General features: G+C 40.8%; 2 protein-coding genes and 1 long non-coding RNA gene across 3 annotated transcripts in view; 2 read left to right on the top strand and 1 right to left on the bottom strand.

Moving 5' to 3' along the window:
• The first annotated feature begins 14388 nt into the window (after positions 1-14388).
• On the top strand, positions 14389-16382 carry LOC112575615. The gene is made up of 4 exons (XR_003101677.1): positions 14389-14783; positions 15607-15704; positions 15900-16011; positions 16355-16382. It is a non-coding gene; the product is annotated as an uncharacterized LOC112575615 (long non-coding RNA).
• Positions 16383-35194: 18812 nt separating this feature from the next.
• On the top strand, positions 35195-64733 carry LOC112575723. Its single transcript, XM_025257723.1, has 8 exons — positions 35195-35493; positions 35918-36010; positions 36131-36242; positions 36390-36553; positions 58493-59260; positions 59694-59739; positions 64156-64388; positions 64587-64733. Exons 2-8 carry the CDS (start codon positions 35978-35980, stop codon positions 64731-64733), a joined length of 1503 nt encoding a protein of 500 aa, XP_025113508.1. The 5' UTR covers positions 35195-35493; positions 35918-35977.
• Positions 64734-70090: 5357 nt separating this feature from the next.
• The window catches only part of LOC112575596 (innexin unc-9-like), a 180133-nt gene continuing 178134 nt past the window's right edge, over positions 70091-72089 (bottom strand). The window contains exons 12-14 of the mRNA XM_025257559.1: positions 71346-71468; positions 70602-70781; positions 70091-70291 (exon numbers count right to left, since the gene is read on the bottom strand). The gene's annotated coding sequence lies outside the window, so the exon portion shown is untranslated. The remainder of the gene's footprint in view (positions 70292-70601; positions 70782-71345; positions 71469-72089) is intronic.

Genomic DNA, 72089 nt, shown 5'->3' with positions numbered 1-72089 from the left:
CGAAATGTTCGTCGACAAAACGTCAGGGTACCAGTTCTACAGTTAACATAAGTTAGAGAGTGAAAAGTGATTCTTTAGTTTTAATAGAAATCATTTATTTTTATTTGGGAAAAATGAAATGAAGTTAAGTATTAACTTATTATTAACTGTAAGAAATAGAAATTGTTTTTGTCACACACATCAACTGATGTGACTGTACTAGATTCTGTGGTCCGGCGACAACAGTGACTGTGCCATGTACAAGTCCTCCACGTGTGAGTGTCAAGACCCTGGGTCAGGCCGTGTGGTGGACAGGACAGTGCTACACTGCTGTCATCACACTCTTCCCGGAGCAACTTCACCTGCTACACACGGCGCCTCCCAGACTTTTTGTCACCGGACCGCCCGGTACAGGTAAAACTGTGGTGCTGCTGCTGATGGGCATAAAATGGCTGCGATGTGGTCACCCCGTCTACATTGTCAGTACTTGGTGGGAGAGTCGTGCAGCGTGCACCATGCTGTATCACCTGTTGCTGCAGACAGTAAAGACACAACAGTCAGCAGGTGTCTCACCCGGTCAGCCTCACCTCCTGCAGTATGATCTTGTTGACGGTAAAGACGTGGAGAAGGCCGTCCACGACTTGTCACAGGCAGCAAGAGGAGGGTCGTTGTACGTCATCGCTGATGAAGTGAGCGGGTGAGTAGTACATCGTGTGATGTGATGATAGACAGACAGGTAGATGCCGATTGCTGTGATCTAATAATGACCACCAGGTGTTTAACAGGAGATAATTCCTTAATCAAAGGGACACGTGACCTGCTCACGCAAGTTTCGCTCGTATACGCCACTATTTTTTTCGCGGACGCTTTTTGCAATGACTTGTACGCATGCGCCAACTGCCATACGTGGTTACCAAGGTGACAAACCTTCACCTCTATCACCTGAAAGAAACGCTAGGTATAAAAGCAAGAAAAGCCGAGATGGATGTGCTACAAGACTGCTGGTAAAATAAAATGAGAAAGTTGTGATTTGTCCTGATGAACACATTGCGACAGTCAGCACTGACTTGAAGACAACGAAGGTGAACAAAGATGTGGAACAGAAGAGGACACCAGTCGATGGATTCAATACATGTTCAACAGCCAAAACAATGATAATAATACTGAATGTACATTTAAGACTTTATTTTCAAAGTAAGGCAGAACAAACTTGCTACTTATGTATTTTGCATGTTTAATATATTTTCAGGTAGAATTTCTTTTGTAAGTTACACATGTACGACAACTATATTTACTACTTATCTTGCAGTCAGTTTCACCATCTCATCGTTTGTCTACTATAGATGACATAAACACAGAAAGAGAGAGATATATTTTTCGTACGTGTACATGTACATGTTGAACCAGATGAGTCCCTTAAACATCAGTTTTGTACATCTGTACACAATTCTTTTCAATAACAAACTGAAGTGCTTGTCAATTCATTAATTTTCTTTGTACAAGATACATTTATAAGTATATTTACACATTTTGCTTCAGACAACAGACATATATTGGCTCTTGCCTCCCTCACTAATGTATACATATCTACACACACACAACCACAACATTCACCGATATTCACACACATTGTTATGTAAAGTGTCAGTTAACTTATCATACAATTAGCCTCCCCTTGACATCAACGTATTAAACATTTACTGTCTAGTCACACAAACACAGACATACTCTGAACACGTGACACAAAGTTGTTCTTTATTGCGATTTAAAGTGATATTTCTGTTCCTGATATTTCATAAAATACTTTGACAGGAATTGAAAACTTGTGATGTTTGTGCGCTCCACGACCTTTGACCAGCAGGAAGCTGTGTGTGACGGTAACTACTGTAACACTCATGTCTGTCACAGGTTTTACTTCTACACTGTGTGTGACAAGCTGCTGACACAGTATGCTCGTCTGCATGTTTGGGCGGCAAGTTGTCACCATAAATACGCACCCGCCGGCTGGCAAGTGGAATGTTTAACCAGACCCCTCCGCTCTCCTCCAGCAGTTGTCAGGGAAGTCGCGCAGGACAACTTGATCACTAGGCACCGTTCTGTCCTGCCGTACAGTGAGCGAGGTGTGCCCGACCACACAGACGGCCCGCTAGTCACACGACTGTATCACCGAGGTCAAGGTCACTCAGGTGACACTCCAGGTGAATGTGTGACGTGCGGTCGTGACGTGGCCAGGTTCCTACACAGTCTCCGTGTTGGTGTTACAGGTAGGTGTGTGTTTTGTGTAGTGTAACGTGTGTTGACAGATAAACAGTTATCAGTGTTATAAATAACAAACAGGTGAGAAACAGTCTTGTGAATGTGAGTGACATGTCACTTCACCTAACTGGTTACAGGGTGACAGCTCTTCATCACATTTCGTCTTTTCCCTTATATTTGCTCCAGGGTTTGTGTGTACTAGTCATCTGTGAGTCTGTGACATCATGTTTCTGTCTTCACAACTTGTCTCAGTTTTCTAGAACATTTTTATTCAACTGTAACATCTGCGCCATCTTGCCCTATGTGAGAGCTGTTCATCATTTGTATTACTTGTGTCTACTTCACTGACACTTCTAACGTGTTTGGCACTGCTGACCACTCAGTTTTCTAGTTTGTGATGTGCGGACCTGTGTCCTATGGCTGCACTGTGTGTAGAGTAGATGTTTGTGTCCTCTTCATCTCAACGATGTGACTGACGATGAGTGTGACATCAGGGATTGGTGGTTGTGTGTCGTCTGCTCCACGTGTGTTTGAGGCTGCTGTCACGATGGCTTGTGTCTGGATACTTACCTGTGTTACCTACAACTGAAGTATTCAGTGAATCTTTGTTGACCTCATCTTGACTGTGTGAGACCTGAAATGTTGCTGTGTGTAACGCCGTTGTTTTTGTTGTTTACTTTGTGTACAACATGTTGAGTTTACCTACAGTGTGATTGTGTTGTGGAATCTGATAATCTACATGGACATTGCTGACTGCTTATGTCAAAGCTCATAGCGGTAAAGTGCGCTATCAAGATGTTATTATTATAGTATCACCATCATCATATCATCATCATCATCATCATCATCATTACGCTCACTGTGTTTGCCTCGTGTGTCTGTCATTTTACGCAGTTGTTATATCCACGTGTCTGTCAGTGTGTACTCTGTATCTTGGATAAATAACTAATAATAGAAACTTACTTTAAATGTTAACAGAGAATGTCACGACAACAGCAACGACAGTCACCTCTACCACTAGTGGCACAACAACACCGCCCTGCCTACAGTGGAGAGACGTGCTGGTGTTGTACTGGTTATATATGAGTGACGACTTGGGTATGGTGGAGGGACTTAAAAAAGCGGGTATCCCAGTGCGGGGGATGAAAGACGATGACATTGATGACGTGGCTACGGCCCGCAGTGACGTGGTGTGGGTGACGACTGGACGTCGTGTTTCTGGTCTGGAGAGAAAAGTCGTCGTGTGTCTAGAGGATTATGCTACAGAGCGGTTGCACTCCATGTCCCGGTGTACGTCACAACTTGTGATTGTCTTGAGTTGTGTATGACACATTTATTTACACGTGTTGTGTATAACACATTTATTTACACGTGCTGTGTATGACACATTTATTTACGTTTACTCACAACAGGAAGTGCAGTCGGTGTCTCGGTCTCCTTACACATCAACTAGTGTAAACATCAACATCATACAGTGGGGCTTGTTTGTATAACAACTAGCGTCAACAATACTACCGTAGACCCTGGGTATTGTTTACATAACTAGTGTCATCATCAACTTGCTACAGACTCGGTCTTGTTTACACAGCAACTAGTGTTAACCTCAACATCATACGGCAAACACACTTGGTGTTGTTTACTTAACCTTAAGGTCAGGGTTAGAGGATGAAGTTGATGACCTCCTGTTACCACAAGACTAACCAGTAAACTGTTATATCTAAAATGTCGGCTTGAAAATCTCGAATCAACATTGTTTACCGCCAAAAATCAATCAACATCCTTAAAATAAGTGTTTGTTTGAAGTAACATGTCAACATTAAACCGTTTGAGTGTTTACCTGCTGGACTTTTGTTGTTGTGGTTGTTGTAATGTAGCAGATGTAGGTGTGTGTCGGAGCGTAGCTTATTGAACTAACACTACACCATCACCTGTCTCTACATATTATTCAGTCAACACTACACCATCACTTGATTTTGTATGATAATTTCTAAAATAAACTAGGGGAGAAAAGCAAATGCTTTTAGGAAACTAAAGTTATCTCCCCTTTTTCAGCCCATGAAACGAAACTATCGTAAAGACATGGAATACAGAGCCGTTCGAGTCTCTCTCTCTGTTTGTTTGTTTGTATAAACACAGTCCACTCCACGCTTTTTTTCTGTAGTCTTAGCTCTCCCTTGATCACAAGCCACAAGGTGATCTCATTACTGAGCACGTGCATGTGTGTCTGTGGGTCTTTAAGACTGGAGAGCTCCATGTAAGCCCTACAGATTTAAACTTTATTTAGAAGTTTGGGATGATCAAGTGATTGCTGACAATGAATTTTTACCTTGCAAATATAATAAAAATTTTTAATTTGATAATATTTATAGATAAAACAGTGGTGGTGAGGCGTGGTCTAACACACAAACTTATTACAATGTCCCAGTGACACATGTGTGGTGAATGGCTCTTAGTGGTCACACGCAGCAAGTGGTTTACCTACACATCATATAGAGGCAGTCAAAATAGTTTTGGCATCAAATAGGCGATAAAGACTTGGATTCATGTAATTTAACAGGCAAACTTGTTGTCTACAAAATGACAGATAATATGAATGATAACTAGCAAGAATCTGCTCCAGCATGCACAAATTATTTTTAAAAAAACTGTAATCCAAACTGCAAATGTTCCTTTACAAACCACAAGTCCAGTCATTGCGGGGTGAGCATGTTGCTTTACGACCAGCCAGCAACTAAGGTGACACCACGGCAAGGCAACTCTGTAAACAAATCCCACGTGAAGTTAAACAACAAACAATTTATAATTTTTAAGCCAGCCATGGAATGTAGCTGCCCTCTCTAAAGTACAAAAACCTTGGCTGTTTTTTCTTTTATTTCACGTTTTGTTCAGAATTACCGCCAGGAATTTTTATGTCATGTAAAGTATCTTTTAAAAAATTCTCATTGAAAAACATCATCCTCTCAAAGTTCAGCTCATTGTTGTATGTTATGCATGAAAATAATAAACTCGCATACACTTCTACCAAAACCTTCAATGTTTATGCCGTCCATCAGTTCTCCGCAATCATCTTCTAAAATATTTATCACTTTCTCCATCCATCACTCTGATGTTTCCGGTGGTCCCTCGCCCGTTGGTGGACGTTTTTGACGATCTCGAAATAAATCGTGCAAGATCATTCATCCATTCCTTTATTATTTCATCATTTTTCTTTAGTTGGAAAAGTCTCTTCTTCTCCCTGGTCACCTCGTCGATTAAGACTAATATTTCGCTGTCTCTCCAGTTGACAAATCTCTCGTTCGTTTAGCCATGGTGTACACATGAATTTCGCTGTTTGGCACCATCGATGTCGAGCAGTTTTCATTGGTGAAATTTATTGTTGTCACGATTTTAAAATAATTTACTACAACATTACCATTAGCGACGTGGGATATTTACAGCTTGTCGTGTATTAATAACAAAAAAGCAATTGATGATTGAGAATATATAAAAATGTCAGTATAAAGCAAAATTCAATAGCGAACATCATTCCTAGTGAAGTGAAGAAGTCAGGCGTTGACGCTGATTTTTACCCCAGCCCCTCACCTGTACCCCGCATATAAATCAAAATAATAAAGTATACATTCGGGCACAACACTACTTTCGCCGATGACTAATGAATTATACTCTACATTTCAGTCTCTGTGTGTGTGTGTAAAGCCACATGAGTTGCAAATTAAGTCAGACGAACAAGGGGCCAATCGGAAGGCTCGAGTATAAGTCCCTACATAACAATGTTATGAGAAAGATGAATTCACAGGTGGGTGGCCGTTCCTCGATGCGTCTCCATGGCTGAACACGTCTGTTCACTGGCAACCAAACCAAACCAAACAAAAAGTTACTATAAACTCTCAGCTCTCTGCCTTGAAATACTTACTGGCTCACCCTCTCTATTTTCCTGACGTTTGTCTGTCCACACTCCTGCTGACAATCCCCACTCCTCATCTCACATTCTGTCCATCCCTGCATCAAAGACAGCCTCGTAGACAGCGGGCTTTACTTCTGTTCTTCTAGAGAATGAAACACTTTTCTTTCACTTGTCTGCTTTTCTGATTGAAAAGCAGTATTCAAGCGCTTAGTAAAAACATTTATTAAAAACATTAAGCGTAATTAAAATTATATGCTTGTTCTAGTAATTTATTGTTACATAATATTTATTGTCAGATATATTTATTTACTGCCAATACTTTAAGTGTGAATTATTTCAAATTGTCTTGTCTAGAGATGAAATAACTTGGAATTCAACATGTGATTTATTCCTTTAGACTAAGACAAACAAAATTATTTGTCTTCTACATGTACATCAACATCAAACTGTAGCACGAGCTCTAGCAGCCTTGTCAGCGACTGGACCACTTGCATCCAGCTTAGTACATGGAACATGAAGGCTTTGATACTCAGTCTGTGACATCTCTGGATGATAGAGACGAGCGAATAAAAGACAAGAGCTCACAGAAGAAGTGACTTAAATGCCCAAATTAATCAAGGAGTCATCTGCCATCTCGTTGAGTAGTGATAAGGTCACTTCATTGTGTCACATCCGTGTGTAGTTATTGCCGCTGTTTTTTTTTTGAGTACCGTATGTAAAGCGTGTGATGTGAGTAATGTGTGTAATGAGTGTACTGTGATGTGAGTAATGTGTGTAATGAGTGTACTGTGATGAGAGTACTGTGTGTAACGTTTTGTCCCCAGCAATGATGTGTATGTGATACTTTATATTATCTACTACTCAACTCCCCAACTGAACCGTTGACGATATGTAAACATTCTACATCATCATAACTGTTAGTGGCGTGTACACAATGTACAATATCAAAAGATGTCAACTGCAACTCATACTCTTCATCAGAGCTCGTGGGTGTCACGGTAGGGAGCAGGTCTCGCAGTTTAATGTCTGGTTTACAAAAAGGTTTCTTTGGTCAATAAACTGTGTCACCAGTTACTGATTCTACAAGAAGCCAGGAAGACAACTGCAGGAATCGTCTAGAGAAGACCTGGGCAAGGTATATGTAATATATATATATATACAGTATTAGTTACAACTGAGTTAACCATATTAGTCCGGCCCTCTAAAACCATCCCAATTTCTCATGCGGCCCCTTGGGAAAATTTATTGCCCACCCCTGCTCTGGAGTGTGGAGAGACAAGTGATGACCACAACAGGGACGTTGTGTGAACGCTGCACGTGCCCTCACCTACAGACTTGTGTTACACAACGACACTTTGTCTACATGACGAGTGGTCAGGAAACTACAACCGGACAAACATCTTCACAGACACTAGCGTAACAGTCACGTGATTACTGGCTGGTAACCACTCGTCCTCACTAATGCCTGTAACTTATATAGAAACAGGATATTAAGCGACAGTAACTAGAGAACACAATCAGTTACTGTTCAACTTTATCTTTCTCTCTGTATGTCGACGTGGTCGTCTACACACAATGTTTGAAGACTCGGCGACACAGCTAAGAATAGTCCGTGTACATCACAGTCCCTGTATTCTTCTCGTCATTTTGATGTCATCATCCGCTCCACCGTCCTTGTGGACAATGTTCCCCAGATACGTGAAGCGGTCTGTTTCCGGATGTTCTCTCAATTTATGCATGGTGCGATGACAGTCTTTAAGAACATATTGTCAGTAATGTCAATGAGAAGGTTGACAACATTAAGGGTATGTCAGAAGACCCGGGGTACACCAACACTCAGACAGACACGTGACGTCACTGGGATACCAACGCTCGGACTGTCGTGAGACTCAGTGGCGCTTCCTTCTGTGGCGTAAAGTGACATCACTCTCAGTTCCACAGATATTTCAGTTTTACTTGTACAAAGAGTGTGTTTCCCTGGTTCATCTGTGTTTACAAGAATGTATAATTGTAGGACGAGAGACGTTTGCTGTGTACATCAGCTTCAAAGTTACTGGGACAGCCCAGAGTTACCTTCCCACTCTGTGTGGCAGACAGAAAAGTTTACAAAGGGGTTTGTAGGTCTACGTGATGACAGACATGTCCTCTAGAGCGAATCTTATCAACTTTCATCAGGAAGAAAATTCTGTGTACTTGTATGCAGGACTAATGGAAATGTTCTTTTTCTTTCTTCGGCGGTTTACTTCTTCACGCTTTTGTGTGCGAACCAACGTACATCACATGCGAGTGTGAATCCTGTATTCGGGTCTGTGTAGTGGAGCGGGTATGATTTATTATTAATATAGTATTACTAATTGCTATTGTTGTAGTATGGAGTCCTAGTGAAGCTGGTCATGTCTCACACGATACAAAGGCGACATTGTACAAGTTTAGAGAGCAGGAAGTAGTTTGACCCTACATCCGAGTGGGACACAACCAGGCGATGTCAGCATCCTGACGAGAGCTGCAGTGGTGACGATGTGCGATGCTGGCTGAGGCTAAAGTCGTCTGCCGCTCTCACATCACGTGACTCAGTCCTCGCAGTCCTCGTTTTCCATAGTCTTCTATTGTATTGACAGTCGTGCGCTGTTTTCTACCACAGAATCATGTCATTTCTCTCCACCGTCAGCATTACGTTGCCTGTCACCATGCTCTGATACTTTACACACTGAGGTGAGTGTCAAAGACAGACAGAAAGGCAGGCAGACAGACAGACACAGACACTGTATGATCAATGTCATATCACAAGAAAGAATTTAATGTTGTCCTTCAGGTTAGTGGTGTACAGTTTCCAACTAATTTGATGGATTATTGATTGCACAAATTTCAGAGTTAAAACATATTTACATGTTTTTACATATTTTGTAAACCATGTTACTATATGTGACAAAGGCGGTCTTTTCTAGAATTAATTGATAAAATATCTTTGAAAAATGCGCATGTATGTGGTACACTATGTCTAGTTGAAGGACGGGAAGCTTGACCCGTTTACTCCTGTACCTTTATTGTCTAATACTTGAGTGCAATAACAGTTTAATGGACAAGATGTTTACATGCATAAAGAGAATGAAATAACAAAAGAGCAATAAGCAGCTCACCAATACAACACATTACATTAAATGATTGTTGTTTAATTGTCAAAAAAAGAAATATATTTTTTACTTTTGATTTGACAGTAAAATATTCCTATTATCTGACAGCAAATAACATTATGTCACTGCTACTATGCCACTGACATTGTGTCACTGATACTATGCCACTGACATAGTGCCACTGACACTTTACTGCCCTATGACCGTATACACATGACATTTTGCTGGTTTCTCACCAAGAGTGGAGATCACGTGGTGCAGACGCTGCCTCCTTCAAACTTGGTCCTGTACAGGGGAGACCACTGTCAACAATGTCTGGTCATCCGTCGTCTGCTCAGGTGAGCCACTCTCCTTCCCTGCACGCTTAGAGTACTTCAACTATTTTTATCATCCTACTTTTGTTGTGTGAAAACACCTTTAACTAGTATAATGCTGGTGTAGATATTGAATGTCATCCTGTACATGATCATCTCAGTGATGTACCCGGTGTTCAGTCTCACGATGTTGTCCTCTCACTGTAACAACTGTCACAGGGACAGCGACCTACAGGAGGAGGTGGTAGACAGAGTTGTGGAGGCGGTGGCCGGGTCAAAGTTTACCTACACGCTGTGACTGATGAACAGGCGGCACTACTTACAGATACAGGTAGGTGGTAATTTTATTATGGCCTATTTTTAAAAACTGACAGTAGATGAATGTAAGATAAAAAGTAGACACAAACAATTATGAGATAGCATTCTTATGTCAACATCATGAAAATAGCGGACAACCGACAGAGAAATGATAATTATAATGAGCTGTTTTATGATCACGAGTACAGTAATGACGATCTGTGCTCGATGTGAAGATTTAGAAAAAAACAACATTCGAGTAGCTCAGTCAGCCTTTACAGCTTCTCCTAACGATACATGATCAGTTGAAAAGAATTTGTCTGTTATAATTAAGAGAAATGTGTATGCACATTGACAGTCACTATTAAAAAAATTTTTTTTTTATTATTTAAAGTGAACACACGCCCCCTGGATGAGGTAAAACAAAATACAGGCGCTGATGTAGAGTTTGACCCCAAACCCTCACCTGTACCAGGTATGAAGATTCACATCATCCGCAGTATTCCATCTCAGATCGAGGCGGCAGTCAGGCACATCAGCAGAAGACTGGTTCAAAGGTTTGTTTGTTGACGAACAAATGTGTATTACTGTATTACTGACGATAATGCAGGAGATAAAAAATACTTTACAACGGGGAATTTCCAGTATTAAATATCAGAAGCAAACACAGGTAAAGTTTCAACAGAAATACTTATTAGGCAGTTATTATTTAAGTGACCAGACTGGTGTTGACACAGGAAGCATTACCAGACCAGGCCCAGACATTCTGGCTACAGTGGGTTGAGGCCGCGTTCCCTCATCTCGACTCTCGCGCCTACTTCCTGCCTCCTGTCTACGTCAACCGCGTGCCCATGACTAGACAGTCAGCTGCTGTCACGATGGCTTGTGTCTGGATACTTACCTGTGTTACCTACAACTGAAGTATTCAGGTGAATCTTTGTTCACCTCCTGTTGACTGTGTGAGACCTAAAATGTTGCTGTGCGAAACATCGTTGTTTTTTTTTTGTTTCAAAGCTCACAACGGTAAAGTGCCCCATCATCATCATCATCATCATCATATCATCATCATCATCATCATCATCATCATCATCATCATCATCATCAATCAATCTCATCATCAACAAAAAACAAACAAACCACAAAAAAACACAAATGTCCCTTAAGAAACAACAATAAAATAAAAACTTTTTTGAAATACGAAATTTTCTAGCAAAGTAAACCCTGTTCAATTCGGAGGGAGCAAAGAAAAAAATAGTAGCAGTATGAAGAGCGCATGCTTTAGCACAAAATTTCGTGTTTACGGATTCTTTTTCCCTTCTGTCGTCTGCAGGACATGACAAGAATAATGGTGGAGGCGGTAGCAGAGCAGCGCGTTCCTCAATTTTCCGGAACTGCTTAGAAATGAAAGGTGAGCCGTGGTGCTGTACTTAGACCCAACCCAGGACCATAACAAAGACAGGGAAAAAGTGGAGACAACCCAGCTGCAAGAGTTCATCGGCCCTGAAAGGGCCCTTTTCGGGCTGAGAAATGTTGCCGTTAAGGGAAGTTACACTCCCAGCACCGCGGGGGATGGAAGCATCGGCTCCCTCAGCCCTCCAAAGCCCCACCCTTAAAACATCTCTTAGCCCTTCATAGTCCCTCAGCCCTTCAAAGCCCCAACCTTAAAACACCTCTTAGCCCTTCAAAGCCCTTGGTAAATACCAGCAGAAAAAACAAAAAAAAAATAGACATGATTCAACAATTTATTATATACAAGAAGATATACATGGTTTTAACATTTATTTACAACAAAGAATTTGTCACAACTGCCTGAGCAAAAAATGTTCATTGCAATTTGTCATGTACACATACAAGCAAACAAAAGCATTTTAATATTTATTTACAACAAAGAATTTGATTTTGAGCCAGTTGGGCCAGGGGACATCACTGTAATGTGATGTAATGTAATGTAACTTAAATTTATGTAGTTTTAATAAGTACACCAGGAGGAAAACATAGCCGTATTGATTGTCAGAATTAATAAACAAGTTGTCCTTTATCCTTTCACTAAGACCAATCCTTTTGTAGATACAGATGCAATTTATTTTCACGCTCAACAAATAGAATACAAATTACATGGAAGTGCATGAGAGGCTCGTATCGCCTGGTAGGTTTATTCTCCAATATGCAGCTGAACTAAGAAATATTTGTTTAGATGTTTGATATTTAATGTATATAAGCTGCTCAAAAAATTACCTCGATCGAAAAATTGCCACAGAAGATAAGAATTAGATGCAACCAAGTAACCACCAGTGTTGTGTGCTCCTCGCAGTTCCTGCCCTTGTTGTTGCGAGCTTTTAGCAGACGAAACTAAATATAGAAAGGACCCCCTTCCATGCACATGTGGAGACAGGCTCAGCGACCCGCATGTGCTTTTGGAATTACATGAAAACAAAGAAGAAAGAGATGAATTAAGTCAGCTCTTAAATAAACACAGGTTGGCCTTAACAATTACCAACTGTTCAACCCACCCAAAGACATATGGCACACCATACTATCGTCAGTAGTGACAATGGTGACAAGCCACCCACATGCTAAGCTCACATAAGCAGGTTTAAGGTAACCCTAAGTCCTTACAAAAAAAACCAAGCATAGGCATAATACCTTAAAGTAAGTAAAACCCTAGGATAAAGTGAAGGTAAAAATGTCGTAGTTATCAGTAAGTCACCCAGCTCAGTAGGAAAAGGAAGCTGCGTGCAGCTGGGCCCAGCCTTCAGCTGTGGCTGTCTATGTTCACACGCGACCAGGAGGCTGAGTCATGGCTGACTCTTCGTCGAAAATCATCTTGAATTATCCAGCTTTTTGCTGCACTGGATTTATTTCTGAAAATCATGCAGTGGAAACCTGTGTATGAGGACAGACCTTCCACTGTATTAGCAGCACATTAAAAATGGTTGCTATCATCGTATCTACCGAAGGGTAGTGCTGAATCTACCCCTTCTCTACCGAAGGTGTTATTGTTTTGACCGTTTGGACATTCAGTGTTGAGCTACCTGAGGAGGAAGACCTCTGACGCATTGACTTCACGCGTGTAACGGACGCGGGGAAAGATTCTGCGCTGAGACATGGAGGTGAATAGAGAGTCACGGAGTCGACGGACATTCACTGAGATTTGAGAGGCCTTCAGTGGAAATCTGTGTATGTGGACAGACCTTTCACTGTATTAGCGGCATGTGAAAAGCGGACGCTAATATCACTCCAGACATAGGGTAGTGCTGTCTTGAATATAAATCGGTGGTCAACAGTTCGAGGGGACACCCGTGACATCCGTGACGACGATTCCCCGAAGTGGATATATAACTCTACTATCGTCTGTTCGGCGAACTTGGGTACCGACAGTGTGTATGTGTGTGTGGACACTGAATCATCGGACTGCTGGCATCAGACTATCTGAAGAGCAGAGTCGAGAGAATTATTACCTTTCTACCGACGGTAGACAGTTGGCGGTAGAGCTATTTTTCTTGTTTCTTTCGCATTCCATCATTTATTTTTCTTAAAACATTAAATGTGTTAACCGTTGGCCGGTCCTTTTTGTTGGAAAAAGTGGACGAGTGGGTTGAGCGAGGTTTACATGTTGATTATGGATGTCATTTGGTTGCTGAAACATTTTCCACAATATAACATCAAGGGTGAGGAAGAGACATACGATGCATCATCCCTTCAAATCAATAAACAATGATAACACAAGTACTTAATATTGAACTTCACATTCAACAGTAACTACAGTAACAAGTGGCCATCCTTTCCTTCTTCTCCCCCAATTTCTTTCTGTCATTTGTAACCGGGGCTTTTATATGTGTTGTGTTGCTCGTTTGTACAAATGCACTGAGCTGACTGACAAGCAGGAAGCTGTAATATTCGGGGTATCATTGTCACATATTTAGAGCTCGTGAGTGAACCGGGTACAGAGCTGTCACAAAGGTCGCGAATACAATTCCTGTGTGCAGTGTAGCAGGATATATATTGCTCATAAGTTGTAAGTATCCCGGTAAGTTTACAAAGGATAAACTTAGGGTCGTCCTGACAAAGGACATCTATAGTTTGTGTGTCAGGTCGGCGGACTTTGGCACAAGGATGTATACACAAGTGTGTAAACAGCTGAGGGAATTCCCTGGAGACGTAGTAAGGACGGAGGGAAATGAACAGGAATTTAACATCGGGGTACACTGTCGTTCCCTGACCACAACGGTGTTGCAGTACCGTTCGTTTATATAAAACACTCGCCTTCTCCGGTGGATTTGTTGGCGACAGTAGGACATCTGTCCATGGCAATGGGATGGCCAAACCCGCTGACATACAAATCATTGTCACTGTCCGACTCCTTCACCCAAGTCTCGGTGAAAGCAAATAAAGATAAGATAAAACCTATAAAAATTTTTCTTCGTCGATCAAGCGATAATTTAAGTCAATAGTGAAACAGCAGTTAAATCTTATCCACTCAGTGTGAGATATTTCGTAAGCTACTTCAACACTTCCTAAATTTCAGATGAGTCATGAAGTGTTTCAATCTACTCACTGGGGCCTAAGCCTCGAGGAAACCAGCAAAGACCATATCCTGCCCCAACGGTCACACTCATTAGAATATCGAACACACCCGGATGTTGATCTATAATACTTATTCATTAAGTTTAAAATTCGGTTTAAATATAACAATACACTTCTGTACACTCCAGCCCACTACATATAGAAAATGATGATATCAAAGCTGAACTATTATTACGCGATTCGGGAAACTCCGATAAAGTAGTTCGACATTGAATATACAGCTCTTAACTCCGCCATCTTGCCTCGTCGTGACCACAGCAAGAGAAATAACTCAGTTAGTCCACTGCAAAAGTGAGAGAAAGATTTACTTCAGGACAGGTGAGTACTTATTTCCTTCTGTCGTTGATGTGATAAAGACTTCAATACAGCGATAACATCCCCATCATGGCCTGAGGAGGGAGACACGTAGGCTGTGAGTGTGTTTGAGGTCATCACGAGTAAGGAGCAATACTGAGTCAACTGAGCGACATATTGGGTGTATCACAATCCTGAAATAAACTAGGAGTAATCAGTCATTCTCTCTACTACCTGGGGAAACAGTGCTTAGAGTGCTGATCTGAGAGGCTCATGTGTTCAATACCCGTGTGGCGCAGCAAACTTTCCCTAGTCAACCAGCTGCTGGGAATAGCGACATGGCTTTATACAGGGTTGGGGAAGGCAGGACAGTGAGAGAGGAATTTGTCATAGTGTACATTATAGTTCGAATGTGATGTGTCCATGCGATTTGTAAGGCCATCCTCACTCTCAGCTCTGATCATCTAGTAAAAAGTAGTTTAATACTTTTAGGTTTTTTATATAGGCTAAATAAACACTTGGGTAAAGGAAGAAGTCGGAAGAAATTGAAACGGAAGGAGAACCGAGGACACAAACAATTATCGTTTAGCATTCTTGCTAGTCTTACAAAATGGCCGCTGAGGTTAGTTAGGGTATGGGCTATGTTCCCGTAAATAACAAAACGAGCTGCCAACACCTACTTGACAATAGAGCTTAAAGAAACTGTTTTGTTAGTTTACTGACATTACAACACTGATAAGAAGGTAGTGATATTATGCCACTGACATTGTATCACTGATATTATGCCACTGACACTATACTACCCTACGACCTCATACACATGACATTTTGCTGGTTTCTCACCAAGAGTGGAGATCACGTGGTGCAGACGCTGCCTCCTTCAAACTTGGTCCTGTACAGGGGAGACCACTGTCAACAATGTCTGGTCATCCGTCGTCTGCTCGGGTGAGCCACTCTCCTTCCCTGCACGCTTAGAGAACTTCAACTATTTTTATCATCCTACTTTTGTTGTGTGAAAACACCTTTAACTAGTATAATGCTGGTGTAGATATTGAATGTCATCCTGTACATGATCATCTCAGTGATGTACCCGGTGTTCAGTCTCACGATGTTGTCCTCTCACTGTAACAACTGTCACAGGGACAGCGACCTAAAAGACGAGGTGGTAGACAGAGTTGTAGTGGCGGTGGCCGGGTCAAAGTTTACCTACACGCTGTGACTGATGAACAGGCGGCACTACTTACAGATACAGGTAGGTTGTATTTTGTAAAAAAAGAGAGTAGATGAAAGTAAGATCAAAAGTAGACAGTAGACAGAAAAAAAAATTAAATGAGATAGCATTCTTATGTCAAAATCATGAAAATAGCGGACAACCGACAGAGAAATGATAATCATAATGAGCAGCTTTATGATCACGAGTACAGTAATGATGATCTGTGTTCGATGTGAAGATTAAACACACCAGTAGCGCAATCAGCCATTACAGCTTGTCCTAACGATACATGATCAGTTGAAAAGAATTTGTCTGTTATAATTAAGAGAAATGTGTATGCACATTGACAGTCTCTCATGAAAAAGTCTTTTTTCATTTTAAGTGAACACACGCCCCCTGGATGAGGTAAAGAAAAATACAGGCGCTGATGTAGAGATTCACCCCAACCCCTTACCTGTACCAGGTATGAAGATTCTTGTCATCCACAGCCTTCCTTCTCAGATCGAGGAGGCTGTCAAGCTCATCAACCAGAAGACTGGTTCAAAGGTTTGTTTGTTGACAAACCAATGTATATTACACCGCTGTGTAATAGACGACAACGCAAGAGATCAGAAAAATATCTTACTAGATTACAGAATTATACAACTGGCCATCTCATGTATTAAATAGCAGTAGCCAATACAAGTAAACTTTCAACAGAAATACTCAACTGATTTAATATTCAGTTATTATTTAAGTGACCAGACTGGTGTTGACACAGGAACCATTACCAGACCAGGCCCAGACATTCTGGCTACAGTGGGTGGAGGCCGCGTTCCCTGATCTCGACTCTCGCGCCTACTTCCTGCCTCCTGTCTACGTCAACCGCGTGCCCATGACTAGACAGTCGGTAGCTGGTCAGGAGGTTCTGGTCCTACAGTCAGGTCAGTCAGGTCATTCAGCTCAGACGGCGATGATTCCATCAGCTGCTGCTTCCATTCCTCAGCCACCTCGCGTTCAGGACAGTGACCTCAGAGACGATGCAGCCATGCAACGGGTGCTCTACTGTCTACAGAAACTGTGTGAAGACAACAAAGAAGTCATGGTTGGACTGACTCAGCTTCAGTTCGGCGACTACCTGGGGGAACCTTGTTACACTGCTGCAGCTGCACAGCTCCCCCTACCGGCCAACCTCCCATCTTCTCTGCCACGAAACTGGAAACAGGGCGACTTTGATGTGCTTCTCATTCACCGATATTTCGGTTTAGTCACGTGCGAGGTGAAGGCCTTTGGTGACAACACACAGGCACTGAATATGTCGAAGGACGATAAAGACAAAAACATCAGAAAGAAGCTGACGGAGGCCATGTCACAGCTGGACAAGGCGGAGGCCATGTTGTCTCACCTGGTGTCCGACATCGCTCCTGGTCTGCCCGTCACTAAGGTCATCGCCTTCCCCAACCTCACGACTGATGAAGTTCAACAGGCCATCTCCGGCGACCCCCAGCTGACTCAGGTTTCATCTCTCTTCTGTCTATTTTCATTACTATGTCTACAAACATGTTTTTAAAAAAGTAAAAAAATAAATATGCCAACATTGTATCAGAATTAAATGACATCTTTGAAATCTTTTGATCGTTTGAAAGAGTCTGTGGATGTTTAGACGTAACAGATTTTTAAGTTTTTCCAAGTTTTCGCCAAGTTACAAGTATTTCGCATGGTTTTGAAAACGTGACACACTAGCCATTAGCCTACTACGCTGTTTATTTTACTTTTACAGCTTAGTAAATATTTTATAATAACTGTGTAATAAATGTCATGTTATTGTAATTTTTATCTGTTAGTTATATCGACATATTTAGCTCATTTCTCTTAAAGTCAGCGGACTTTTTAAACAGGACCTGTGTCGGTGTCTGGGAGCAAGTGATCCCGCCGACATCCCAGGTCTGTGTCTGTGCTGTGATCAGTTGTCTGACCCCAAGACCCCATGTGACGTCAGTAGTCACGTGCTGAGGGAACTCGGACACTGGTGGCAGCGACGTGTGGCTGGGGCTGGCACTTACATGACACCTCAGTTGTACAAGACACTGGTAGCCAGGTAAATATTACAATAATGTGTAGTCACAACACTGTCACAGTCTAAGCCTGTTGTGTACGATGTTAGATGTGACATCAGTGCTCACGTCACTGTTATCGTCAGAGAAATCGTCAACTGACTAAATTTTAAAAGCAAGATTTTTATCTTGAACAGGTGAGAGTAACTGTTACCAGATGTTACAGTGAAAATCTGGAAATGTGATGTTGATGTTAATGGACGACGAAGCACAAGTCCCTAACGCCGATGTCGTCGTCAACGGCATGTCGGTTAATCTTCAATCTGCTGTGCCAACCTTTTCAAGAAACTGAGTCTTTACAGTCGAAGAGATTTCCAACAAAACTTTATTCACAGTATATACGACAGTCCTTACATGCAGACACGCTGGTAAGTCGGCGACACGCGCTGTAACTACACTAACTGACGTCACGACTGCACGCGCCTCACAACTCTGAGCACAGTGACACACCTTATGCAGTCAAATCTCGCTACTATGCCATCTCGCTCTCGACAAAATCCAATGCAAAATAAATTTACTATGTCACCACCTACTCTCGCTACTATGCCACCTGCCGAGGAAAAGATGCACGAGAACGAGGAGATCGAGCTGTCTGACTTTCTCAAAGCCGACGAGCGCCCGCAACTGGCGGGTCTTTCACGATGGAGGAGATTGCGGAGGAGATGGTGTGCAGTGAGGAGCCGGTGGAAAGCGAAGAGGACGAGATCGAGGAGGAAATTGTTCCAATGGAGGAAGCCCAGGCGCTTGGAGCACCATCCACAAATTGTTACAACAGAGAAGCGGGAAGCCCGGTGTGATGCCAGCTGCCATCCACTAGACAACGAGATGTACGACATCCGCCGACAGAACATGCGCCAGCCGACGATTCTTGAGAGCTTTGGACTGACGGGTAACTTGAACAAATAAAGCAGTTTTTACGAACCCTCGCTACTATGTCACCTACCGGGACCGAGCAAAAGTGGCATAGTAGCGAGATTTGACTGTATTACATTTACATTGAACACATGTCATTATCACCAGTCAGTTGTAACCCACCTTAGACCGGACGTTTTTCTCATCTAAGATTTTCCCACATTCAAACAAACAAAACATGCAAACACCCCTCTCCACACACAGAAAGTTACTACTGTGATATTATAATTATAATAATAATAATAATAATAATAACAACAACAACAATAATAATAATAATAACAACAACAATAAATACATAATTTGCAAAGCGCATACTCAAACTCCTAATGAGCAATCTCTTAGCTCTTTAGAACAAGAACGAGGCATGGAAAGCATACGAAGGACGGGAAAATAAACAAATACACCACGAACTAAAAAACTGACTTAAGATTAATAAATACAAATACAGAAAACGCAGAGAAACCAAATAATAAGAACAAGAACTGAGAGTAACATGATATTGTAAAAGGAAGACGAACAGGAAGGTGTGACACAGGACTTGCATGGTGGGAAAGGTGTTAGGAGTCATGTTCACGGAATATATATTTCAGCGCAATTGAATCATCCATTGATGTTGTTTTTCATGTTCAACCAAAAAAACAAAGATGTAAGCAATCCAAGTCCGACTGTTTGCCATTGTCACAGTATTATAATTCTCTTTTTTCTGAGTAATTATTTTCCTCCCAGCTCACTAACTGCCTGCTGTAAACTTGTGAAACTATAAACATATTTTACCTTCAAATTTTTTATTATGCTGTTTTGCATTGTGCTGAAGTACTTCAATTTTTAATTTTGAGCAGATCATTGTGTCCGTTAAAGAAGTAAGCTTTAGAAAAATTCTTCAGTTAACATAAGTGATTCTTTAGTTTTAATAGCAATCATTTATTTTTATTTGCGAAAAATTATTATTATTAACTGTAAAAAATAGAAATTGTTTTTGTAACACACATCAACTGATGTCACTGTACTAGATTCTGTGGTCCGGGGACAACAGTGACTGTGCCATGTACAAGTCCTCCACGTGTGAGTGTCAAGACCCTGGGTCAGGCCGTGTGGTGGACAGGACAGTGCTACACTGCTGTCATCACACTCTTCCCGGAGCAACTTCACCTGCTACACACGGCGCCTCCCAGAGTGTATGTCACCGGACCGCCCGGTACAGGTAAAACTGTGGTGCTGCTGATGATGGGCATAAAATGGCTGCTTGATGGTCACCCCGTCTACATTGTGAGTACTTGGAGAGGGAGTCGTGCAGCGAGCATCATGCTGTATCACCTGTTGCTGCAGACAGTAAAGACACAACAGTCAGCAGGTCTCTCACCCGGTCAGCCTCACCTCCTGGAGTATGATCTTGAGAAGTATACTGATAAAGACGTGGAGAAGGCCGTCAACGACTTGTCACAGGCAGCAAGAGGAGGGTCGTTGTACGTCATCGCTGATGAAGTGAGCCTGTGAGTATTACATCGTGTGATGGATCTGCTACAAGACTGCTGGTAAAATGAAATGAGAAAGTTGTGATTTGTTTTTGCATGTTTAATATATTTTCAGGTAGAATTTCTTTTGTAAGTTACACATGTACGACAACTATATTTACTACTTATCTTGCAGTCAGTTCATCCTTTTTCTACTATAGGTGACATAAACACAGAGAGTGAGAGATATCTTTTTCGTACGTGTACATGTACGTGTTGAACCAGATGAGTCCCTTAAACATCAGTTTTGTACATCTGTACACAATTCTATTCAATAACAAACTGAAGTGCTTGTCAATTCATTACTTTTATTTGTACAAGATACATTTATCTGTATATTTACACATTTTGCTTCAGACAACAGACATATATTCGCTCTTGCCTCCCTCACTAATGTATACATAAATATCTACACACACACAACCACAGCATTCACCGATATTCACACACATTGTTATGTAAAGTGTCAGTTACCTTATCATACAATTAGCCTCCCCTTGACATCAACGTATTAAACATTTACTGTCTAGTCACACAAACACAGACATACTCTGAACACGTGACACAAAGTTGTTGTTTATTGTGATTTAAAGTGATATTTGTGTTCCTGATACTTCATAAAATACTTTGACAGGAATTGAAAACTTGTGATGTTTGTGCGCTCCACGACCTTTGACCATCAGGAAGCTGTGTGTGACGGTAACTATAGTAACACTCATGTCTGTCACAGGCCACCACACTTCAACACTGTGTGACACAAGCTGCTGACACAAGTTCCTCGTCTCCATCTTTGGGCGGCAAGTTGTCTCCATAGATTCGCACCCGCCGGCTGGCAAGTGGAATGTTTAACCAGACCCCTCCGCTCTCCTCCGGCCGTCGTCAGGGAAGTCGAGCAGAACGACTTGATCACTAGAGACCGTCTTGTTCTGCCGTACAGAGAGCGAGGTGTGCCCGACCACACAGACGGCCCGCCAGTCAAACTAGTGCATCACCGAGGTCAAGGTCACTCAGGTGACAATCTACGTGACTGTGTGACGTGCGGTCGTGACGTGGCCAGCTTCCTACACAGTCTCCGTGTTGGTGTTACCGGTAGGTGTGAGTATTGTGTAGTGTAACGTCTGTTGACAGATAAACAGTTATCAGTGTGATAAATAACAAACAGGTGAGAAACAGTCTTGTGAATATGAGTGACATGTCACTTCACCTAACTGGCTACACGGTGACAGCTCTTCATCACATTTCGTCTTTTCCCTTTTATGTGCGCCAGGGTTTGTGTGTACTAGTCATCTGTGAGTCTGTGAGGTTTATCTCTCCACATATTGTCTAAGTTTTCTAGAACATTTTTATTCAACTGTAACAGTTGTGATTGTGTTGTGGAGTGTGATAATCTACATGGACATTGCTGACTGCTTATGTCAAAGGTCATAGCGGTAAAGTGCGCTATCAAGATGCCACAGCATCTCCACTACCACTATCATCATCATCATCTTCATCATCATGACTACCACCACCACACCCGATGCGACCCTGACTCAGTCCTAAAAGTTTTCGTTCTCAGTTCTGGGCTGAGCCGATGTCCATTGCGCGCAACGAGCAACGGTTGCCGGCGATATACTTATTCAACCGCATAGGATCACGAATGACTACAATATTTAGAGGATGATGGAAAAGGCCGAATTCAAGATAGAACGACTGTAAATACGATTTTAAAATGCCTTTTATAAAATCAACAGATGTATTACGAAAGCAGAAGGAACAGGGAAGAAAATTAGGGAAACACGATCGAATCGACCATACATATATTTGCTTATTGTCGATTACCGAAGGGTCAACTCACAGCCTATAGCATTGAGAAAATCTTTTCTTTTTGGTAAATTATTTTTGTAAATAATGAAATAGGAAAATGTGCACACAAAGCTTTGTGGATTTGTTGGTATGGAAAGGTTGCTTAGATCAGTCTTTCTCAAAGTTGTTCGGACCGCTGACCACTTTACTTAAGTAAAAGCTATGGCGGACCACCAAGGCCTAAGTAAAAAAATGGCGGACCACCAAGGCCTAAAAATCAGTCTGTACTATGAATTTCAAATTTAAATTGCCGCATTTGTTTCATTTTAATTCCAAACTAAATATCCTTTTGTAAAAGTAGTATAGTAATAAGCTGACATAGAACTACGGACCTCGTTATTTGTAATTAAAATGTTAATACGAGGAATGCATCACTTTAAACATCACTTTGCAGACATGTGACGACTGTCAGTCGCGGACCACCTGACTTATGCCCGCGGACCACTGCGGACCACACTTTGAGAACCACTGGCTTAGATGACGATGTACCGTATAGCGAATTAATGCCAGGGCGTCATTCCCTGTCGATTTCCTTTCCTTTTCAAAACCCGACTAGTAAAGGTCGAAACAAGGATCGAACGACAGAAGATACGATTTTTAATTCTTTTTAAAAATGCAGCAGACGTTTTACAAAAGCAGAATTAATAAGCAAAAGGATTAAACACATCGGCAAACACGAAATTGACAGAATTCCTATACGTGTTTGCATGGTTTAACGAAGGGTCAACAACACAGGCTATAGCACGGGGAGAAGTGCTTATATTTATAATAAAGAGAAAAAAATTGTCTAAAGAGATTTGTGGAGTTTTTTTATATGTGAAAGTCTGTGTTGTTTTCATTTTGATGAGGATTAGGGGTGGGGGGACGTCAGTCAGTGTCATTTGTTTTCCTTTTCCAAAGAGTTCCAAAACACGTCCAGAATAATTTCTAAAAAGTACAGAGGAGGGTCACAAATGCAGAAGGAAAAGGGGGAAAGTGATATATTGTATGCACTATAATACTATATTTTTATCCTTAGTCTTTTAAGGTGTGATTTTTTTTCTTGTACAAAGTTAGCAAGTATTTTTTTTAAACTAGTCATTTTATTGAAGGGAGGAGTCATTTCGATGTTCTCTACTTAAAACAAAAGAAAAAAAAAAACCAAAACCAAAAACTGGTTATTTCGAAAAGTAAAATTAGGAAATAAAATGATACAAATAGATAAAACATTGATAATATCACCAAGAAGAATTAATGTCAAAGCTAATGAAAACGAGAACCCCACTAATTCGTGTCTCCCTGTTGTAAGCTCCTCCATTAGTCTCGGTGATTTTTCTCTTTTTTTAAATTTTGTGAAGACGTGTGCACTTAATCAAGCATGCCACGGCAAAGAAAGTGGTATCCAGCTGGATATACTGTCTTTGTGGGTAAACCACCGCCATCATCATCATCATCATCATCATCATCATCATCATCATCATCATCATCATCATATCCATCATCCATCATCCATCATCATCAATCATCCATCATCATCATCATCATCATCATCATCATCATCATCATCAAGACACTGTGTTTGCCCCGTGTGTCTGTCATTTTACGCTGTGTTTATATCCGTGTGTCTGTCTGTGTGTACGTTGTATTTCTGACAAGTAACTAATAATAGAAACTGACTTTGAATGTTAACAGAGAATGTCACGACAACAGCCACGACCGTCACCTCCACCACCGGAGCCACAACATCGCCCTGCCTACAGTGGAGAGACGTGCTGGTGTTGAACTGGATTAAGAATGGTAACAACTCGGGTATAGTGAAAGCACTTAAGGAAGCGGGTATCCCAGTGCGGGTGATGAAGGACGATGACATTGATGACGTGGCCACGGCCCGCAGTGACGTGGTGTGGGTGACGACTGGATATTGTGTTTGTGGTCTGGAGAGAAAAGTTATCGTCTGTGTGGAGGATCATCATAGGGACCGGTTCCACTCTATGTCCCGGTGTTCTTCACAACTTGTGATTGTCTACAATTACGACAAAGCGACGGATAAGTGACGTCATACACACGTTGAGTGACAGATTTGTGTACATTTATTTACATGTTCACGACTTTCACCCGTTTAAAGAAGCAGTGAGGCGAAGTAGCAAGTGTAGTTACGGGCTGCAGCAGGCAAAGTGACGAGCGATGCATCGCCCTGACCAGCTGCCACGTGGATGTATAGAGGAAGAGGACACAGACGTCTAACAAAACAAACAAAACAATGATGACGGGAATAGCAAATGGAAACGGATCTAGAAAATATAACTAACCTCCCTTCGACTGGATGTGCAGTAGTAAAGAACTGTTATACTTTTGTAAGGATTTAAGTATTCAAAGCAGTCAGGACCGTTATCTTTTGTGTTTGCGTGTCTGTATGAGGCAAATCCAAGACAAAGTGTAACATTATTGAAACATGTTAAATAAACAAGGGTACTAGCAATAAAAGGGTCAAATAATAATGCAGAAATGTTTATCATGTGGTTGACAATATTTAGTGAGAATTTATGAATAATAATGATTTTGTAAAATGCTATAAATAGTGATAAACAACATATATATATATTGTCTAAAAGGAGAGATGAAGAACATCATCGGTTTAAAGGAATCAATACGCTCTCCCGCAGAGAAAGAACAACGTGCCTGAGACGAGATGTGAACCCAGTGCAGCCAAGTCTCACTGTATCAAGTGCTAACAGTTGCACCGCAGGACTGCCCCTTGGAAATTCTTTAAAAAAAATACAATCTGCACAGACACACTTACAAACAGACAGACAGACAGACAATGATAGTGAGAATGAGCTAGACAGATTTGGAGAGTTGTTTAGTGGCAGTATGAGCAGCATGGGAGTAAAGATGACAAATCAGAGTGAAGTATGTGACTACACGACTGTGTCTCAGGTCATACTGACACACTGACACACTGACACACATCCTGACTTCAAGCAGCAGGACAGACCAGATGAAGCAATCAGTAAACAATGATAACGGAAACAAGTTGCTGGGTTCCGGTGTCAAAGTCATGTCTCAGAGTCCAACAACATTCAGTCAGAGGAGATGTTTTCAGCGGAACAACTACCAAAGGTGTCTGTCAGGTGAGGTGGCGCTGTTATTGCAGCCTGTAAATACGTGTAAACACAGCAAACCACATAAACTAAGCAGTTTACAATAAATTCTACTTTATTCATTAACAAGTCGGACAACTACATTCACTGTAGCTGCAACATCACCAGGGGCAGTAACTGTGTGTCGGACTGTTGCAATTAAAACTTTTTAGACTAGAAATTCTTTCAAATATCAGCTTTCCTTGTTCTTGTGTGAAGTGGACTGTGGAATATGTTCCAGTTATATATTTAATTGTATATGTTTATGAATTAAGCGTGAGTAATTAATTCCTTAGGTTTTACTCATTGTACTCACAATCACTTCGACAGAAGAACTCATGACAGTGTTTGATGTGCTTGTACTCAGTGTATGTTAATACACATAATGTGGATTGTCGTTCAGCCAGAGGCGGTGGCTGATTTATTTTGCCGTCTGCCGTCTAGGTGCAGCTAATTTTTTTTGATGATGTTTTTTGCTTATTCTTTCACTAATATGAACAATTCTGTCAACTATTTCATGAAGACCCACTACTATGTACACAGCGTTTGACAATGGCTTCACTAATTGTTTTTATGATAGAAATCGTAATGAGCTGATATACAATTATTATTATTTCAATGCTATGTTCATTCACTAAAAGTTATTACAAGTGGATAACATAAAAAACTGCAATAAAAATTATTTAATGCTATTGAATCTTCAATGAAATTAAGTAAAGAACATTTGAGAACATTATATTCTGTAAAATTTATGTTTATGTAAAAAAAATGCTATCTTAATGATATTGGGTATGAATACCACGCTATACTTTTATGGGAGTTTTTGAAAAGAGCAGAATGTAAATTGTTTAAGCGAATTCTGCTGGAATATTCCAATCTCATTCAAGTTAAAAATATTTGGTAGCACTAAGACAGATGTTCTAACAAAATTTATAAGAATAATCTAACTGCAAACATCATAGCAAATTCGCTGAAAAAAAATTAAGATAAAAGTTGTTATTGTGTACATTGTGAACATTTATTTACTTTGTCTTCATTTACACTCTGTGTATTATAGTTCTTCAAATATGCTGTGCATTTATTACATATTTCACTATTGTGTATTATACAGTTTGTACTACAGGCCCTCTGAGTGTTCTGAGTAAACATTTTTGAGTTTTGATTATACATGTTTCAATATGTTTTTAAGAATGTCTGACAGAATGAAAGCCAGGGTGGAACAAAATCTGTTTTACCTTATTGTTACAAATTTTAAATCTTTATTTACGAGGGTAACAGAATAAGTAAAAGTTATAGTTTTTTACACGTAGCCCTATATGAATATATGAAAAACGTATTATACATTTTATATTTGATTTTTTTTTTCACTCTTTAGAAACGAAGCGACTGAAGTTGCTGCTTAGCGCAGCTGTTGCACTTTGTCTTTCAGTTGAGTTTCAGTTCGTGCATTGCTTTACTAAAAATATAACTACACTACATCAGCCCTTTACTTTTCCAAGTTTTAAACGTGAACTTTACCTATACCCCTCGCACGCTGGATACCAGCTCCATCGTTTGAAATAACAGATCACATCGCAAAATCTCGCAGTGGCTGGGAGTGGTTCGAAAGAAACACACATAAAAATATTATTACTATATTGACGCAATTTTAAACTTCTGTGAATGTAAAGTATGTACAATGTATGATAGTAAAGATTAGGTGTCTATCGATAAGACTATACATAGCTAGACTACATAATTTCTCTTGCAAATCAATAGGTTTTAGTGAAAGGCTTCACAGAAGATTGATCAGATTAGAGAACGAAAACATCCCAAAGCAAAAAACCTCAAACCCCGCCCCCCCCCCCAAAGAAAACGGAAAAAACGGAAAAAATAATAATATAATTTTTTGAAAATCCTTAAAATTCGTGTGTACCGATGGCCTGTAGCCTTATGTGTCCCCAAAGTGAAATAATTGTACTCAAATCTGTGACATAACACGTGCATGAAGGTGAAGGATTTACAATCTTGTGTTGTCTTAAATTTTACTTTTTTACTTTTTTTAATCTCATTTTACCACAGAAAGAGTGTGACAGTTTGATCTTTTTACAATTGTTCCCCCATTTACTGACCACTCACCTGTACCACGAGCTTGTATTACTCGACTGCTGGCAGACATTTTTTCCAGTTGAATGCTAAAGCGGAGGCATGAGACGGCAGAGCTTCGGTTTATTCACAGTCTTTTCATTAGGCTCGCCGAGACTAACAGCGGAGAACTTCGCGAGAGGCGAAGCGTTGGTCTCGGGCAGGGACAGCAGCAGTCCACCTGTAACACATCCATACCTGTACACAGCTCTTAACATGGGTCACCTCATGCAGTGTTGTAAATACTAGCTGTGTACACTGTTTTTCTTTTTTCTTTTTCTCTAACGTTTGCTCTCTAGAGAAGAAATGTTAGATATTGCAGCCAACATATTACGGGTAGACAGTACTGTTATTTATTTGGACAAAAAAACAACGTTACAATTAATAATTTAGCGCAAAGTTGTTATTAATTATTCAATGTCTTGCCCGCTTCCCGTGCTGACTTTTCGTGTGGTGGCGTATTGTACGTGCGTGCGTATATGTAACAAGAGTCCGTGTGTCTGACACTGTATACATAATTTATAAACTGTTGACAATAGGTTCAGTTAACACTGAAATTTAGTTCATCTGATTGCACTAACATAATAATAATATATCAGTACTACTTACTCACAATAACATATTTAATATAAATACACTGTACACATCTTTAATTAAACTCATATGGTAGAATTCCATGGCCTGACTGTACAAATATTAACTTAAAGAATGGACCTTGTATGAAGTTTAATTCACAGAAAATAGCGACGAACATTTTAATGGTGTATGTATGGTGCCGATGCATTGGGAGACTATACTTATTAACTACTAAAAAGTTTTCAAGGCACGGTAGCCTCCTTATTTCAAAGTTAACTTTTGTAGGAAGCGCTGTCGGCCACCCTCCTACGTCACCAGCAGCCTCTTTATTATAGCAGAAAAGTAGGTTAACTTTTTCGAGTTTACCTGTGGCTACATGATACTCTGTGTAAGTCATCTTTCAGTGTAAAGTAAACGGTAGTCGAAGGAGAAGTACACACACACACACAATGGACTGGCAGATACTGGGAGACTGTAAAGTTGACAAGGAGCGTTGGAGCGTTTAATAAAACGTTGTAATCAAACGCTAGATAGAACGTTAGTATGGGTTAATAAGTGGTTAACTTTAGGTACTTGTAGGTTTATATACAACGTCAACACAACGGCATATTCAAATGAGCAAAATCGTTAACCACTATTTCAACGACGAATCCACGGTTAAAAAGTTAGCGTTCATACAATCGTACTCTCAGTGTCATCAGGGAATTTTGGCCAGATTGCCTCCCAAAACTGAATTACGTATTTGTTCAATTATTATTACACACAATGGACTGGCCATTGCTGTGCAGGACTTGCTTAAGCGCCGATTCACTAGCCTTGTCAACTGTTTGAATCTTTTAGTTGTTTACCTAACGACCAGCCCCAACAGACCAAAACAATCAATTGTCACCTGGTAACCTCAAGGAAGAATGATTAAGAGGTCGCATTAGAGACCCAACATACAACTAATGTTGCTATGAAAAATTATATAATAAATAGAGCAGTAATTACATAAAAAAAACTTCCAAAGTGAACAGCCACAATGATTTCTTTAAAAGATATTTTTACTGCAACTTTTGTAAAGCTAAAATGATAAAGGTTGAAAGGTAAAAATTGCTCTCTTTCAGTCGTGAGAGTGGTGAATGGAGGAGGCACCACTTTTCTCACGGACTGACTTTTTCTGCTCTATCTCTCTCTCGCTCTTCTACCTATGGAGTCAGGTACTCGATCATTTTCCACAGCTGTGTCGACTCCATAGTGAATTCTTGTTGGTAGCGTGAATAAAATCGTCAAACGAAGAATCGACTTTGTCTGGTTAAGGAACATTGAACGTGTAGAGCTTATCCTTAGAAGCTGATGACTTTTATTTGATGTCTTAACATCACCTTTTACGACCTTTCTGATTATTCATGCATTATAACTGACTTTTAATGAAACTGTTATTATGGGGCTGACATGCAGTCTGTGTTGAGATTCATGGATTGAGGTCCAAGCTGTGACCCTCTGAATGAAGAAGTCATTTGATAATTTAGTCACCAGCTGACATCTTTTATGCTTTTATATGGAATGGTAGATTAGGAGCATCGACATTATCAGGTCCAGCCGTGAAAAAACAAACTGTCATGGCTTTGACTTTTATCGGACTATGCACGACCTGATAACCTATATTTTGATTACAAGAGACATTATTATGTATAAGGCTACCTATATACGGCTTATATGGCAGGATCATATATTAACCCTGATCTAGCGAACTTCGATTGAATTTTGGCAGATCTTCTTTCAAATAGAACTGCTTTCCATAATTTCTGCTAAAAACAAAATGTCTATCAAAACTATCATGTGTGTCGAGGTTCCCCATGGACATTATTCACCCAAGAGCCATCTTGAAACCAGAACGCGACCTTCTGTGCTGGTGCAGTGACTACTGATGATAATTTAAGATATTTAACTAACGGTCTGTGATTTGGATTTGGAATCCACTGCATGTTCTCACATTTACGATTATCGAAGAAGACTAATTGAAAAGACCATGTGGTCCTATCAGCAGGCAAGGGAAGCGGTCGACCCTCGGGGACCATCACATTTTTCACACTACAGTCCTAGTCCAGGAAGAATGGCCCCACTGCTTGGGGGAAATATTTGGAACGATAATTACTAAGGAAGTAAACTTTTACAGAAAATCTTGATGCTAACATGGCATCAGTGGGCAAAGACTTTCCACGAGGAGAGTACCGGTCAGGGCCAAGGCCTGCGTGTTCATCAACAGGTCGACTACCAGCTGTGGTTCACTTGGAAAAGACACTAAGGCGCTACCAAGTGTATAGTTCTCAATGTTAGGACCATGGATATATGCATCAAAAGAGACAACATGGCAGACGGCTCGTAGCCCGGATGAACAACGACCGCGCTCCCCATAGACAGGCTCCACTGTGGGGTCAGCGAGAAGGGTGCTACTGGAGCCAAAGTCAAATTTAATCTTTAGTTAGAGAGATAGAGAGGCTGAAGAAAAACAAAGAATAAATCCTGGTTCAACCTTGTTTGACACAATGTCACTTAAATTTCTCATCACCGCACTCACCCCAGCTGCTTCCATTCCTTAACAACCCGCTCAGGGCAAGAGTCTGAGGTGATTGAAAACGGTTTATGGAATATCGCAGTTTCGCAGAAAACCAGGATTGCATTAGAAACTTAACTCATTATTTGTTCATAAATTCATATTTTATAAGTTGCTCGGTTCGGTATTGTCACAATGCAGTACAATTGAAAAGACACTGTATCAGTTATGTGAGTTGTTTACCAAATCACGCCTACACAACAAATCATTCATTAAGTACGAGGCGTTGGCCCCTTGAGCAAAACAGTCCAAAACTAATTACAAAAAAAATTATGACTTGGCTGTCGATAAGTTCTGCTACTGGCAGATTAATGAACTGCTGCTTGCGCTGATGAAACTACGAAAACACAGAACAAGAACAGACACAGGGTCAGCTTCTAAGGCAGGACACATTATGTACATAGTGTCAGACACACGGACTGTATGCATAGATATACGCGCGCGCACGCACACACAGGGTTTTCGAAAGCTAGAACGGACTCTGTGACAGACGACATTTTCGGACATTTTGCATTAATTATTTATTGCAATCTTTTATTGTTTTTTCCAGTATATAACAGTATGCGTACACGTAATATTTCCGCTCGCAATATCTACATTTTGTCTAGAGAGCAAAAGTTGGGAAAAAGTGTACACAACTAGGATCTACAACACTGTATGAGATGAATAGTTAGAGCTGTAAACACCTGAGTGATCAGTAAATGGGGGAAAATAATGTAAAAAGGTCAGACCTGTCACACCCTTCTCTAGGTAAATGTCATACGAGGACGTGAAAAGCTCGACAAATAAAGACAATCTTCATCCCTCACCTTAATGCACGTGTTGTCACAGATTTGAGCGGACTTGTTTTCCTCGTAATGTCTTTTATTTTCACTTTTAATTCAGAACGAAAAAGAAACCGAAAAAATACTACTGACGACAGCAAGATCCCACCCAAAGGGCCCGGGTACACCATTCGTCCCTGCTCCTCCCTCATAATTAGTAAATTTTGCACACGTCGTTTGTAAATGTTGTGTCTGTTTACGAGGGTGAAGTTGATCGGTGCTGACGCGACTTGACACTACTGGAAAAAGTAGTTTCACGACCCTGATGATTTACTGTCCTTGTTTTGACAACTGTCGACCATTTCAAATAGAAAACTAGTTATCTGAGCATTTAGTCTAGAAAAAAAATCTCTATGAAGGAATTGTTTAAATAAATTAAAGAGGAATTATTAAAGCCCCTGTGCGAAGTTTGCTTCGACAATGTTTATCAAAGAATTGAATAAAGAAATCACGGATTTTGGATGAAATTTATTACAGTTTATATATATATGAAATATAACTACTTCGAAATAACATTCGATAGAGTGTTTCGTTCGATAACAAATTTCTTCATTGACAATTAAATCTCTCACAAAGCCAAGGCGTTTCATGAATCATAGTGTTTATATTGAGTGAGTGATTGTGCGTGTGTGGGTTTTCATATATGAACGACTGAAACATGTACAAAAATAATTTTGCATTTTTGCTGTCTTTTTTTTAAACTTTAAATTCTCCCAAGCCTTGCCTAAGTGAAGTTATTTCTGGACAAGATTATTTCTTTTACGACTGGTACTTCTCTTGTGTAGACGCGGTACACTCACTATTTGAAACAATTTTAAAGTTGGTAAACTGGATGCCTTCAGTGCCTCACTGAGAATAGTGAGATGGATGTGTGAGTCTGAATGAGTGAGTGAGTGAGTGAGTGAGTGAGTGACCTTTTCCCTGAATCCATTATTTACAGCATACGCTGTACAATGTACATGCCAACTTCGTTACAAATGCTTAATCTTTTTAAAGACGGATTTAATCTAGAGAAAAAAACAACTGTTTGTACTGTTTGTCACTCGCTCACTCACTCACTCACTCACTCACTCACTCACTCACTCACTCACTCACTCACTCACTCACTCACTCACTCACTCACTCACTCACTCAGGGAGACGTCACATTATTTATTGCAATTTCTGCTCGCTGGGCTTAGGTTTGTAAGATGTCAGAAGGTTCCAATCTATTGAGCTTGAATGCGATCAAATCCCGAAATATCTTTCTTACCTTAGTATTTTTCGTCGACTACTTGACTTAGTTTCAAAGAAAAAAGCTTGCAGCAGACAGTGCAGCTGTGGCACAGGTATCAAAGATTGTGACAAGCAGTGCTCCAAATAATAAAAAAAATATTTTAAAAAATACAAAAGCTTTGTCTTTGACAGTGAGGACCGCGTGTCGACCATATCTTATATTTTTCTAGATGCGACACCCGCTTACAAGACTGCACTGGGTCACCATGATACAAACTTACTGAGTAGTCACAAACCACCCGCCACTACGTGTTTAACATTCTAATATGACTAATGACTAATTAGAATTTAATAAGATCAGATGAAATTCGTTTCGATTACTGATATTGGCAAAAGAAAACCGTTTTGATAAACATTAATGAATGTTAATTTACAAAAAATTTAATAAAGCAACAAAACCAAAACCAACAGGAATGTTCATGAAACACAGTGTGACTTGGTCTGTTCTCTGAGACAAGAACGCATTAACTTTTTTATCTCAAGTATTACCCTCTGTATTTCAGAGAGTGAGAGAGAGAATAATCTCTGAAAGCAGATCATCAACCAGTCAGGGTGAGCGCCTGATGCCACACAGTGAACTTTCTACCCCGAAATGACTCTTGTAAGTGTGTGCTTGATGCTAACTAAACTGTGTTTGTATTTTCATGACAAGAGACTGAAGTGTTTATCGACAGAGCAGCAGCTACGATGCTACAGTCCGTAGTCGCAATTATTCGAGAGCTTTTGGGTGAATCGTTCATTAGTAGTGTATCTGGTGTCAAGGATAAAATATTTCTCTAGGAAAGGTGAAAAGGTTTAGGAAACAGATCTAGAATTTATTTTTCTTTAGTCACATCTGTTTTTAATAACCTTGTAGTTTAGAAAACAAAACAGACGGAGTAAAATTAAAATAGGAAGGATCTCCTTGTGTAGCACCTACAGGTTATTTAGGGGCGTTAGATGGACTGAACATTTATATAGCGAAGGCTACATAGTAGGTGTTAGACAGTTAGAGAAGGGAACACATCAGAGGTGGGATATGCAGCTGAGAATTTTCCCAAAGGATCAAGCAATCCAATCTTGTTAATAAACAAACTTACAAATTAATAGCATTAAAACAGAATTTTTCTAAGTTGGACTAAATTACTAAGTACTTTTTTACGCCAAAACTGATGTTTAATCTTAAAAGTAATTTATGATTACTTTTGATTTTGATAAGATTTATGAAAAAATCAGTTTTTTAAAATTAAATTAAAGTCAGGATAGACTAGAGTGTGGAGAGACAAGTGATGACCACAACATGGACGTTGTGTGAACGCTGCACGTGCCCTCACCTACAGAGTTGTGTTACACAACGACACTTTGTCTACATGACGAGTGGTCAGGAAACTACAACCGGACAAACATCTTCACAGACACTAGCGTGACAGTCACGTGATTACAGGCTGGTAACCACTCGTCCTCACTAATGCCTGTAACTTATATAGAAACAGGATATTAAGCTACAGGAACTAGAGAACACAATCAGTTACTGTTCAACTTCATCGACGTAGTCGCCTACACACAATGTTTGAAGACTCGGCGACACAGCTAAGAATAGTCCGTGTACATCACAGTCTCTGTGTTGTTCTCGTCGTTTTATTACGGGTACAATTGTACCAAGCTCTTTGCTTTAAACACACAGTTGCATTTAGCTCTTTGCCGTTAATACACAAGACCCTTTCCTTGCTACTCCTCAGGGAGAATAGGGTCTCAACAAGACCTCACCAGCGGACCTTGTATAGGGCAGCCCCCTCAGTTAGCACCATGTGCTTCCCTGCCTGCTCTCTACTGTTCTTTTCCAAGTCTGCTTTGGTCTCCCAACTCTCCTCTTACCCTTAGGGTTCCAGTAAAGTGCCTGCCTGTCAATGGTGTCAGCTGGTTTGTGCAGGATGTGTCCTATCCACTCCATGTGCACTTTGTGATGTCTTGGCTAGTGGCAGTCTGATTGGTTCCTTTCCACAGGCTGCTGTTGGAGATCATTTCAGGCCTTCTTATTCCCAGAATATGGAGTAGGCATCGGTTGGTAAAGGTCTGGAGCTTGTTGTTGATGGTGTTACTCTCTAGGTTTCAGAACCATGCCGTAGGACTTTCTTCATATTGGTGTTAAGATGCGGGTCTTACTGCTGAAGGATAATACTCGGGAGTTCCAGATGGGGTGAAGGCTGTTGAAAGCATGCCTGGCCTTGTTGATTCAGCTTTTGATGTCATTATCCTCTCCACCGTCCTTGTTGACAATGTTCCTCAGATAGGCGAAGCGGTCTGTTTCCGGGATGTTCTCTCAATTTATGCCTGGTGCGATGAGAACATGTCTGACATGATACAAAGGCGACATTGTACAAGTTTAGAGAGCTATAAATAGTTTGCCCCTACATCCGAGTGGGACACAACCAGGCGATGTCAGCATCCTGACGAGAGCTGCAGTGGTGACGATGTGCGATGCTGGCTGAGGCTAAAACCGTCTGCCGCCCTCACATCACGTGACTCAGTCCTCGCAGTCCTCGTTTTGTATAGTTTTCTATTTATTGACAGTCGTGCTCTGTTTTCTACCACAGAATCATGGCATTTCTCTCTACCTTCAGCCTTCCGTTGCTTGTCACCATGCTCTGATACTTCACACACTGAGGTGAGTATCACAGACAGACAGACATTTACAGACAGATATTTACATGTTTTTACATATTTTGTCAAGCCTGTTACTATATTTGACAAAGGCAGTCTTATCTAGAGTTAAAGTCAGTCATATCAAGATGTACATGTGGATATGTTAAGTTCCAAATTACGATCTTATACGGCTTATGAATTTTCCACTGATCCTCCCTGCTTTAAGTAATCATCCATGATCCATGATCGTAATCCTCCATGATCATCATTGTTGACAAAGCATCACATCGACATCACTGAATGATTACAAGTCTGCTCACTGATGTGTATTGTAACATCACTCAATAATGACTGAGCTCCACTGACATCATAGAGTGATTACTGTTTACTGAAATGTACTGACATCCTAAAAATATTAAATACTGAACTCCACTGTGACATCACAGAATGATTACAGACCTGTTTACTAAGCTTCAGTGTGACGTCACATAAGCCAACTGTCAACAATGTCTGGTCATCAGCCGTCTTATCCACAAAAGGTAAGACACGGAAAAGTTTGATGAATTTCTCTCCGGCGCGTTCGAATCATCATCATCATCTCAGTGATGTTTGTAGTGTTCATTCTCATGATTTTTTGCTCACTGTAACAACTCTCACAGGGACAGCGCCCTAAGGGAAGAGGAGGCAAACAACATTCTACAGGTCGTGGCCGGGTGGAAGTTTACCTACACACAGTGACTGACCAACAGGCTGAGCTACTTGCTGACACAGGTGAGTAAATGTTTAAAGTCACTTCATTCTCAAAACAACAATAGCTCTAAGTAGGATAAACAGTAAACAAGAGTAAAGTAGATAACATTCGTAATAACTCAATCAATGTGAATGACAAAGGACCTACAGACCATAATATTATTTTAGCGAACACACGTCCTCTGGAAAAGGTGAAGAAGACGTCAGGAGCTGATGTAAACTTTGACCCCAACCCCTCACCTGTACCAGGTATGAAGGTTCTCATCATCCGCGGTGATGCTTCTCAGATCAAAGCAGCAGTTAGTCTCATCAATCAGAAGACTGGCTCAAAGGTTTGTTTGTTGGCTTAATACCAGTATAACGATATTGTGTAAGAGAAAATAACACAGGACATCAGCCTTAATGGATGTTAGAATTGTACAGTGGGCCATAACAGTAGCTGATACAAGTTGGAACAAAATACAAAGCATGCAAAATGGGTTAGCACAATAGTTCATGTATATTTAAAATTACTAAAATGGTTTTGACACAGGAAGCATTACCAGACCAGGCCCAGACATTCTGGCTACAGTGGGTTGAGGCCGCGTTCCCTCATCTCGACTCTCGCGCCTACTTCCTGCCTCCTGTCTACGTCAACCGCGTGCCCATGACTAGACAGTCGGCTGCTGGTCAGGAGGTTCTCGTCCTACAGTCAAGTCAGTCAGGTCACACAGGTCAGTCAGGTGGGACAGGTCAGACAGGTCAGCCGGCGATGATTCCATCAGCTGCTGCTTCCATTCCTCAGCCACCTCGCGTGCAGGACAGTGACCTCAGAGACGATGCAGCCATGCAACGGGTGCTCTACTGTCTCCAGAAACTGTGTGAAGACAACAAAGAAGTCATGGTTGGACTGACTCAGCTTCAGTTCGGCGACTACCTGGGGGAACCTTGTTACACTGCTGCAGCTGCACAGCTCCCCCTACCGGCCAACCTCCCATCTGCTCTGCCACGAAACTGGAAACAGGGCGACTTTGATGTGCTTCTCATTCACCGACATTTCGGTTTAGTCACGTGCGAGGTGAAGGCCTTTGGTGACAACACACAGGCACTGAATATGTCGAAGGACGATAAAGACAAAAACATCAGAAAGAAGCTGACGGAGGCCATGTCACAGCTGGACAAGGCGGAGGCCATGTTGTCTCACCTGGTGTCCGACATCGCTCCCGGTCTGCCCGTCACTAAGGTCATCGCCTTCCCCAACCTCACGACTGATGAAGTTCAACAGGTCATCTCCGGCGACCTCCAGCTGACTCAGGTTTTATCTGTCTTCTGTCTACTTTTATCTTTACTTCTACAAACATGTTTCAAAAAAAAAATGATTTTGCCAACATTGTATAAGAATAAATTATGGGTTTGAAAGAGTTTGTAGTGAATTGGACTTAATATTTTTATTCAGTTTTGTTATGTTTAGCCAAGTTTTAATATTTTGGATGGATTTGGAAAACGAATCGCACAAGCAATTAGTGTATTACTCTAGTTTTTATAGTTTCACAACTGTTTAAATACTTTATAATAACTTTGTAATAAATCTCATGTTATTGTGCTTTGTATCTGTAGGTTAAAAAACTTCGACATATTGAGCTCATTTTACTTAAAGTCAGTGGATTTTTTATACAGGACCTGTGTCGGTGTCTGGGAGCAAGTGATCCCGCCGACATCCCAGGTCTGTGTCGTGCTGTGATCAGTTGTCTGACCCAAGACCCGTGTGACGTCAGTAGTCACGTGCTGAGGGAACTCGGACACTGGTGGCAGCGACGTGTGGCTGGGGCTGGACCTGTCAGTCACATGACACCTCAGTTGTACAAGACACTGGTAGCCAGGTAAATATTACAATAATGTATAGTCACAACACTGTCACAATCTAAGCCTGTCGTGTACGATGTTAGATGTGACGTCAGTGCTGACGTCACTGTTGTCGTCAGAGAAATCGTCAACTAAGTTTCAAAAGTAAGATTTTTATCTTGAACAGAGATGGATAACTGTTACCAGATGTTACAGGGAAAATGTGGAAATGTGATGTTGATGTTGATAGGCGACGAAGCACAAGTCCCTAACGCCGATGTCGTCGTCAACGGCTTGTCGGCTGGTCTGCTGTGCCAACCTCTCCAAGAAACTGAGTCTTTACAGTCTTAGAGATTTCCAACAACACTTTATTAATAGTATATACGATAGTCCTCACTTCCAGACACGCTGGTAAATCGGCGACACGCGCTGTAACTACACTAACAGCCACCTGGTGACGTCACGATTACACGCGCCTCACAAGTCTGACCTCAGTGACACACCTTACATTATATTTACATTGTACACATGTCATTATCACTAGTCACTTGTAACCAACCCTAGGCCGGACGTTTTTTCCGTCGAAGATTTTCCACATTCACACAATGAAAACAAGCAAACACCTTTCTCCACACACAGAAAAGCACTCCTAATAGCAACAACAATAATAATAAAAAAATATAAAATTTGTAATACATGCTCAAACTCCCAAAGAAGAAGCTCTTATCTCCTAAGAACAAGAACGAGACATGCAAAGCATACGAGGGACAGGAGAATAAACAAATACCCCACGAAGTAAAAAACTTTCTAAAGATGAATAAATTCAAATACAGAAAACGCAGAGGAACCAAATAACAAGAACAAGAACTAAGAGTAACATGATATTGTAAAAGAAAGACGAGCAGGGAAGGTGTGACAAAGGACTAGCATGGTGGGAAAGGTGTTAGGAGTAATGTTCACGGAATATATATTTCAGCGCAATTGAATCATCCATTGATGTTGTTTTTAATATTCAACAAAAAATAAACATGTGGGCAATCCAAGTTCGACTGTTTGCCAGAGGTGTTCATTATCACAGTGTTATTATTATTCTCTTTTTTTGTGAGTACTTATTTTTCACAGCTCACTAAGTGCCTGCTGTAAGCTTGTGAAACTATAAACACATTTTCCCTTCAAATTCTTTACTACTCTATTTGGCATTGTGATCGAGTACTTCAATTTTTAATTTGGAGCAGAACACTGTGTATTTTATAGAAGTAAGCTTTAGCAAAATTTTACAGTTAACATACGTTAGAGAGTGAAAAGTGACTCTTTAGTTTTTATAAAATCAGATATTTTTATTTGGGAAAATGAAATCCAGTAACAATTAAGTAATAATTAACTGTAAAAATAGAAATTGTGTTTGTAACACGCATCAACTGATGTGACTGTACTAGATTCTGCGGTCCGGCGACAACAGTGACTGTGCCATGTACAAGTCCTCCACGTGTGAGTGTCAAGACCCTGGGTCAGGCCGTGTGGTGGACAGGACAGTGCTACACTGCTGTCATCACACTCTTCCCGGAGCAACTTCACCTGCTACACACGGCGCCTCCCACACTCTTTGTCACCGGACCGCCCGGTACAGGTAAAACTGTGGTGCTGCTGATGATGGGTATAAAATGGCTGCGATGTGGTCACCCTGTCTACATTGTGAGTACTTGGAGAGGGAGTTGTGCAGTGTGCACCATGTTGTATCACCTGTTGCTGCAGACAGTAAACACACAACAGTCAGCAGGTGTCTCACCCGGTCAGCCTCACCTCCTGCAGTGTGATCTTGATGACAGTAAGGACGTGGAGAAGGCCATCAACGACTTGTCACAGGCAGCAAGAGGAGGGTCGTTGTACGTCATCGCTGATGAAGTGAAAGAGTGAGTAGTACATCGTGTGATGTGATGATAGACACACAGGTAGATGCCGATTGCTGTCATCTAATAATCACCACCAGGTCTTTAAGAGTAGATAATTCCTTCATCAAAGGGACACGTGACTTGCTCACTATTTTTTTTCGTGGACGCTTTTTTCAATGACTTGTACGCATGCGCGAACTGCCATACGTGGTTACCAAGGTGATAAACCTTCACCTCGATCATTCGAAAGAAACGCTAGGTATAAAAGTAAGAAAAGCCGAGATGGATGTGCTACAAGACTGCTGGTAAAATGAAATGAGAAAGTTGTGATTTGTCCTGATGAACACATTGCGACAGTTAGCACTGACTTGAAGACAACGAAGGTGAACAAAGATGTGGAACAGAAGAGGACAGCAGTCGATGGATTCAATACATGTTCAACAGCCAAAACAATGATAATAATACTGAATGTGCATTTAAGACTTTATTTGCAAAGTAAGGCAGAACAAACTTGCTTCTTATGTACTTTGCATGTTTAATATATTTTCAGGTAGAATTTCTTTTGTACGTGACACATGTACGACAACTATATTTACTACTTATCTTGCAGTCAGTTTCACCACCTCATCCTTTGTCTACTATAGATGACATAAACACAGAGACTGAGAGATATCTTTTTCGTACGTGTACATGCACATGTTGAACCAGATGAGTCCCTTAAACATCAGTTTTGTACATCTGTACACAATTCTTTTCAATAACAAACGGTAATACTTGTCAATTCATTAATTTTTTTTGCACAAGATACATTTATGTGTATATTTACACATTTTGCTTCAGAGAACAGACATATATTCGCTCTTGCCTCCCTCACTAATGTATACATATATGTACTCACACACAACCACAGCATTCACCGATATTCACACACATTATTATGTAAAGTGTCAGTTAGCTTATTATACAAGTAGCCTCCCCTTGACATCAACGTATTAAACATTTACTGTCTAGTCACACAAACACAGACATACTCTGAACACGTGACACAAAGTTGTTCTTTATTGAGATGTAAAGTGATATTTCTGTTCCTGATACTTCATAAAATACTTTGACAGGAATTGAAAACTTGTGATGTTTGTGCGCTCCACGACCTTTGACTAGCAGGAAGCTGTGTGTGACGGTAACTACTGTAACACTCATGTCTGTCACAGGTTAGAATCCTTCGGTACACTGTGTGACAAGCTGTTGACACAAGTTCCTCGTCTCCATTTTTGGGCGGCAAGTTGTTACAATGAAGAAGCACCCTCTGGCTGGCAAGTGGAATGTTTAACCAGACCCCTCCGCTCTCCTCCGGCCGTCGTCAGGGAAGTCGCGCAGAACGAGTTGTTCACTAACCGTCTTGTTCTGCCGTACAGTGAGCGAGGTGTGGCCGACCACACAGACGGCCCTCCAGTCAGACGACTGTATCACCGAGGTCAAGGTCACTCAGGTCACAGGCTAGTTGACTGTGTGACGTGCGGTCGTGACGTGGCCAGCTTCCTACTCAGTCTCCGTGTTGGTGTTACAGGTAGGTGTGGGTATTGTGTAGTGTAACGTCTGTTGACAGATAAACAGTTATCAGTGAGATAGATAACAGGCAGGTGAGAAACAGTCTTGTGACAGGCAGTAAGAGGAGGGTCGTTGTACGTCATCGCTGATGAAGTGATGTGAGTATTACATCGTGTGATGTGATGATAGACACACAGGTAGATGCCGATTGCTGTGGTCTAATAATCACCACCAGGTCTTTAAGAGGAGATAATTCCTTAATCAAAGGGATACGTGACCTGCTCACGCAAGTTTCGCTCGGGTACGCCACTATTTTTTTCGTGCACGCTTTTTTCAACGACTTGTACGCATGCGCGAACTGCCATACGTGGTTACCAAGGTGACAAACCTTATGATGACATGTCACTTCACCTAACTGGCTACAGGGTGACAGCTCTTCATCACATTTCGTCTTTTCCCTTTTATCTGCGCCAGAGTTTGTGTGTACAAATCATCGGTGAGTCTGTGACATCAGGTTTCTGTCTCCACATTTTGTCTCAGTTTTCTGCAACATTTTTATTCAACTGTAACATCTGCGCCATCTTGCCCTATGTGAGAACTGTTCATCATTTGTATTACTTGTGTCTACTTCACTGACACTTCTAACGTGTTTGGCACTGCTAACCACTCAGTTTTCTACTTTGTGATGTGCGGACCTGTGTCCTATGGCTGCACTGTGTGTAGAGTAGATGTTTGTGTCCTCTTCATCTCAACGATCAGACTGACGATGAGTGTGACATCAGGGATTGGTGGTTGTATGTCGTCTGCTCCATGTGTGTTTGAGGCTGCTGTCACGATGGCTTGTGTCTGGATACTTACCTGTGTTACCTACAACTGAAGTATTCAGGTGAATCTTTGTTGACCTCATCTTGACTGTGTGAGACCTGAAATGTTGCTGTGGGTAACACCGTTGTTTGTGTTGTTTACTTTGTGTACAACATGTTGAGTTTACCTACAGTGTGATTGTGCTGTGGAGTCTGATAATCTACATGGACATTGCTGACTGCTTAATTATATCAAAGGTCATAGCGGTAAAGATATCATCATCACCGTCATCAAGACACTGTTTGCCCCATGTGTCTGTCATTTTAGTTGTAATATCCCTGTGTCTGTCAGTGTGTACGCTGTATCTCCGACAAGTAACTAATAATAGAAACTTATTTTAAATGTTAACAGAGAATGTCACGACAACAGCCACGACCGTTACCTTCACCAGCGCCACAACAACACCGCCCTGCCTACAGTGGAGAGACGTGCTGGTGTTGTACTGGGGTTTCCATAGTGACAACTCGGGTATAAGGAATGCACTTAAAGAAGCGGGTATCCCAGTGCGTGTGATGAATGACGATGACATCGATGACGTGGTCACGGCCTTCAGTGACGTGGTGTGGGTGGCGGATGGATTTCGTGTTTGTGGTCTTGAGAGAAAAGTCGTCGTCTGTCTTAAGGATGGTCTTGATGTCCGGTTCACCTCTATGTCCCGGTGTACGTCACAACTTGTGATTGTCTACGATGACGACAAAACGAAAGATAAGTGACGTCATACACATGTTGTGTGACCATGGACGTAGATAGGTGGACTGATGTCTGTATGCCGAGACTCACTGTCGGCCTCTTGCGAAGTGATCCGCGGTCAGTCTCGGCGAGCCTCTGGCCGGTCATACTTTCGGAATAGCAGCACGAAAATGGAATTTAAAGGGATACTAAAGGGTAGTGATAAGGCTGTGGCGACGGTCAAACGTTTCAAAACTATATTTAGTTACTATTACAGAGCACGAGAGCAATACAGGAGAAATAAAGGATTCGTTTCTCACCTAATTACCACTTATTAGCACTATGTCGGTTGCCGATGTTCATAAAAATCGAAAAAATCCAGTGAAATCGACCCTTGTGTCCTTCCGCCGAGTAGCCACGATATCTTCACGAGATGGTCAAGCAGACGAGTCTTTTGTGACGTCACAAACGACAGGAAGTGTCTGTGGTCATTGCTAGGATAGTGATCGGTGGTGTCTCTTAGTTGGATTTGTGATCTCCAAAGTCATTAACTATCGAGATGGCCATGAATAATGTTCAATTTTACCAATTTGAACCACTTGCATCAACTCACAATCGACTGCACATCCTCGGAGGACGAGGAAAATGTTGCAGCAGTCGAAGCACAAAGCAGGTACGTAGGACGAGAGATCTGTAGGGACAGATCTCTGGTAGGACTATAGAAGTAAGTCATACTGTGTGCACGGGAACAGAAAGTGAACGCATGCTTTACCTTCAAGCACTTTAAATAAACATAATGCACTCAAACTCTTTACACTGGGCATTGTTGTTGACGAATTCACTTCGTAGTGTATTTAAAAATAAATTACATTTGGTATGCTAATTATTTCCTCACACACACCGGAATATTCACATTGTATATGATAATTTGGGTTTTAAGTGAACTTTCCTAAGGATAGTTTAAAAAATTAATAGTTTGAAATATCTGTATTTAAATATTTTAAACAGACTTTAATATAATACTATTTGCAGCCTTTTTTGGGGGACATAGTTTGAATAATTACACTAATGACTTACTTTATAACAACGATGGATAGAATTCAAGCAGAGACATTTGCTTTATATGTTATTATGCCTGTGCTTTTAACTTATATGTTTGTTGTTTAAATGTGTATTTACATACATTCATTTATCACAGTTTCAGACTGGTGCATTTGTGAGCATTGTGAGGAATGGCCACAACAAATGTTGAAGCATAAAAAAATGTAGAGTAAAAGCTTAAAAGTGAATTGTCGAGAAAATGTTCCGTATACATCATGAAAATTGTTACATTTATCCAAATCCAGTTATTGGACACACTTCATATCAGATGCATAAAATACTTTCATGTATCTGACATGAATTGTAAAATAAAATCTTCCCTTTGTTAACATTAATTTCTTTTATTTGTTCAAACTCAGGTATGGGACACACTTTATCTTTATGTCCAAAACAAATCTTGCATGCATCTGGCATTTTTATTTTACAAGCATCATTTCTGAAATACTTGGTGCTGAATTTACCTTTCATTCTTTATTTTCTTACAAACTAATAATAATGCAAGGAAAACTGTGTGAGAACTGATTTCTTTCTTTCACATAATATAACATGTGGCTTAATCTTTTTATTTCCTCAAGTTCCACTGCATGTGAATTTTTCATTTGATTGCTCTGTAAGCATTTAAAACAGTTTCAACAATGTATTTTGTCATAATTTTCTTAATTCTTGCACAGTTATGGATTCCAATAAACCAAGTGGACAATTTGAGACACATGTGTGTTTGTGTACTTGTCAAAGGTTGAACATTTAGGAAGCCTAAAAGAGTGTGGCTGTGATGTCCAGTAGTAATGATGGCCACAGGAGCCATCTTGGCATATGGTTATAAATTTGACTTCTATGTGACACTCATCTATAGTTGTGATAGAGGGGTTGCTACACTGCCTGCAGACACTCAGCAGCTCCTCCAACTTCTTTTCGTGAATGATAAATTTTCTTTCCAGGAAGGGATTTGTGCCCAGTTCATCTTTCTGAGAATTCCTAGAGACAAATATCGAGACTAAAATCATAGTTAAAACCATAAATCATTTTTATAGCTAAATATCAGCTTAAATTCTTGTGTTAGCATGTTTCTGATATAAACTATCAAGTACTGACTGTTTGTTAGTAACTGCAATATAAATTTTGTTTACTGGTGCTCCTTGACTGCTGAATTATTCCACTCTGAGGTGTCATTTTCATTTTCTGACTCCCATATCAATATCAGGATCACACCTAGCAGACATTTATAGACACAATTTCCTTCTTTTCATTTCATTATGAAAAAAATTTATCCACATAAAAATTTTACAAAGCCATATAAAATTATTTTTTATCTAAGTGTTTTAAAACTGCACATATTTTTGGCCTTGAATATCCTTATAAGAAGAAAATATCTGGCACAGTTTGTGGAATTCATGCCAATTTTAGATAAAAGAGATGTGTAATAGAGAAAAGAACTAAAAAGTGGCCATTACCTTTCAGGATTGGAGCTGAGATCTGGGTCTGGACCTCTTTATTTAAGCACAGTTGAACTGTTTGTTGTGACTGACTTGTTATAGTCTGAACATTAAAGTTTTATAAAGTAATCATTCCACAAAACATTAAAACAATAATAAAACATGTATGATTATACCATGTGATCAAGCTATTATTATTTTTAATTCTTTACAGTATCCAACATAAAACACAATCATTAATATTACTCTAATTTTCAAATGTTGAAATATCAAGTCTAACTTCCGCAGTGTACTGCACATAGATTTCACTACTATTGTTGATAAGGTCATTATGTAGGAAATACCTTTCACATGAATTTTATTGTTTTTAGATTTCATAAACAAATAGGCTGTCTTTTCAAAAATATGAATTTAAAAATATTTTATTTTATAAAAGCAAACAATGATTTTTAAAAAAATAATGTAACAAGTGACAGGATTTCAACAATCATTTCTTTTACACTTTCAGTTTGATGCTGACATTTTTCATTTATTATGCATGTACTATGAATTTTTACCTATTGAAACCCGCTTATTATAAGTACCACATAACACGTTTATTGTTTTATAGATATGTACAGTCTTTGATATATGTATATTGTAATGTTATCTACCAATAATGAAAAGTGCATTTTGTAAGTACAGTAACAGTACATAGCACTGACACTGACCTGTTTATGCTGTAGTCGTTTGGCAAGTGAAACTCGTCTGTCAGATAGATCCTTCATTCTTTTTTCGAGAAATTTCATTGTGTTGAAAAATGGTCGGAATTGCATCTGGCAGAAGCTGTGCCTTGAAGGCCAAATCTAACTGTTCGGACATTTCGGGTCCGGCTAGTAAAGCACTGATCGTCAACAAAATGCTTGCACAACACCTCCCACTGGATCTCTGGGCTCCCAAACGTGTGGCATCGAGCCTTGTTATTGTATGACACACTCTTTTTGTAAGGCTCGATCTGTCTTTCGGAAAATGATGACAATGTCGAATCTTTTCCCATTTTTTCGTGGCAATCGGGTGCAGGCATGGTTCGGTCTCACATGTAAACAATCCTACTGAAACGTCATAAGGTCACGTGACCGAGAACGAGAGTTCGTCGAAGCAGACGAAAGAGTCCGTGTAATTTCTCTTCTTAAACGCAACATTCTACTACAAACCTTCAACTTTTTTCACATGAACAGACATGAAAATAGACGAGATTCAAATTGATCCTACTATTTACGAGTTTCTAAGCAGTTTAATTTTCCCTTTAGTATCCCTTTAATGGTGGCTGACGGTGCAAATATTAACTTAAAGAACAGAACTTGTATGAAGTTTAATTCACAGAAAATAGCGACGAACATTTTATCAGTATAAATGTATGTGTTCCTTTGAAGTGTGGGAGACTACTTATCTACTACTCAACGTATTCAAACACGGTAGCTTCCCTTATCTCTAACCCGCTCACTTTGTGGAAAGAAATGTCGCCACCCTTCTAAGTCACCAGCAACCTCTTCTTACAGGAGATAAACAGGTAGACTTTCCTGGTCCAGCTTTGTTACACGATCCTCTGTGTAAGTCCATCATTCAGTGTTAAGCAAACGGTTGTCGAACCACAGGTAGATACACGCGCGCGCACACACACACACACACGGACTGGCAGATACACTTAGGATCTTACTTTGATGTATGCAGATGACATTTACATTGTTACTGATTACCCTGTCGACCTTTAAAGTAAAGTTTAATAGCTAGAAACATTTAGTAACAAACGGGGACTTACAGTTAATATGGATAAAACAAAAATATCAGTTTTTTTTTAAACATGGTGGCTTTATTAAGGATTGTGAAAAATACTGTAGTGCTGGAAGAATATTACTGTAAAACCTATTTATAGTTATTTAGGCGTTACATTCTGAAAAACATAATCTTAAAAATATTAGAAAACTAAAACCTATTCCTCTGTATGGATCTGAGATTTTGGTGATGGAAACAAGCAATAATATAGAGAAATTTTAAATAAAATTCTATAAATTAATTTTAAATGTTGGCAATGATGTTAAAAATGATAAAGCCTAGGAAAGATTTCCCCTTGTATCTGAGTTGTTTAAAAGAATTATCCAAGGCTGGTGCAGATTACTAAAGTTACCTAAACACAGGTACCCCAAACAATGTTACAATATGTAAACAGCGGCCTTGAAAAAAATCCATCACCTGCTCTGCCGCTCGTCCTTATTCTGCTGCATGAACCCGCCTTTAACGGGGTAAACGCTATACAAATAAACAAATTATTGTTGTTATTGTTATTGTTATTGTTATTACACAGTGGACTGGCCATGCTATGCTTGCCGCCAATCAAGAAACCTTGTCAACTGCTTAATCGATTTAGCTATTTACCTAACGACCACCTCCAGCTCACCAGAACAATCAGTCGTCACCTGGTAACGGTCAAGAAATGAACGTTTAGAGTTCGCACAAAAGACCCACATATAACTAATGTTGCTATGACAAATTATATAACGAATATAGCAATAATTATATTAAAACTTCCGAAGTGCACAACCGCAATGATTTCTGGAAAAGATAATCATCTTTTGATGATTACTTTTACTGCAACTTTTGAAAAGCTAAAAGGATAAAGATGAAAAGGAAAAAATTGCTCTCTCTTTCAGTCGTGGGAGTGGTGAATGGAGTCACCACTTTTCTCATTGACTGACTTTCTCTCATCTCTCTCTCTCGCTCCCCTACCTACAGAGTCAGGTACTCGATCATTTTCGACAGCTGTGTCGACTTCATAGTGAATTTTTGTTTGTAGAGTAAATGAAATCGTCAAACGAAGAATCGACTTTGTCAGGTTATGGAGCGTAGAACGTGTGGAGCTTATCCTTAGAAGCTGATGACTTTTATTTGATGTCTTTACATCACCTTTCATGACCTTTTTGATTATTGATACTTTTTATTTGATTCTTAATGAAACTGCTATTATGGGGCTGACACGCAGTATGTGTGGAGATTCATGGATTGGGCACCAGCTGTGAGGATCTGAATGAATAAGTCATTTGATGATTAAGTCACCAGCTGACATCTTTGCCTTCATGGAATGTAGATTAGAGCATCGACATGGTCCAGCCGTGCAAAACAAACTGTCATGGCTTTGCCCTTTTTAGCGGGCTATGAACCTGATAACCTTTATTTGATACAAGCGACATTATTACTTATAAGGCTACATATATACGGCTATTTGATGCTACGACCATGGACCTTTGCTAGGACCTTTGTGCCTCCAAAGACACAACATGCTAGAAGGCTCGTAGCCCAGATGAACAACGACCGCGCTCCCCATAGACAGGATCCAGCGTGGTGTCAGCGAGAAGAGTGCTACTGGAGCCAAAGCAACATTTAATCTATATTTAGTGATAGAGAGGCTGAAGAAAAACAAAAAATAAATCCTGGTTCACCCTTGTTTGAGACAATGTCACTTAAATATCTCTTCACCGCTCTGACCCCAGCTGCTTCCATTCCTTAAAAACCCGCTCAGGGCAAGAGTCTGAGGTGATTGAAAACGGTTTACTGAATATCGCAGTTTCGCAGAAAACCAGATTAGAAACTTAACTCATTATTTGCTAATAAATTCTTATTTTATAAGTTGCTCGGTTTGGTGTTGTCACAATGCAGTACAATTGAAAAGACACTGTATCAGTCATGTGAGATGTTTACGAAATCACGCCTAGACAATAAAGTATTCATAAGTAAGAGGCGTTCACCTCTTGATCAAAACAGTCAGAACTACTTTGAAATAATTTATGATTTTGCTGTCGATAAGTTCTGCTACTGGCAGATTAATGAACTGCTGCGTGCGCTGATGAAACTACGAAAACATAAAACAAGAACAGACACAGGGACAGCTTCTAAGGCAGGACACGTTATGTATATAGTGTCAGACACACGGACTGTATGCATAGATATACGCGCGCGCACGCGCACACACACGCGCGCACACACACAGGGTTTCCTAAAGCCAGAACGGGCCCCGGGGCAGACGACACTTTCCGAACATCTTGTATGAATTATTAATTGTAATCTTTTATTGTTTGTCCAGTATATAACAGTATGCTTACACGTAATATTTCGTCTGGCAATATCTACATTTTGTGTGAAGTGTAAACATTAGTAAAAAGTGTACATAAGAAGGATCCACAACACTGCATGAGGTGAACATGTTACAGTTGTATATAAGTGAGTGATCACTAAATGGGGGAAAATAATGTAAAAAGATAAGACCTGTCACACCCTTTCTATAGGTAAATGTCATACGAAGACGTAAAAAACTCGACAGATAAAAAAAAAACAAAACAACAACAACCGAAAATTAAAGACAACACAAGATTTACATCCTTGACCTTAATGAACGAGTTATGTCACAGCCTTGAGTAAAATTATTGAAGCCTGTACTTTACAACGTCCTTTAAAGTTTAGCTTTAGTTTTCCTCGTGATATCTTTTTTCATTTTTAATTAGGAAAGAAAACAAAACTAAAAAAAAAAAACTACTACTCACGACAGCCGGACCCCACCGAAAGCAGCGTTCGCGCATGCGCACACACGAAAGGCAGCGTGTCCATAGATGCGCCGCTGCCGTCTCAGGTATAAAAGACAACAGGTGTGAGTACAAGAGTAGTACTGTCTCAAGCTGTGGTGTGTGACAGTCAACCTTGTCCTCTCCATCAACATGAAGCTGTGTCTCCTCATCTGTGTGGTCATCGCTGGCACTTTGGGTAAGTTTGTCTTTAAGCCCAATACCCCGATGTTCTCTCCTAGTGATACACCGAAGTAAAAACAACATAAACTTTAGGATTAAATCTACAACTAAACTTTATTTTTATATTTTAAAAGTGGTATTAACCGAATTTGAAAAAAAATGGACGAAAGTTTGACATTTGGCAACGATTTTATATCATGGTCTAGACTCTAGAGCCTTTGGCAAACGTGGTCTTAAACTTTAAGTCTATATTTCCTCTGAGCTGAAAATTGATTGATACAAATTATTACTAACAGTTGTCGAGTCCTTTCAAACAGTATCTCTCCGTGACGTCACGCAACATGACACACACACACACACACATTACTTAACTGTCATTATGTCATTATGTAAGCGCCATTAGTAAATTTTGAAAATAAAAAAACAAAAACAAAAAACACAGCAGTGCCAAGTAGGTAGAGAATGTCTAATATTGTAACAACCAGTTTTGTTGAATTAATCGGGCTGCATCAGTAAGAAGCTTGTCACCAAGGGGTTGTGGGTTCGGATCTCGTCTGCGGCACACGTCGTTTCTAAATTTTGAGTCTGTTTACCAGGGTGAAGTTGATTGTTGTGTACGTGGCTTGACACTACTCGAAGAAGTCAATAGTTTTACGACCCCGGTGATTTAATGTCCTTGTTTTTATCAAATGTCAACCATTTTAAAGAAAAAACGAGTTATCTGAGCACTTAGTCTAGTAAAAAAAATCTAACTCAAAGAATTGTTTAAATAAATTAAAAAGCAATTTTTACATCCCTGTGAGAAGTTTGTTTCGATAATTTTTATCAAACAATTCAATAAAGAAATAACGGTTTTTGGATGACATTTATTACAGTTTCTTAAATGAAATATAACTACTTCGGAATAACTTTCGCTACAGTGTTTCGTTCGATAACAAATTTCTTAATTACGTGCGTTGACAATTAAATCTCGCACAAAGCCAAGGCGTTGCATAAATCGTAGTGTTTATATTGAGTGTGTGTGTGTGTGTGTTTTCATATATGAACGACTGAAAATGTACAGAAATAATTTTGTATTTTTGTTGTCTTTTTTCAATGTAAATTCACCCAAACCTTGCCTACTTGAAGTTATTTCTGGCTCAGCTTATTTCTTTTACAACTGGTAATTCTCTTGAGTATGTGTAGACGCGGTACACTGACTGTTTGAAACAATTTTAAAGTTGGTAAACTAGATACCTTCAGTGCCTCACTGAGATCAGACAGAGGGGCGTGGGATCTGCATGAGTGAGTGAGTGAGTGAGTGAGTGAGTGAGTGAGTGAGTGAGTGAGTGAGTGAGTGATGAGTGAGTGAGTGAGTGAGTGAGTGAGTGAGTGAGTGAGTGAGTGAGTGAGTGAGTGAGTGAGTGATGAGTGAGTGAGTGAGTGAGTGAGTGAGTGAGTGAGTGAGTGAGTGAGTGAGTGAGTGAGTGAGTGAGTGAGTGAGTGAGTGAGTGAGTGAGTGAGTGAGTGAGTGAGTGAGTGAGTGAGTGAGTGAGTGAGTGAGTGAGTGAGTGAGTGAGTGAGTGAGTGAGTGAGTGAGTGAGTTTTTCCGTGAATCCATTATTTACAGCATACGCTGTACCATGTACATGCTACTTCGTTACAAATGAGAAAGAAAGGTTAATCTTTTTAAAGACGGATTTAGTCTAGAGAAAAATTAAATAAATAATTTAGTTTGCGTGAAAACTCTAACGTCTGTCCACAATCCTATATCAACATTTCACAGAGCTGTGACTAGCGGACCAGCAAATATAAGACCGAAAATTGAAAATGTTGTTGGCAGAACAGCATCACACAATTTTATTCCTAAACAAATTAACAGAGGACAAAACTAAAGACACTGGATGTCCCATGATTTACATTCACTCTATGTCAGATCTCATTCTCAATTTCAATGGAGTCACACTATATGCTTATCTGTTTGGGCGTGAAAGGTGAAACATTGTCGTGAATTGCTTATATATCTCAGTCTCTGTTTCTCTGTGTGTTTGTGTGTTTGTACTCTCGGGTGACAAGACTGTTAATCTGTTTTTAAAGAAAGGCTGAATTAAAGCGATTTATCCCTAACACTAAGCGTTTGTCACTTGTAACAGGTCAAAGAGAGGTCAGTGTCCAAACCATTCCGGTTTTCACGGCATCTGTGTCGAACTCAGCACCGATGACTCCGACTGTGATTCGGGTCAGTCTTGAATCTCAATTGTCAAAGTTGTGTGTGCGTGTGTGTGTGTGTGTACGCGTTTATACCTTCTTGTGTCTGTGTGTGTGTGTAGCGTGCATGCAAATAATACTCTTAGTATAAGAAACATATTTGTTTAATTGGTTAGTCCTAAAAAGATCTTTAAACAACGACATTAACGTCTATTGTCATGATAAAAATCCCTTTTGGTGACGTCACAGGGTTGAAATGCTGCTCCAACGGTTGCGGCACGGTGTGTATGGAGCCAGTGCAGGTTCACGCAGGTAAGTGCACGAGGTTAATTAGAGGGACGCCAGTGAGCATGCGCGGGACTAATCTTTACTTTCCTGAATTGTAGCTTTTTATTTTCTCGACCCTGTCGAAGTCCTCAAAATATTGTTTTGACAGGTTCTTAAAGGATAAAAGACATTAAATGCTACACCTACACCTTGCTGCAGTTTATTACGAGAACTGACACTAGCCAGTAGCTATGGATAGGACAAAAGAAATTCACAGGCCATAATATTTCTTGTATATTTAATTGCTTACTGTGTTATCTCCCTTTGTTGTGTACAGGAAGCTGCCCAAAGTCCAACAGGCTGCCCGACAGCTGCAGCAGTGACGCGTCGTGTGCATCCGACAAGAAGTGCTGTCGCGAGGAGTTCAACAAGGTCTGCAAGAAGGCTGTGTAGCCTCTGAATTCGAAGAAAATAAGTTTACTCGTCATGTGAACGTGCGGAGGTGAAAGATTAAAAAAATCTTGTGATGCGCATGTTCCACGTGTTGTTTTTGTACTGCTTGTCACTCACTCACTCACTCACTCACTCACTCACTCACTCACTCACTCACTCACTCACTCACTCACTCACTCACTCACTCATCACTCACTCACTCACTCACTCACTCACCACTCACTCACTCACTCACTCACTCACTCACTCACTCACTCACTCACTCACTCACTCACTCACTCACTCACTCACTCACTCACTCACTCACTCACTCACTCACTCACTCACTCACTCACTCACTCACTCACTCACTCACTCACTCACTCACTCACTCACTCACTCACTCACTCACTCACTCACTCATCACTCACTCACTCACTCACTCACTCACTCACTCACTCAGGGAGACGTCACATCATTTATTGCAATTTCTGATCGCTGGCTTAGGTTTGTAAGATGTCAGAAGGTTCCAATCTATTGAGCTTGAATGCGATCAAATCCGAAATATCTTGCTTATCTTAGTATTTTCCTCGACTTCTTGACTTAGTTTCAAAGAAAAAAGCTTACAGCAGACAGTGCAGCTGTGGCACAGGTATCAAAGATTGTGACAAGCAGTGCTCCAAAAAAAAAAAAAAATAAATAAAAAGCTTTGTTTTTGACAGTGAGGACCACGTGTCGACCATATGTTATATTTTTCTAGATGCGACACCCGCTTACAAGACTGCACTGGGTCACCATGATACAAACTTACTGAGTAGACACAAACCACCCGCCACTAAGTGTTTAACATTCTAATATGACTAATGACTAATTAGAATTTAATAAGAGCAGATGAAATTCCTTTCGATTACTGATATTGGCAAAAAAAACCCGCTTTGATAAACATTAATGAATGTTAATTTACCAAAAATTTAATAAACCAACAATAACAACAGGAATGTTCATGAAACACAGTGCGACTTGGTCTGTTCTCTGAGAAACACTTGGGTTAACGAACGCATTGACTCTTTTATCTCCAATTATTACCCTCTGTATTTCAGAGAGAGAGAGAGAGAATAATCTCTGAAAGCAGATCACCAACCAGTCAGGGTGAGCGCCTGATGCTACACAGTGAACTTTCTACCCCGAAATGACTTTTTAAGTGTGTGTTTGATGCTAACTAAACTGTGTTTGTATTGTCATGACAAGACACTGAAGTGTTTATCGACAGAGCAGCAGCTACGATGCTACAGTCCGTAGTCACAATTATTCGAGAACTTTGGTGTGAATCGTTCATTAGTAGTGTATCTGGTGTCAAGGATAAAATATTTCTCTAGGAAAGGTGAAAAGGGTTAGGAAACACATCTAGAATTTATTTTTTTTTAGTCACATCTGTTTTTTTTTAATAACTTTGAAGTTTAGTGATTTCTTACACCAAACCTAATGTTTAATTTTACAAATAATTTATGATTACTTTTGTTTTTGATAAGATACATGAAAAATCAGTTTTTTAAAATTAAATTAAAGTCAGTAATCGTCTAGAGTGTGGAGAGACAAGTGATGACCACAACAGGGACGTTGTGTGAACGCTGCACGTGCCGTCACCTACAGACTTGTGTTACACAACGACACTTTGTCTACATGACGAGTGGTCAGGAAACTACAACCGGACAAACATCTTCACAGACCCCAGCATGACAGTCACGTGATTACTGGCTGGTAACCACTCGTCCTCACTAATGCCTGTAACTTATATAGAAACCGGATATTAAGGTACAGTAACTAGAGAACACAATCAGTTACTGTTCAACTTTTTCTGTCTCTCTGTATGTCGACGTGGTCGCCTACACACAATGTTTGAAGACTCGGCAACACAGCTAAGAATAATCCGTGTACATCATAGTCGTTGTCTACTTGTCGTCGTTTTATTACGGGTACAATTGTACTGAGCTGCTCGCTTTAAATACACAGGTGTATTTAGCTCTTTGCTGTTAATACACAAGGTCCTTTCCTTGCTAGTCCTCATGGAGAATAGGGTCACAACAAGACCTCACCAGCGGACCTGGTATAGGGCAGCCCCCTCAGTTGGCCCCATGTGATTCCCACGTCCTTTGCCTGCTCTCTACTGTTCTTTTGAAAGTCTGCTTTGTTCTCAAAAGACTACGACTTTCCGAGCTGTAGATCTGAACTCAGGGCCGTTGAGATCCAGTACGGGCCCACGGCAGACGACTTGCTAAACTGCCTGATTGTACACCAGCAAGTCAGCCTTACCATCGACATCACCTCCCCACCTTTGGCAGATAACAAGACCCTGTTTTCCTGTTCTGTGAAACACTGAGGACAGGCTGTTGCCACACGATATTTCCGATACAAGAGCTTTTCTCGGAGTTTGCTTCTATGGCGGACACTAACAGTCCTTTGCGCAGCTGATGCTAACACTGGCAGCTGAGAGTCTCAGCCGTTCCACGAGAAAGAAGTGCAAACTATTTGTAGTTTTGTGGTTATTTGTGGTTAATAAGGGCGATCACTGTAGATCTAACGGCGACGACTCCAGATAACAAGGATCGATGACATCGGAAAAATATTGAGAATATACTGAGAACATCTTAAGAATATGAAGGAATATTATCATATTATACAACGAAAAAGGGGATTGTCGCTTCACTTTCTTTACTGTAACTCAAGTTTGCTGCAGCAGTGAGTGTAGCACGCGAGAGAGATCGACATCCAGCTGGACCTGTGTTGTGAGTAGTGGTCATGCGCTTTGCAGCAGCAGATCGTTCGCTCACAACTGTGGTTCTCTTTAGCCGTCGGATCGTTTGATACTGTGTGCAACTTCACTGTGTGAACTTTCCTTTTAGTTTTCTGTGGCTGCTATTGTGTATTTTATTTGTGTACTTTTATGTACAATTTTTCGGCGCATTGAGCGTTTCTCAAGGATTCGGATTTTGCGCGTTACAAAACTCCTTCTTCTTCTTCTTCTTCTCCCAACTCTACTCTTACCCCGATAGTTCCAGTAAAGTAACCCTGGCAATCGTGTAAGCTGGTTTGTGCAGGGTGTGTCCTATCCACTCCCATGTGCACTTTGTGATGCCTAGCTAGTGGCATTCTGTTGGTTCCTTTCCACAGGCTGCTGTTGGAGATCTTTACAGGCCATCTTATTCCTAGAAGTTGACGTAGTCATCGGTTGGTAAAGATCTGGTGATTGTTGTTGATGGTGTTTGTCACTCTCAAGGTTTCAGAACCATGCCGTAGGACTGTCTTCATATTGGTGTTGAAGATGTGCGTCTTACTGCTGAAGGATAATACTCGGGAGTTCCACATGGGGAGTAGGCTGTTGAAAGCATGCCTGGCCTTGTTGATGCGGCTTTTGATGTCATCGTCCGCTCCACGGTCCTTGTTGACAATGTTCCCCAGATACGCGAAGCGGTCTGTTTTCGGGATGTTCTCTAAATTTATGCCTGGTGCGATGGCAGTCTTTGAGAACATGTCTGACATGATACAGTGGCCACATTGTACAAGCTTAGAGAGCTATAAATAGTTTGCCCCTACATCCGAGTGCGACACAACCAGGCGATGTCAGCATCCTGACGAGAGCTGCAGTGGTGAAGATGTGCGATGCTGGCTGCCGCCCTCACATCACGTGACTAAGTCCTCGCAGTCCTCGTTTTGTATAATCTTCTTTTTAGACGTGCTCTGTTTTCTACCACAGAATCATGGCATTTCTCTTTATCTTCAGCCTTCCGTTGCCTGTCACCATGCTCTGATACTTCACACACTGAGGTGAGTGTCAGCGACAGACAGACAGACAGACAGACAGACAGACAGACAGACAGACAGACAGACAGACAGACAGACAGACAGACAGACAGACAGACAGACAGACAGACAGACAGACAGACAGACAGACAGACAGACAGACAGACAGACAGACAGACAGACAGACAGACAGACAGACAGACAATGATCAATGTCATATCACAATAAAGAAATATGTCTTTAGGTTATTCGTGTATAAATCCGACTAATTTGATGGATTACTGTTTGCACAGATTTCACAGTTAAGACATATTTACATGTTTGTACATATTTTGTCAAGCATGTTACTATATATGACAAAGGCGGTCTTATCTAGAATTAAAGTCAGTCATATGAAGATTTATATGTGGACATGTTAAGTTCTAAATTACGATCTTATACGGCTTATGAACTCTTCACTGATCCTCCCTGCTTTAAGTAATCATCCATGATCATCATTGTTGACAAAGCATCACAACGACATCACTGAATGATTACAAGTCTGCTCACTGATGTGTATTGTAACATCACTCTATAATGACTGAGCTCCACTGACATTATAGAGTGATTACTGTTTACTGAAATGTACTGACATCCTAAAAATATTTAATACTGAACTCCACTGTGACATCACAGAATGATTACAGACCTGTTTACTAAGCTTCAGTGTGACGTCACATAAGCCAACTGTCAAAAATGTCTGGTCATCAGCCGTCTGCTCCACAAAAGGTAAGACACGGAAAAGTTTGATGAATTTCTCCTCTGGGGCGGTCGAATCATCATTTTCTTCATCTTCATCATCATCTCAGTGATGTTTTTAGTGTTCATTCTCGTGATTTTTTTCTCACTGTAACAACTCTCACAGGGACAGCGCCCTAAGGGAAGAGGAGGTAAACAACGTTCTAGAGGTCGTGGCTGGGTGGAAGTTTACCTACACACCGTGACTGACCAACAGGCTGAGCTACTTGCTGACACAGGTGAGTGGAATGTTTAAAGTCACTTCATTCTCAAAAGAACAATAGCTCTAAGTAGGATAAACAGCAAACAAGAGTAAAGTAGATAACATTCGTAATAATTCAATCCATGTGAATGACAAAGGACTGGAAGAGGTGAAGACGAAGTCAGGAGCTGACGTAGACTTTGACCCCAACCCCTCACCTGTACCAGGTGTGAAGGTTCTCCTCATCCGCGGTGATGCTTCTCAGATCAAAGCAGCAGTTAGTCTCATCAATCAGAAGACTGGCTCAAAGGTTTGTTTGTTGGTTTCATAACAGTGTTACGATGTTGTGTGACAAAAAATAATACAGGACATCAGCCTTAATGGATGTTAGAATTGTACAGTGGGCGATAACCAGAAGCTGATACAAATTGGAACAAAATACAAAGCATGCAAAATGTCTTAACACAATAGTTCATGTACATTTAAATTTACTAAAATGGTGTTGACACAGGAACCATTACCAGACCAGGCCCAGACATTCTGGCTACAGTGGGTTGAGGCCGCGTTCCCTCATCTCGACTCTCGCGCCTACTTCCTGCCTCCTGTCTACGTCAACCGCGTGCCCATGACTAGACAGTCGGTAGCTGGTCAGGAGGTTCTGGTCCTACAGTCAGGTCAGACAAGTCAGTCAGGTCACACAGGTCAGTCAGGTCACACAGGTCAGACGGCGATGATTCCATCAGCTGCTGCTTCCATTCCTCAGCCACCTCGCGTTCAGGACAGTGACCTCAGAGACGATGCAGCCATGCAACGGGTGCTCTACTGTCTCCAGAAATTGTGTGAAGACAACAAAGAAGTCATGGTTGGACTGACTCAGCTTCAGTTCGGCGACTACCTGGGGGAACCTTGTTACACTGCTGCAGCTGCACAGCTCCCCCTAGCGGCCAACCTCACATCTGCACTGCCACGAAACTGGAAACAGGGCGACTTTGATGTGCTTCTCATTCACCGACATTTCGGTTTAGTCACGTGCGAGGTGAAGGCCTTTGGTGACAACACACAGGCACTGAATATGTCGAAGGACGATAAAGAAAAAAACATCAGAAAAAAGCTCAAAGAAGCCGTGTTACAGGTGGACAAGGCGGAGGCCATGTTGTCTCACCTGGTGTCCGACATCGCTCCCGGTCTGCCCGTCACTAAGGTCATCGCCTTCCCCAACCTCACAACTCGTCAAATACAACAGGCCATCTCCGGTGACAACCTCCTCATTCAGGTTTCAGTATCTCTCCGTTACCATACATGTCTTCTAGGATATACCTAGGAATTTTAATGATAGTGTTTATAGCCATGTGTATATAGAGCAAATAATTGTTTGGGGGAAAGGGTGTGTCCGCACGTGTGTGTGTAAGTGGCGGTTGTTATCAAATCATATTCAGTGTAGTGTTACTTGGCAACTAAACGAATTCTAGTTTCTTTTCTTCTTTGGTGTACATTATTGTATTCACGCTGTGTCAGCACCATTCATTCCCATAAATTCATTGGATGTAGACACTTGTTCTGTTTTAACAGCATTATTATCCTGTTACAGCCATTCTAAGCTACTGAACTGTACTTACATTGTACTTAATACTTTAATGTTCAGAGTATTTTACTTACATCTGTCATCTCTATATTTCACTCATTTCACAAGCCATGATATGGATCTTGTACAGGACCTGTGTCAGTGTCTGGGAGCAAGTGATCCCGCCGACATCCCAGGTCTGTGTCTGTGCTGTGATCAGTTGTCTGACCCCAAGACCCCGTGTGACGTCAGTAGTCACGTGCTGAAGGAACTCGGACACTGGTGGCAGCGACGTGTGGCTGGGGCTGGACCTGTCAGTCACATGACACCTGAGTTGTACAAGACACTGGTAGCCAGGTAAATATTACAATAATGTGTAGTCACAACACTGTCACAGTCTAAGCCTGTCGTGTACGATGTTAAATGTGACATCAGTGCTCACGTCAGTGTTGTCGTCAGAGAAATCGTCAACTGACTAAATTTTAAAAGCAAGATTTTTATCTTGAGCAAGTTTGGGTAACTGTTACCAAATGTTACAGTGAAAATCGGAAATGTGATGTTGATGTTGATGAGCGACGAAGCACAAGTCCCTAACGTCGATTTCGTCGCCAACGGCTTGTCGGTTGGTCCTCAATCTGCTGTGCCAACCTCTTCCAGAAACTGAGTCTTTACAGTCGAAGAAATTTCCAACAACACTTTATTCACAATATATACGACAGTCCTCACTTGCAGACACGCTGGTAAATCGGCGACACGCGCTGTAACTACACTAACAGCCACCTGCTGACGTCACGACTGCACGCGCCTCACAATTCTGAGCACAGTGACACACCTTATACAGTCAAATCTCGCTACTGTCGGTATTATAAAAATTGTTGCTCGGTCACGACAAAATTCAATGCAAAATAAATTTACTATCCCACCTGCCGACGAAAAGATGCACGAGAACGAGGAGATCGAGCTGTCTGACTTTCTCAAAGCCGACGAGCGCCTCGCAACTGGAGGGTCTTTCACGATGGAGGAGATTGCGGAGGAGATGCTGTGCAGTGAGTAGCCGGTGGAAAGCGAGGATCCGCCGACAGAACATGCGCCAGCCGACGATTCTTGTGAGCTTTGTGCACTGACGGGGAACTTGAACAAATAAAGCAGTTTTTACGAACCCTCGCTACTATACCACTTTTGCTCGGTCCCGCTAGGTGGCATAGTAGCGAGATTTGACTGTATTACATTTACATTGTACATTGTACACAGGTCATTATCACCAGTCAGTTGTAACCCACCCTATTGAATTGCAATTGAATCATCCATTAATGTTGTTTTTCATGTTCAACAAAAAAATAAAGATGTAAGCAATCCAAGTCCGACTGTTTGCCGGAGGCGAACCATTGTCACAGTGTTATAATTATTCTCTTTTTTTTCTGAGTACTTATTTTTCTCCCAGCTCACTAACTGCCTGCTGTAAACTTGTGAAACTATAAACATAGTTTCCCTTAAAATTTTTATTATGCTGTTTTGCATTGTGCTGGACTACTTCAATTTTTAATTTGGAGCAGATCATTGTGTCCGTTATAGAAGTAAGCTTTAGAAAAATTCTTCAGTTAACGTAAGTTACAGAGTGAAAAGTTATTTTTTAGTTTTAATAGAAATCATTTATTTTTATTTTTATTTGAGAAAAATGAAATGAAGTTAACTATTAACTTATTATTAACTGTAAAAAATAGAAATTGTTTTTGTAACACACATCAACTGATGTGACTGTACTAGATTCTGTGGTCCGGCGACAACAGTGACTGTGCCATGTACAAGTCCTCCACGTGTGAGTGTCAAGACCCTGGGTCAGGCCGTGTGGTGGACAGGACAGTGCTACACTGCTGTCATCACACTCTTCCAGGAGCAACTTCACCTGCTGAACATGGCGCCTCCCAGACTCTTTGTTGCAGGACCGCCCGGTACAGGTAAAACTGTGGTGCTGCTGATGATGGGCATAAAATGGCTGTTTGATGGTCACCCCGTCTACATTGTGAGTACTTGGTGGGGGAGTCGTGCAGCGAGCACCATGCTGTATCACCTGTTGCTGCAGACAGTAAACACACAACAGTCAGCAGGTGTCTCACCCGGTCAGCCTCACCTCCTGCAGTATTATATTGAGGGCGGTAATGACGTGGAGAAGGCCGTCAACGACTTGTCACAGGCAGCAAGAGGAAGGTCGTTGTACGTCATCGCTGATGAAGTGATCGGGTGAGTAGTACATCGTGTGATGTGATGATACACACACAGGTAGATGCCGATTGCTGTGATCTAATAATCACAACCAGGTGTTTAACAGGAGATAATTCCTTAATCAAAGGGACACGTGACTTGCTCACTATTTTTATCGCGGCCGCTTTTTGCAATGACTTGTACGCATGCGCGAACTGCCATACGTGGTTACCAAGGTGACAAACCTTCATCTCGATCATCCGAAAGAAACGCTAGGTATAAAAGTAAGAAAAGCCGAGATGGATCTGCTACAAGACTGCTGGTAAAATGAAATGAGAAAGTTGTGATTTGTCCTGATGAACACATTGCGACAGTTAGCACTAACTTGAAGACAACGAAGGTGAACAAAGATGTGGAACAGAAGAGGACAGCAGTCGATGGATTCAATACATGCTCAACAGCCAAAACAATGATAATAATACTGATTGTGCATTTAAGACTTTATTTTCAAAGTAAGGCACAACAAACTTACTTCTTATGTATTTTGCATGTTTAATATATTTTCAGGTAGAATTTCTTGTGTAAGTTACACATTCACGACAACTATATTTACTACTTATCTTGCAGTCAGTTTCACCACCTCATCCTTTGTCTACTATAGATGACATAAACACAGAAAATGAGAGATATCTTTTTGGTACGTGTACATGTACGTGTTGAACCAGATGAGTCCCTTAAACATTAGTTTTGTACATCTGTACACAATTCTTTTCCGTAAAAAACGGTAATGATTGTCAATTCATTATTTTTTTGTACAAGATAGATTTATGTGTATATTTACACATTTTGCTTCAGACAACAGATTTATATTCGCTCTTGCCTCCTCCCTCATGCATGTATACACATCTACAGACTACACACACACAACCACAGTGTTCACCGATATTCACACACATTATTATGTAAAGTTACATTTAGCTTATCATACAACTAGCCTCCCCTTGACATCAACGTATTAAACATTTACTGTCTAGTGACACAAACACAGACATACTCTGAACACGTGACACAAAGTTGTTCTTTATTGTGATTTAAAGTGATATTTCTGTTCCTGATACTTCATAAAATACTTTGACAGGAATTGAAAACTTGTGATGTTTGTGCGCTCCACGACCTTTGACCAGCAGGAAGCTGTGTGTGACGGTAACTACTGTAACACTCATGTCTGTCACAGGTTTCACTTCGACACTGTGTGTGACAAGCTGCTGACACAAGTTCCTCGTCTCCATCTTTGGGCGGCAAGTTGTTACCATGGATACGCACCCGCCGGCTGGCAAGTGGAATGTTTAACCAGACCCCTCCGCTCTCCTCCGGCCGTCGTCAGGGAAGTCGAGCAGAACGACTTGATCACTAGGCACCATGATGTCCTGCCTTACAGCGAGCGAGGTGTGCCCGACCACACAGACGGCCCGCCAGTCAGACGATTGTATCACCGAGGTCAAGGTCACTCAGGTCATTTTCTAGTTCACTGTGTGACGTGCGGTCGTGACGTGGCCAGCTTCCTACACAGTCTCCGTGTTGGTGTTACAGGTAGGTGTGAGTATTGTGTAGTGTAACGTGTGTGGACTAATAAACAGTTGTCATCACATTTCGTCTTTTCCCTTTTATCTGCGCCGGGGTTTGTGTATACTAGTCATCTGTGAGTCTGTGACATCATGTTTCTGTCTCCACATTTTGTCTCAGTTTTCTAGAACATTTTTATTCAACTGTAACATCTACGCCATCTTGCCCTATGTCAGAGCTGTTCATCATTTGTATTACTTGTGTCTACGTCACTCACACTTCTAACGTGTTTGGCACTGCTGACCACTCAGTTTTTTAGTTTGTGATGTGTGGACCTGTGTCCTATAGCTGCACTGTGTGTAGAGTAGATGTTTGTGTTCTCTTCATCTCAACGATGTGACTGACGATGAGTGTGACATCAGGGATTGTTGGTTGTGTGTCGTCTGCTCCATGTGTGTTTGAGGCTGCTGTCACGATGGCTTGTGTCTGGATACTTACCTGTGTTACCTACAACTGAAGTATTCAGGTGAATCTTTGTTCACCTCCTCTTGACTGTGTGAGACCTGAAATGTTGCTGTGTGTAACGCCGTTGTTTGTGTTGTTTACTTTGTGTACAACATGTTGTGTTTACCTACAGTGTGATTGTGTTGTGGAGTCTGATAATCTACATGGACATTGCTGACTGCTTATGTCAAAGGTCATAGCGGGAAAGATATCATCATCATCATCATCGTCATCAAGACGATGTGTTTTTCCTGTGTGTGTGTCATTAATATCCACGTGTCTGTCAGTGTGTACGCTGTATCTTCGACAAGTACCTAATAATAAAAACTTACTTTAAATGTTAACAGAGAATTTCACGACAACAGCCACGACCGTTACCTCCACCAACAACGGCACAACACCGCCCTGCCTACAGTGGAGAGACGTGCTGCTGTTGTACAGGGGTATGAAGAGTAACGACTCGGGTCTGATGAAGGGACTTACAGAAGCGGGTATCCCAGTGCAGGTGATGAATGACGATGATATTGAGGACGTGGCTACGGCCCGCAGTGACGTGGTGTGGGGGACGGATGGACTTCGTGTTTGTGGTCTGGAGAGAAAAGTCGTCGTGTGTTTGGAGGATCATTATGTACCCTGGTTTAACTCTATGTCCCGGTGTACGTCACAACTTGTGATTGTCTACGATGACGACGAAAAGAAGGATACAAAGTGACGTTATAGACTTGTTGTTTGTGACACATTTATGTATATCTATTTATATGCTCACGGCTTTCACAAGAAGCAGTGTGGCGAAGGAGCAACGGTAATTACGGGCTGCAGCAGGCAAAGTGACGAGCGATGCATCGCCCTGACCAGCTGCCATGTGGATGTAAAGCAGCAAGAGGAAGAGGACGATGAAGAGGAAGAGGACACTGACGTCGTCTAACAAAACAAACAAAACAATGATGACAGGAATAGCGAATGGAAGCGGATCTAGAAAATAAAACTAAACTCCCGACGACTGGATGTACAGTAATAAAGAACGGTTATACTTTTGTAAGGATTTAAGTATTTAAAGTAGTCAGGACTGTGTGCTTTTGTGTTTGCGTGTCTGTATGGAGCTATATTCACATAAACAAGCATCGGGTCCTTGAAAGAATAGCAAAATCGCAAAGGAAAGTAAAAAAATAAATAAATAAAATATTATGAGCCTACTTTGTGAAGTAATTGAAGAAATCCAGCAACTAATTCTATATCATGGAAAAGCAGCCAGCCCTGTAAACAGCTGACTCATTCAGAGAAAGAGCAGTGTGCCGAGTCGAGATCTGAACCCAGGACAACAAAAATTGACAAAAACTGGACTAAAAAATTATGAGCCTACTTTTTGCAGAAAATTGGTATTTTACACTGAGCCGGCAACTAAGGCAAAGCAGCCAGCCCTGTAACAACTGTCACATTCAGACAAAGATGAGCGTGTCCGAGACGAGATCTGAACCAAGGACAACAAATCCTAACTGTACTGGCGACAGGCGCTAACCGTTGTGTCACAGGACCAAAGTACTTTAAATAACTGGCGCACTCACTAACCTTCGTTATTCAATCTACAACAAACCCACACGATACACCATGCTCCACTCCAAAATACAAGTCTCCATAGAATTTCACTTCCGTTGACCTCTTCACCTTTCTCCAAACAATGTGAATGACGAGCGCACAACATCAGCAGGCAGCGAGCGCCTTAGCGCGGCATGAGCGCCTTTGATCCTAATCGATGTCGCTTTCTTTGAAGGTTCGATCGGAACTTGGAGAAACTTGTTTGTTATACCCGACTGTCTCACTAGTTCAGCCGGTTGACAGTGTGAACTTCGGTCTTCATCAGTGAGGGACTTGAGGGTCAGTACTGGGACAGACATGCGCACACTTCTTGTGACCTACACACTTATTATAGCGTGAGTACACTTTGTCATTGTGATTACTGTATACACTAGGTGCTTGTTTATCTTGAACACACTTCTGAATTGACGACGTATTTGCTGCTCCTTAAAGTTATACACTACATGCCTTAGTTGGTATCAAATGACTCTTTTTCCTTAAAAAAATTGCTGATAAAATAATAAATCAGGGTTTTGAGAAATTAATCTTCAATGATTCTTTTCTGTTTATAAACATTGTGTTCAGTGTTTACAAACTATTTTATTTTCCGTCCATTAAAGTGCTCTCAATGATTCATGAAATGTGGGAACGGTGTCTCTTCCTTGTATCGCTGAGTTCAGTTCTTTGCATGTGACATCTGTCTAGAGCAGACCTGGGCAAACGCCGGCCCGCGGGCCGGATCCGGCCCGCCTCCTGTCTCTGACCGGCCCGCCCGCTGGCCGCCCACCAGTAAATATACTATATATACAGTATTGGGTAAAACTGAGTTAACTATATTAGTTCGGCCCTCTAGAACCAGTCCAGTTTCTCATCCGGCCCCTTGGGAAAATTAATTGCCCACCCCTGGTCTAGAGGTCTGCCTGCCTTCCTTGCGATGATATTGCGTTAGTGGCTGACTCGGCATAAAACACAAATCTCCTCTGGTCACAAACTAGTTTCATGGTGTATTATTTTTATTCTACAGAGCTCATGGTGGCCTCCCTACCACGTGGCTGCGCCTGCGTGAAGATGACGTCATCACCAGGCCTGACGAGAGGGGGGGACAGGGGGGTCTGGTGTACCCGGGCCCGCGACTGTCAAGGGGGCCCGACCTTGGTCAGTGGAATTTTTTTTCTTCTTCTCCTTTTCTTTTTCTTTTAAAGAAAGGTCTAAGGACAGAACACCCAAGCATTACACATGCAGTAGTTGAGTTTGAGTGTAGATATTGAGATTCGAATTGTAAACATACATTATATACTGGGAAAATAATTTACGATTACAAGTACAAGGGGCCCGGAGAGGTCTGTCCCGGGGCCCGGGCTGGCTCTCGGCGGCCCTGGTCATCACGGGCACGCGACAAGTCATTCACATGGTGACCTCTGCCCCCAGCCCGATCACGTGTGGCTGCACGTGCAGGGACTTTGACTGGTGCTCCGTCTTTGTAGCAGATGACCTGGCGGGAACGTGCGAGCTGCGGGATCTTCCGAGAATCTCGCTAAGCCTCTCATCAACTTTCCCGCATTCCAGCTACTGGGAGATGCTGGCCATCAGTGGTATGTGTGTAGACTTATAGAGTAAGACTACGGGTGGTGAGTCTGGGTATCATGATAACACATTAATTCAGTCGCGAGGGATTGTAAGAAATAGTTTTCAAGTATGATTACAGAAAAAGTATTCTTCTTTTAAAAGTAACAGTTATCAGCTTAGACCGTGTATCTGGAGGTTTGCCACTATGTCAAAGGTCATGTGTTTGCTCCAGACTGGTGCCCCGACTGGTGTAACCCTGCCCCGCAAAATTGTCTGGCGGTAAGAAGACTGCCATCAATACCTTGTGAGAGAAAGTTTTGGGAAAGAGGATGACGGGACTTTCCTTTGATCACTGAGTTTATCATGTCTGTTGTTATTATACCATCCTACCACTAACACTCGTTCTACCCCTAACCCTATCACATAAAGTACATACGGCCGAACATCTACATCAAATGAATTTCTATTCAAAAATATCTTTACAATAACTAACATTATACCATGAAAGACTGGGGTCCATGGCTGCTCTCAGTAGTACAGCTTTACAATGATGGAGATAGCTGAACATCATACTAATCTATTATTTTTAATGTATTCTTTGTTCATGAAATATTGCAATTTTAATAAAGTTTTTATGTTGACAGGTTGACGGCCGGAAAGATTTTCTTCTGAATGATAACTTCTGCACGGAAGGACACTCCTTTGTGTGCGAGAAATCTCACCCACTTTGTTAGCCAATCAAACGCCGTGCTTATGATGTCATAAGTGGTGAATAGCACGTTTGCTTTTCTTCTTCACTTTTCCCCATTTTTTATATTCCCCAGCAGCAAAGGTGAAAAGTTTAAATGTTTCATGAAATGACATGCCTAGTTTCACACAGAGAACTGTCACCAACTAACAATAAAAACATCCACGTACTTATATTGCCTCAAGAACTTATTTTAACATCACAGTTGTTCTTGTGTTTATCCACCGTCTATTTAATGTTCTTGTTATTGCAATCAGACTTGTGCTTTAAAAATATTTTCTAAAGAGGAATGGCGAATATCAGAGACCCGAATACCACTTCTGGTGGTCAATAATATCCAAGTCCCAGCAAAGACTTTTTTAACATCCTGTCTAAGATAACGGATAGAAACGAGATAACATTTTCTAGCCGGTTTGGTTCCCGTGCGGAGGAGTGTACATTCCACAAACAACTCAGCTGTTTAGTGACTAATTCACTCCTTACATGACTGGAGAAGGTAAGACAGTGACGGAGAGATGGGTACAGCCCTCACAAAAGGATGGTTCAGAAAACTGACTGATTTAAACTCCCCAAACAAAAGAGTACTCTCATGAAAAGTTCTCGTAATTTCTCCCCATCCCCACCTTCTACTCCTGCTTACATCAGAGACAGTGTGTGTTGTTGGTGTTGATGTGTGTGTATATATATATATCTGTGTGTATGTGCTTTCACTGCTGTCGTTGTCACCTTATAAAGCTGAATAAATGACTATCTAAAACATCCTTCACTTGATTTCAACTTTAAAGCAATACAGGAGTATAAAAAGAAAGTCATAAACCAAGGTAAAAAGGATTAGTAATGCACTGGGCAGAGGAGAAATGTTCAAACTGTCAAAGGAGACGACGTTCTTCAGATGTTTTGCTTACTGATGGACTGGTGTCGTGTTGGTGCATGGACGTTGTTTCTCAAATAATAAACAAAGAATAAATAAAACAAATCAGATCGTGGGCAACACAGTTCAAAGCACATTCGTCTAACAAGCCAAGACTTGTATTTGTCTGCTTCTGTGTGGACCTCAATGGCTATCGATAATTCCTTTAAGAGAACATAAAGATAAAAATTACAGAGCAATTTGCATTAAGTGCAAACATTATACAAGGACAAACAAAGATTAATAACATGTCTGAATTGCCTTTCTTAAAGCTGTCAACGCCGCCCATCAACTTGCTTGTACATATTATATTCAGATATCGATGTGGAAAGGTAGTTAAGGAGTAGAGAGTGCCTGATTCATGCCAGCTCATTTACACAAACACAAGAAAAACACATTTTATAATTTAAAGATTTTCTATTATCCACTCATCATCAATGCCATCATGGATCCAGAGATGTTGTGTGGTGACGTGGGGAGCTGACTGGTAAAAACACTCTTGTCCAACCCTAAACCGAAGTCAGTTCGATACCCGTGTTGGACAGCGAACGTTTCTGTCAACTCAGCTTTCTGTAAAACATTACAATCATTATGTCTTATTAACTTACTTCTATCACACGCATAATGTCACCGCTCTAAGGCAGCAAATAATAAAATTGTCAGACAGAAACTACCAAGTGAAATGTTCTTTAACTTTGTAAAGTTCTGTACTTTGTTCTGACACAAAAATACACAATTGTAAAAATATGGCCATACTGAAGTTTCTGATAAGATGCCTTTTTGATCAAATAGTTAAACCAGAAACTGAAAAATAAAAAATAGGATTATCGCCTCACTTATTGGTGAAAACAAAACTCGAGTCTTCATTGAGAATTTCTATTAAATCCATAACAAAGTCACGTGGCATTATATTTTTTTTTGTTCCGAGATACAATAGAAAATATAGAAATCGCTTCTGTCGACTTGTTAATTTTTTCCAGGCAAAATCTGAATGACCGGCACACAGCACAAAGCAAATCATTAGCGCGGCATCGTGGCTTTGTGTAGAATCCATACAGTCACTATATAGGTGCACTATATACCTCCACTGGCATCGAGGCTGCTTTGCTCCATGCGACTCTCACTTTGCCGACCTCTTGATAGTGGGAACCTCTTTCTTCCACAGTGTGGGACTTGACAGCCAACCATGTCCACACTTCTTGTAACTTACACTCTTGTTATTATTACATAAGTGCATTTACTATATTATTATCATCATCATCATTTTATACTTATTTTACAGCGTGTTTTACTTTTTCACACTATTTGCTGTTCTATATATACAGGGTGTCCAAAAAATTTCGCCCGATTTTATAAGATAAACAAATGTATGTTTTCAATGAATTTTATTGTATGATGAATGAGGACTACGAGTACAATGATCACTAGAACAGCAAAGTGAGGAGAAGAACGAACTCACACAAAGAAAACACCAGAAACTCAAGCACCGAGTTGGGTTTCTTTTCTGTTCTTTACTTTACACAGCTGTAAGATGGTTCTTTTGAAGTTCGCGTGGTTTGAACACTGGTAAACGAAGAAGCGTTTGTGTTGCAAGTCGCAAAGTTTATTTTTCTTTCACAATTTTCCAGGACATTTCTCCGCTCTCAGGGCGACCTGTCTCTAACTTTACAACAGGAAGTGCTGTCACCTGTATTAACAACACAAATCAAAGACTGGAGCTAACATATGTATTCTCAGATGAATGCACACGAACAACTCACAAGAAAAGAAAGCTGGGTACTGTTGGTTTCACGGGTCTTTAAAGGCTTCATGGATGCTTCAGACTAACTATATTGTGATATTCAACTCTAATAAACTTTATTATTGATATATTCTCTAGAATGTTTACGATGTGGATGAACTATTCCGTATTGTTTTATATAAATCTCATTTTTATTTTTCAAACTTTCACATTAAATGAGCTGACAGTGATAGAGGGTCACAGGAGCAGCTCTTACCTTCACCACCTGGTTACAGAGGTCAAAGACGGCGTAGCAGGGTCGAGGAACATTCTGAGCCGTTACACCAACCTCTTTCCCATCAAAGTAAAGGTGAAGGTTATTGAAGGAGTCAACTGTCATTCCAATGACACTTCCTTCTTTCACATTGCCCTCTGCTGTTGTGAGAAGACCAAACTCCTGTCAAAACGACATGTCAACACTGACACCTGACATTTGCATGCGCAATGTTTCTCACACCACAACTCAATAAGTCTATTAAAAAGTTTTATTGCCTCTAACATATTTTAAAATGTCCAGCACTCATCTGCAATACATTTCCTGAAAACTACTGTGACAAAGCTGAGATATCCGATGTAAGCAATATTTTTGTTTCTGTAAATGCCTTATTTCGTAAATGGAACATTTATTTACCGTGAATTTCGGTCTAATGAGAGCACCTGTATTTAAGCTGCACCCACTAAATTTTATAGAAATCGGGTGTGTGCTTCAGCAGATGATTTAAATCCTTCAATTGTATGAGGCTTTGATTTTGAAATATGAACAGTTAACACTGTAACAACGTGAACAATTAACACTTTCACATGGAGCGAAAAATTAATCGGAAACTAATAAATTCGTAAACAAACCACATCGCTGTGTAAGCCGCAGGGTTTAAAGCTGGAAAAAAAGTCGGCTTATAGTCTGAAATTTACGGTAATCAGCCCACAATCAGACACATATTTGTATCTTCCCAAATGTTACCTTTATGATTATACTATCCGCCATTTCCAGTATCTGTTGTTGTATGCTGAGGTTGGATGGGTGTAGTCCAGCTACTCCATAAAGCATTTTTTTCCACTTACGGTCAGTCTTGTCCACCCGAACCTGCACAGAGCAAGAAATGTTGCAGCTGTTTTCGTCTTCAAAGAAAATTTGTCTATCTAGCACGAGTTACGATGAAGTTTCACAACTATATTAAAGTTTAATTGCAGCTATCGCAAATAATTCTTAAATAGGAATAACATAATAGTCTAAAGATTTTTGACACTGACTTACATACATGGTAAAACTGGAAAGATACATGGAGTTTTAAATTTTACATCTATGCATTAAACATTTTCTTTTACTTTCATAATTATGTGTCGGAATGTAATAATAATAATAACAATAAAAAATTTGTACATCTCAATGCGCTCTGCACGATTTACTACACCCGAACCGACAATTAACCAAACAAAGAAGAAAAACAAGCCGCAGCCTGCGGTTGACACTACAAAACGTGGCAGAGGGAGGAGGCTAGAACACACAGATGAAAGAGACCGAATCATCGATGGTTTAAAACAATGTTCCAAATTTTCGACATTAACACCTTACTTAATTAAGAATTCCGTACAGTGATAGAAAACGATAGTCCTTCGAAGACTCGAAGTCAGCATAACAGGAAATTAATCTTAACGAGATCATTTCGGTATAGTACAGCAAGATTTGAATGCACTTCTTCGTCAC

Source organism: Pomacea canaliculata, linkage group LG11, assembly GCF_003073045.1.
Source record: "Pomacea canaliculata isolate SZHN2017 linkage group LG11, ASM307304v1, whole genome shotgun sequence".
Taxonomy (NCBI): Eukaryota; Metazoa; Mollusca; class Gastropoda; order Architaenioglossa; family Ampullariidae; genus Pomacea; species Pomacea canaliculata.
Note: the sequence above shows the minus strand (reverse complement) of the source record. Positions and strands in the feature narration are given on the sequence as shown.

What these genes read in the sequence shown, in the direction of transcription:
- LOC112575723 (XM_025257723.1), top strand. Translation starts at nt 35,978, where the DNA reads ATGTCTGGTCATCAGCCGTCTTATCCACAAAAG. An exon ending in AGCCGTCTTATCCACAAAAG is followed by an intron (nt 36,011 to 36,130) that starts GTAAGACACGGA and finishes CAACTCTCACAG; the next exon opens with GGACAGCGCCCTAAGGGAAG. An exon ending in TGATCCCGCCGACATCCCAG is followed by an intron (nt 59,740 to 64,155) that starts GTCTGTGTCTGT and finishes AAATGTTAACAG; the next exon opens with AGAATTTCACGACAACAGCC.